Source organism: Rosa chinensis, chromosome 2 (assembly GCF_002994745.2).
Source record: "Rosa chinensis cultivar Old Blush chromosome 2, RchiOBHm-V2, whole genome shotgun sequence".
NCBI classification, from domain to species: Eukaryota; Viridiplantae; Streptophyta; class Magnoliopsida; order Rosales; family Rosaceae; genus Rosa; species Rosa chinensis.
This window is the reverse complement of record NC_037089.1, coordinates 36,226,721-36,298,379: the sequence shown is the minus strand read 5'-3', so window position 1 is coordinate 36,298,379 and position 71,659 is coordinate 36,226,721. Positions and strand designations below refer to the sequence as shown.

Here is a 71,659-nt window from a genome sequence, read left to right as displayed (position 1 = left end):
TCGCTTGCTTTGAAATTAGATGCTTTCGTAGCATAAGTGGTATTAAGATGTGACCTTGATGTGATTAGGTACGTGGAAAGTCTGTTGAGTGGATTGCGGCGATTAGTGTTTATCTCGGTTTGTGTGTGAAGACGCAATGGGAATCAAAGGTGAGTAATCTCGCAATGTTTATTTACGAACGAAGTTACCTTTATCATTTTGAGAGTTATTGATTTAACTGCAAACTATAGTTGGTAATAGTAGACATTCCTGAGTGAAAGACTACGTGTGTATATATATATATATATATATTTATTTACGTGAAATATATATGTATCGGTGGTTTTTGTGATTGATGAAAACAATATGCATGATTATGCTCATTTATTGTTTTTTGGTGTGCTTTTCGGAAAACAAATGATTTTGGAAATGTGGATTTCTATTGTTTTGAAAAGCAGTGAGATTTGTGTAACATTTTGAGTCCTATGCGACTACTTTAAATGTTTTACTCCAAGAGGCCCGAGGATTTAATGTCACAAGTTGACTTTTGGCAGTATATCGAGTAATCACATCTTTGGCCGTACGAGTGGTTACGATTTCAGTTACAGCTCTAATTTGTCTACCAGTGTAATTCATGGGGTAACGGAGTGAGATTATATATATATAACTCATGAGTTTATGTTTTAAAGAATCAAAGAGTGAGTTGTTTTCCTTATCATTTGGGTGAGTTGTTTCCTTGAGTTGCATTACCATGGCTTGGATATCATGATTTGGAAATCCGCCTTTGAGCGTCAAATATGATTTCAAACATTACTTGAAGGGTTTTGTTTTGGACTATGATCATGGATTTGAATGCTGAATTGAGATATGAGCTTATAGATTCCTTTATGAGTAGCCTTGTTGATGCATGCTATTGAAATAAGTGGAAGTGATAGTTGATGCTGTGAAATATGCCTATTGACTGTTAGGTTGAGAGAACTTAAGCATGTTGTTTTTGTTGCTGGTTTTGAGTTTACTCATACAAGCTTGCAAAAGCTTACCAGGTTTGTGTTTGCAAGTCGGTGCACTATTCCACGGTGTAGGGGTTTATCTTGCAGGGCCGTAGATTTTCCTTGCTGTTGCCGTGGTAGGTTTATTACCTAATTGTGCTATGCACTTTTTAGTCTTCCGTTGTGTGTGCAGTTACTTATTGAATTGATGTTTCAGTTTAATTTGTAAACTTTACTTAATGTAATATGTGACTCTAAAGAACGAGTCTGTATTTACATTGTGGGTTCGAGATATCGTTGGGTGCCTTGTTTAAAGGAAAATTTTCTCAGCTAATTAGTGTTGGTTTCCGAACCATCACACCCGGTGCTCTGTATTTGATATAATTGTATTATTATTTATGTTAGAAATTCGGGGCGTGACATACGTATTCATATATTGACAAATGTCAAGAGAAATAGGCTGAATGCTGAAAGAGCTTATAAATTGGTTTTTATTCATTCCAATATTCTTCTGCTTTTACATTTCTCCAAAAACTATAATAATGGAACTTATAAGAGATGAGACATTAATCCAGAATCAACGAAAGTAGATGAGTTGCCAGTGAGATTGGAGGACTTGCAATGGAGATTGTTAGAAGGGAAACTATGTTGATGAGGGAGATTCATTGCTTACCAAGAGTACTTCAAGCAGATTTATTCCACCCATTCTCAATGCACAACCGATTCGGTTAGGAACACATCAAACTCATATATCCAGATTTGCAAGAGCATGAGACTCAAGCCGCACTTCGAAATAAGGACTTAACAGGAGTGTTGGCCAAGCCTCCTATTGGATTCCAGCTGCATCAAAAAAAAAAAAAATTTAAGCATTATTTTTCTTTGTTGGATAGAAAAAACACAATTTCTTTTTATTTTATAATTTTCGTTGAGATTTTTATTGATGGTATGGTTATCTATTTATTATTTTTCCATAATTTTATTTATTATATATAATTTATTTTAATTAAAATTAGCTAATATATCTTAGCGTACCGTGTACCATAAAGACTGGTGTATTGCGTACCCGTACCTCAAAAGTCCGCATTTCAAGTAACACTACTACCACAAAGCCGCGCATCAGAGTTGCAAGTAGCTTGGCTGGAGCTGCTATCAGCTTTTAAAAAGTGCGGCATTTCTTCATGGGCGCTGAACGTGACCGAGTTTGTCTTGACATCTTCAATAGCTAGAACTCAATACCGAGATTACAGGGCACATTGCCTTCTTGAACTTTTGGCAGCCACTAATATCCTCCCACCTTTGGCAATAGCACTAGCACTCAACGATAGGGTCACATACGAGCTCATCAAGATAGGGTTATAAGAAGATGGGTTTGCCTAGAAATATGTTATCAACCATATGCAATTCACCGAACATTGTGATTATCTACAGAAGCACTTGAATTTGCAACTGACTATCATCTTTATCTTGGGGCACACACTGTCACTGTTGTGGCTACTAAATCTGGTTGGCCTGTGTGTCTTGGGTTAAACATTGTTAGGAAGATTGTGGAACAGCACATACGCCATGGACATTTTTGTGGAACAGCGCATTCGCCACTGAAGATTGATTAACAATATATTTGCTCTATTGGGATTTTCATTAGTTAGAGTTAGTTAGTTAGTTATTGAACATTTTGCCTATAATTATCAATTTATCTCCCTTCAAAAAAAAATTGTTTAAGGAAAAGAGAATTGGGAGAATAGTTGTCTTTCATCGATAATAGAAGCCCCTATATATAGGGAGTACTAGTACATAATCTTGGAGTACAAGGAATCCTATTCTAATTAGAACTAGGAATCTAGAACATTCTCCCATATTACAACTATAGAAAGTAATCTTAGTTTGACAAGGCACACTAAAGTCAAATATCCTTCAACACTCCCTCTTATGCCACTCAAACGTGATGTCGTCATGACACCATGGCGCTTCAAATGTTGCCTCATAAAAAACCTTGCTCGAGTAACAAAAACTCTGTGGGACAAAAACAACCTTGAGGAGGAGAAAAAGAGTACAACACGCCTTTCACTATTCGAGATCAAACATGTAGACATCATGTCTCCGCCTGATGTCCTGATGTCGAGATCTTCCTCTAATTGCTACAATCATAGGAGTTCGGATTATGATACTGTTCACATGTTTCTCGAAAGTGGACTTGGATAATGACTTAGTAAATAAGTCTGCTACATTATCCTCCGATCGGATTTGATTCACTTCAATCTTAAGAAGTGTTTGTTGTTGATGATTGTAAAAAAAAACTTAAGCGATATATGCTTGGTGTTGTCACCCTTGATGAGACTTTGCTTCATTTGTTCAATGCAAGCTACATTATCCTCATAAATGCACTTAGGTTCATCTGTAGTAGACTTCAAACCACAAGTTCTTCGAATATGTCTAATTATGGATCTCAATCATATGCATTCATGAATTGCTTTATGAAGAGCAATAATCTTTGCATGATTAGAAGAAGTAGTGACAAGGGTCTGCTTTGTAGACCTCTAAGATATCGCCGGTGCTTCCCATGGTAAAGACATAACCAGTGGCTGACCTAGAAAATTAGTTATGCGGGGGTGAATTTAAACCAGAATAGCTAACGAAAAATGAAATCCTAGCTTGTCCACCCATTTCCAAAAAACAATTTATGCATAAAACATATGAAAATAAGGAGAAACTTTTATGATATTAGATTAAACATGCATGAAATCATCAAAATCATGACACTTGTGGGGGCAAAAGCTGCATAATACACTTTCAAATGCATAAAATTGTCCAGAGCTTCTATATATATATATATATATATCAGTGTGTATATGATGATGCAGTGTGGGTGGCAACCCCCACTAGCCTTATGCTAAGTCTACCAGTGGACATAACCAGTTTGGAAATGACATTTGTAAGGGTCAGAGAGATACCCTGCATCAGTAAATCCCATCAAAACATCACCATCGTTTTGACAAAGGGAAGGAGGACACCGGCTACCCTTGGTGGTAGTGGCGGTGAAGATGACCTTTGGGCTTATAGAGTCCGATTCCACCTTGTCGTCCATTATTTTATCTCTGTAGGGATAGAACAAACCCATATCTATCGTACCCTTTAAGTATCGAAAGATTGTCTTTACACCAGCCCAATGGTGTTGCATTGGCGCATGGCTACATCTAACCAACAAGTTCACAACAAATGAGGTGTTTGGTCTTGTATTGTGTTAAGTACAATAATGAGCCTATTGTACTTAGTTAAGGCACTTCTGCCAATTAACATGTCTTCGTCATCATCCCTGGGACGAAACGGGTGCCTTTTAGGGTCAAGACTACAGACGATCATGGGAGTGCATCTTGACATTATCAAAATACCTAAGCATCCATTGACACAATATACAAGTTCTAAATCTAGATAAAACCGTGTTCTCCCAAGGTCCTTCATCTCAAACTTGGATTTCAGGTGTTCAGCGGTTTCTCTTAACTCATAAAGGGTTCCAATTATATTCATCAACATAAACCGCGACAATTGCAAATTCAGAACTTGTCGTGGAAACGTGCGGTCATAGTTTATCATATCTTTTCCCAATCAAGTAGTCACTTAGTGAGCATTGCATCCTCATTGCAAACACCCTCCGTGGTCTAGAGCCACTTGATTTAATTAAATGAAGTTCATCAGGTACCTTCATATGTAATTTCGTATCTAGATCCCCATAAATATACGTACGACCACATTTCTAAGCTGCATGTTCAGTTATTCGGAAACTACCAAACTGAAAAGGTAGTGGAGTGCAATGAGATCCGTTACGAGAGAATATGTCTCCTCGTAGTCGATTCTAGGGCTTTGTGAGAAGTCTTGCGGCATGAGGTGAGACTATAATCTCTTTTTTCTCAACAAGCTTTCTAACGAAGACTTTTATGTCAACAGGTCTTATGTTAGGAGGTGTCGGCATCTCAGGCCCGAAATCCTTCCTCTTCGTTAGTGAATCCAATTCGACTTGGATTACATATTTCCATTTAGGCCAATTTTCTCTACGTTTTCATTCTTCAACGGAGCAAAGTTCGATATCATTGGTCTCAATAATTCCACATCCTTATGTTCACTAGTGTAGTTTGTAGAGACCTCTATATTCCCAGGAATTGGCTTTAACATCGAGGCGTCCCCCAACAATGTCTCTTGGACATAACCACAATCCAGAATATTCTCATGAAATAGATTTTCAGTATCAATGATCAATGGATCAGGTTGTGCCAAACTCGCTCTCAACCTAGGGCAAGAATCCATTGAACATATGGGTCTCCTATGCTCTCTAGCGGAACCTAAGGTCTATGACGCCATTATGCCACCTTATGGGATCACCATTCCACCATCCATGGCGGTGGCGCCTTGCCTAGCTCCTCTGTGTGGTACCATGTCCTCTTGAGGGGACATCAATCCTTACAGGCATGTTTGCAGCAGGTATATGTGATCTTGTCACTTTTAGGGGATCGAGATGATATAGTGGGGATAGACCATGACAATTCCTATCATTCCTATTGAATGTTGACGTTTTATTCTCCCCCTAACGACGGGAAGACAATCTCATCAAAGTGACAATCCGCAAATCTAGTGGTAAAGAGATCGCCTGTCAAGCGTTCTATATAGCGGACTTACAATTGAAGATTTATATGGATACATTCATTGTTAATTACCTATTTTGATGTATTATGGCGGCGTGATTGGCACAGAAACCGCGCACTCAAATATTCGTAAGTACGAGATATTAAACTAACACCCAGTCACTAGCTGTAACGCAAAGAAAGGTGAGTGGCAGTGGGTCGTAGACGAATTAGAAGAGCTGCATGAGATATTGCATAACCCCAAGCGAAAATATTGGTGTGTATTATCAATGTCCGGGCCACCATCGTAGTCGTTCAATGGTAGCTTTATGCGAGACCATTTGGGTGTGTACATGGGGATATGATACCCAACATTAATCCTCAATGATATGCAATTCGATGGAAACTCTCTAGCATTATCAAGTCGAATTGACTAAATCGGATGATTCGGGTAGTGAGCCTGTTGCCATATGATATGGGCTAAAAGTTTATTATAAGCAGCATTACGAGTGAACGATAGCACGACACGTGACCAGTGTGACTGCACATGAACCAACACCATAAAACATTTAAACAGTCTGCAAGTTTGTTGAATTAGTCCACAGCATCCCCTTGGATTCTATGAGAATACATGTGTCCTTTGCATAGGATGGTCTCGATCCTTATTTAGCTAAAGAGCAAGCTTTGTAGAATGAAAGATGGGCCTTAGAAGCAACCAATGAGGATTTTGGTTGAGCCACAAAGTCACAATTAACCTGAGAAGTCAAGAGAGTAGACAAATCTCCATGTATGGCCTCAATGCCAACTCTATGCCATAGGGGGATGACGGCGCCAGCATTAGCCGATGGTGGGTGGCGGAGACACTGTGAGGCGGGATAGCGATCCGTTTCCCTCTTTAAATTGATCTTTGATTCTTACTTCTCTTCTTTCTGAAGAAAGGATGTTCGATTCGTGTGAAGTCTTTAATATATGGATCATCATGTCACGACGTGAGTGTCCCAAACTATCATGCCAAAGCCTATATGTGTCAAAATCCTAAAAGGTCATCTCTTATGACTTTGTTGGATTCAATTACTCAAATAGTGGTTACATATGACCCACTAAAGCGATACATAAGCTTCTCTAATGCTCGTTTGCGTTCATAGTCATTAGAGGTAATGCGAATGAACTTATGTCCATTATCACTAGGTGTTTTTACATGAAAATCGCTGGCTCTAATATCTTTTAAATAATAAAGTTTGAATTAAGATATGTCCAAGACATAAAATAAATGAATCGACACTTTACTAATAATGGCCAACGATTACATTAAAATTTCTAACTAGAATCTAATCCAAAATAACTATAATCAAATGTCACTACTATAAAAAGTGCATCACACAACACCCATCAGACAAGAGAATAAAAATTGATTGTCGTCTGATAACGTGAACTCCATTGTACAACTGTGTTACTGAAGTTCTGTTGTGGGAATGCTACCAAATCAAGAACTTTTTCTTCAGAGTTCTATCACACAACAGAATTATGCATGTTCTGTTGTATGAATGACACAAAATTTAAAAGCAGATATCCCGCCATCACTGAACTCAAAATTCCCTCCAAAGACAAGTTCACCAATTTTATCACACAACAGAATTATGCATGTTCTATTGTGGAAATGTGATGCATGGTATAACAGTCTAATTGACTCTGTTGTATGACAATTTGACAATTTCTACTAGGTGTACCTAGGGTAAGATGAAAAATCTTGTACAACAATTATTGTCATTTTGTTGTCTGAATGAGGAACATAGGCGGCAACAATATCTTCATTTTGGCTCAAATCGATTTGAAATCCTCCCACCAAACCTAGGCAGGCGGAAAATTTCCCTCCTTCTTTTGGCACATATCATTTTATGTGTACTCTCGTACAACAATTTTTTAACTATCTATTGTGGGATGAACTAAAATTATGGCCACCAAACCCATATGTTCGAAAGAAAGAAAAGAAAAAAACAAAACAAAAGAAGAAGAGAGCTACAACCACTCAACCTATTCTTTCCTCTCTCTCCCTCCCGTCAAAACGCTGAGCCTAAGCATCTCTCTCAGTCTAGCTCCTCGCTTCTATTCTTTCTTCCCCGATATACTCTTCTCCTTGAAACCCTAATTCATCGGTTGTTCTTAGTCTCCAGTGAGAAATTAGGGTTCGAATTGGGGCTTGCTCTTCACTTCTCCAAATCCACCTCCAACTCCTTCTACCTAATTGATAATCGAAGCTTCGCTTTGCATTACCCAAATCAATTCAAGGCTTCTCGATCTGGTAAGGTCCCTATCTCTAACAAATTCTATCATCTTCTAGATCTGATTTCGCCTTTGTCATCCTCCATTGCTTTTCCTTGAATGACTCCGAACCTGAAATGGCTTATCTTCCCCGCAGCTGACCCACCAATTCACCAAACAGACCCAACTCAGTTGCTCTTACAATGAGAACCAACCTGCTCTCTCACAAGGCCCGCCTCAAGAGGTCGTTCTCAAAGCTATTTCAGGTTTCGTTTTTAGGGAAGCTTCGACCTTTTTGAAAGTCGAAGTCATTAATAGAGCTCAAGATCTAGCCAAGGTACTATCTTTTCCTAATTTTCTTTTTTTCTTTTGTTTTCCCCCAATTTTCTTTGTTTCAGTTTTATACAGACTCCATGAATTTATGTATTGCTTTTGTGATTTCACGTATGTGTGTGTGTGTCTGGGAACACATTTCTTTTCGAACTTAGCAAAAAAGAAATAGTTAGCCAGTTGTTGGTTGATGGATCTGAAGAATTTGTGGGTCTTCAAATTAATTGTCTGGTTCTGGAGGAAATGGAGTATGGGGATGATTTGGATAAGTTGACCAGTAGAGCTATCAATGCTTTTATTGTTCTGGGATTTGGGACCTTTGCATGTCTAAGTTGCTATCTCTCTAGCTTAGTTTTCATTTGGGTCTTTCACTATATATGTTGTTTTGGTACACCTGGTTTTATTTTCCTCTTATATAATTGCATTTAGATTCCCCTATTTACTTGTGAATAGATCTAGTTTTGCTTCCTTTGATTTCTGGATATAATTTGGTTTGTTTTGAATTGAATTTGCCTAGGGTTTATATGATTACATTTGGGTTTCAAGATTAGGGTTTTTTAGTTAGGCACTATCCTGGAGGACTAATTATAATTTGGAACAATGTTTTGGGAAGAATTTTACTCTTCAGGTACTAACCAAAGTACTTCATTTGTTTTTGGATAACGGTGATTATGTAAAAACACTCTTTGTTTCTAAGGAGGCTTTGTTTTGTTTCTTGTTCCTGTGATTACTGACTTCTGTCCATCTTTCTTTCTGAAACTTCTTCTTCTTTAGTGAAATTGTCATTTTTTATATGTTTGGAATGAGAACTGAATGCATCTTATGCATCAGTTTTATTGATGATGCATTAGATTCCTTTAACCAACGCTTGAATATTTTATTAGCTTACTATTCACAATGCTTTAGTCCTCAAGATGACTAAACTTGTATTTATTTCTTTGGCAGTATCAATTTTTCGTTTATATCTCTCTGCCCCTATCTCTTGAAGTACTGGTCTACAACATCTTATCTGCTCGGCTTCTCCTCACCGCCATCATCTTATCTGCCATCTCTACACTCTCGTGAATGATCTCCTCAAAGGTAGCCTTGGCCTTCTCATGTTCTTCACCTTCCTTCCTTTCGTCTGTATGTACCCTCTTTCTCCATCACTCTAAAGGGTTCTTTGGTTTTTGGACTTTTGGATTATAAAAGTTGAGTTTTTGACATGGCTTTGAATTTGTTATCTCCAGCTGAAATTAAAGCTATCTCTTTCTTGGATTCCACCAGGTCTAGTCACTTGCCAAAGCTTCCAGTTTTCACTCCCCATCTTAGCTTTTCAAAAGTGCATGCTGGCATTATTGCTCAATTAGGTCACTGGGATTCTATGGTTTCTGTGTTTGTAAAAAGATGAGGTCTTTGTACTTTTTTTGTGTGACCAAAGTTCATGTGATAAAGTGCATATATGTAAAATAATTTACAAATTTACTTGTTTGTAGCTCTGAATTATGATTTATATGGTTGTTTGGTATATAAATTTAGTTGCTTTTCTACTATGGAATGAGAAATGATGGTGTTATGCTCATTTGTTGTACATAGGTGGGTTTGATTGCTGGAGGCCCATTCGTTCTTCGATCCTCTTGCACACAAGCATAATGTGAAAATTCTTTCTGCTGATTAAGAACATTATGCAATTTTTCAGTTATGAAAACAAATCCATATTGATACCCAACTCTATCTAATATGTTCTGCTATGATCTTGATATAGCTATCAAATTTGCTGCATTCTTGTTGGTGATACTCAAACAACTTTTTAATTACTTGCTACACCTTAATTTAGTCCTTGCCTCATCATTTCTTTATTTCTACATCCTATATCCTCTCCTGTGAATGCTAATAAAGCTAATGGATTCTTAATTCTTCAGTGTATCCAAGGCTTGCTAGAGGGTGCACTTCAGCGTATTATTTAGACAGCTTCTGGTGGGGCTTTCAGGTGAGAAATCATAATATAATCAAGAATGAAAGCTTGCGATGAACTGAAAATTTTCAATTTCTGTTTCATATGGCACAAGGGGCAATTAAACATTTTAAGTATTCTGTTTCCTAGCAGTATTGAGTTGGTACTTGGTAGCAATTAAGCACTAAGTTCTTTACTTTTGACAGGGGCTAGAAGTCATTGAAATTCTATGATATGCATTCCTCATGGTGTGCTATTGGTGTACTGTTAACATTTAGTCTCAGTAGCAAAGACTTGACATGATGCATTCGATATGTTCAAGTGAAGAAGCTGATGAATTCTCATGCAGGTACCATTCTTTTCTTCTACTAGCATAAGGAATAAATATCTTTCATTTGAATTGGTTGTTTTCCTACATTGGGATTAGTATTGAACATTTCATTGGTCATCTATGACACAATATGTTGCTTCAATTTTCTGAAATAAAGTTTATGTTGAGACTGCGACCTAATAACAATAACTTTATCACATAACCTTGTAAAGTGTTGAAAGCCTGTATTTGTTCTTAGATTTGTTCCAATCTAGTATTCTATACTAATTCGCACTATTAATGACATGTGAATTGCTTCATTTATTGTGATGATTTTATGCTTTACGTATACGTGCAATGTCATAGTTACTAGTATCTTCCTTTGTTGCGATGAGTCATAGTTGAATTACTTGAATGTTTCTCTGACACTGCTCCCTTGATGGAAGTCATGACATACATTCTGCGCAAACTGCCGGTGATGAGGTATTTTTGGGAACAAAATGATATTAAAGGTGCTATCAATACGTGCAATCAAAAAGTTGTCAGATCATTCGGTGGGTATTTATTCGATAATTTCGTGAGTGTAACTTATATTGATTCTAGCGATCTTAAAGGTTTGGTGTTTTTCTCTGTTTATTTGGTCTTCTAATAATGATCTGATCATGGTGCAGGCCAATTGTGAGTGAGACATTCGAGGTTATGTTGAAGATAATGCTGTTTAGAGCATTGCAACCTTCTGTCATGATTGACTTGATACACATTTACGCAAGCGTACATATCATTGTCAAGATAACGAAGTATTAAGCCCAAGATTATCGTACCACATGGATTAGTGGCTAACCCACAATCCTTGGGTAGTCGGAACTAAAGTCACTAATCAAATAAAGGAAAAATAAAACAAATAAAAATGCTAACTAAGGCACCAAGTCTTAGCAATGCTTGGCTTAGGTTTGCACTGAAGCCTAATAAAAATTAAGAGCCTAGTGATGACTATTTACAATGAGGTAGAAATTATGATTCAAAATTGTGATTTTAATTTTCTAAAAGATTAAGTCGAAAACTAAATTAACAACAACAATTAAAAATGAAGAAAAATAAAAGAGAGATAGATGTTGGGTGCTAGGCATCACTCTCAAGCAATTTCAATGCAACGAACACATTTCAAGCAAACAAACATATTTTTATGAGAACCAAATCCCGTACTTAATGCCGGTCAAGGCCACTAAGCCGAATTTCCTTAAGTGTATTTACATTTTTGGTTAGGACAAATATGAACTCTCTAACTCATGAGTTAGTACCTTACTAGGGCTACCAAAACATGAACTAAAGGCATAGAGCTCTAGAAATTAGGGATTTAAGCATGCAATAGTTACAACCTAGAATTTAACGATTACTTAGTTCTCTACCTAATACCGGTTAAGGCCACTAAGTCAATTTCTCTCATTTAGTATCCATTCTTCCGACTAAGGCAAGAATTAACTCTCTAACCCTAATCATTATGCCTTGTTAGGGCCACAACGTCTAGAATTAAAGGCGAAGAGCCCAAGAAAATAGAAACTTAGGCAATCAATAATTCTCAATTAAGCAGCTACTTGACATACCACACTAATTACATGACGCTAGTGAACAAAAGAACCACCAATTGTATCACACAACACAAATTTCAAAACATAACAAAGAGAGTAGTCAATTCTCTAAAATTTATGCATCAAGAATCAATTGACATAGTAATTAGAGTGCACCCATATGGAAATATATTATTTATCACTTGAAAATATGTTCATTACATCAAAATTGAGGTAGAGTTAGAAACCTTATCTCCCAAAAGTAACTACTCAGAACCCATATTCATGAACATCAAAATTACAAAATTCAAATAGCAAAGAGTAGAAAAGTGTAGGAGAAAACAAAGATAGTCACAAATAGCTATGAAGCTAACATGACTAGCCTTGAATTACAACCCCACAAAATACCCAAATCTTGAATCTTGTGGAGATTGAGCCCCTTGATGGATAGTTGAAGCTTTGTGTGAATAGTCCTTCAAATTCCTAAAATAAAACTAAAGAAAATGTAGAAAATGGAGGAGGAGGAGAGGAGAGAAGTCCCCAAATTCGGCCAAAAGGCCTAGGGTGTAGAAAAAATGGGTCTTAAGCTTGTGAAATGTGTGTGCAAAATTGCTTAAATACCCCCTTGGGTTCAAGGGTTAAGATTGGACTTGTATCCTAGATCTAATGGCTCAAAAACAAGCAGAACATAGGTAAAATGAAAAGACTAAAACAACATAATAAAAATATAGATAATTAGAAGATTAGAAATTTTTTTAGAAAATATAAAGAAAACCGGAGTGTAAAAGTGTAAGTGAGTGTGTGTCTAGTGTGAACACAAATAAATATCTCATTCACATGTGTGATGTGTGTAAGGTGTGGTCCACTATTATTATTGTCATTACATCCATTTTGAATTTGAAATTTGAATACAAATAGGCTTGGTCTTCACTTGTGCTTCTTTAGTCTTGAGCCTTGGACTTCATGCTATCGAGCCAAGTTGACTTGGTTGATCCGGTGGTCAACTAGTTGACTTTTCATCATTTAGTCGGAATTGACTCTAATTTACTTCAATTTCGCACTATTTTCTCTCAATTTCCGCAACTCCGCTTATTACCTACAAATAAATAAAAATGAATTAATTACATAATAATTGACTTAAAGATTAGCTTAATTCTAGTATTTCGAATACAATTACGCTCATAAAAATGCATGTAATCAATGATCTGCATATCCTGGACCTAGCAAAAGCTTCAAGGTCATCGGAAGTATATAGAGCATTATATTTGTGCAAATGCTAGCTCTTTTGGATACATGAATATATATATATATGATTGACAAATGCTAGCTCTTTTGGTACACTAGATACTTGAATTAGAGTACTTCATTAGGTAATTTATATTGAGCATTATATTTATGCAAATATTCCAGATAGAATATCGATAATGAACAAACAATAGTGAACTAAATTACTGTACTTACATGAGCATTTGCCAAGCATAATTAGCTATAATGAGCTACGCTCAGCTAAAGCCAGTAGTACCAACTACTACCAACGATGTGACCTACGGAAACACAGCCAAGCAGGCTACTATCGGAGCCCCGGTTCACCCCTAGATAACAGCGGACGTACCGCCACGTGCCTCGCCAAAACTCCATCAGAAGCTCCACAAACTGGGAACTGAAGCATATCAGTCTCACATCGAAAACAAGGAAGAGATCAGCCTCTTCCCCATCTATAAAAGGTTCACTCTTCTCTCCTCATTAATGACGCATTTACTACTTACCTACTGTTATTCTGTCAACATAAATACATTGACTAACTTAGGCATCGGAGAAGAGAAGATCACCCAGCGCGGTCTCTCTTTTACTCCCTTTGTATTTTACTTGACAGGTAGCGGAAACATTGATTACATCACAAGTAGTGGTCCGCCCATCGGACCAGCGTTATCCCAGGTTTAGCCACCGTTAAATATTAGACATTAACAATTACGTTGTATGAATACACATATATCTTTAATCACACAACAAATCAATTTTAATCACACAACGGTACCTATAAAATTTTGTTGTCTCATTAATAGTCACACAACAGAACAAATAGGTATCAGACAAGGGCGTATCTACATGGACATCAGAAGGGTCACTTAACCCTGCTCACCATCTTGATAAACTCCATTTTGTCTTAAGTGTGTGCTTTTACGTAAGAGAAATATGAGATACTCGACTCAATTTGCCCCTTCTAAAGCAATAAAACAGTTCCTTTCAAAAAAAATAAAAACCAATAAAATAGTTACTTTTAACTAGCTTATGACACTTTATTCTAAAAAATAAATGCGTTTGTTTTTGTATATCTATTCCTCTCCTTGATTTGTTTATCTCATCTTATGTATAGATTTTTTTTTTTTTTTTGTCATCATAGGAAAGTAGTTCGGGGATAAAAAACTTTAATAGGTGATTATTTGTAGATTAGTATAGAGTATTTTAAAACCACTCTTTTTTTTTTCCTCACTTAATCGACTAGCTATGTAAGTTTAACCCCTCTTAACTAAAATTTTGGCTACGCCACTGGTATCAGATGTCCAATGTTAAATCGCATGACGGTCTCTATAAAATTTTGTTGTCTCATTAGTAGTCACACAACATAACAAATAGGTATCAGTTGTCCAATGTTAAATCACATAACGGTATAGAAACAATGTATTGTATGACTTGTGAAGAATTCAACACTAAGCCTCACACATACAATAGTTACTTAGGCTATCTGTTGTGGGAAGGAACAACTAACAACAATTGCCATATTTTTCTGTTGTATGAGAAGTCAACCAACAACAGTATGGTATTACTCTCGTTGTCTGAATGTCATTTTTTTGTTGTGTGAGAAGTTAACCAACAACAGCGTGATACTTACTTATGTTTTTTGACCACCATCGAAATAATAATTGAATGCGCCGCATCCAATTTCTGGCATTGGCATGCGCAGAATCAGTGCAACGGTTATAACTGAAGCGTTGTGTCTATGATATGCACAAAATGGTGTTTCACCGTTGTTGGAGTGTGCTCATCATACAACACTGAGATAGACGACAGACAACAGATTTCCACCATTTTTGTAGTAGTACACAAATAGTAGTCACTCAATTCTTTCGGTACCTCCAATTTGGTAGTGACCAGGTAAGGTAAGACGAGATTTTGGCGGAACAATGCTCACTTGTAAAACTGTTCTCTCAGATCAAACCTTTCCTAGGCATCACAATTAATTGGATGAGCCTAGTTGAGAAAGAGATAGAACTATCATCATTTATTGATAATGTCCAAGGCAAACTGTCAAGACATATATATTCTTGGAAAATAAAGACTATTAATCAAAATCTGCGGCGTCAACATTGTTTCCCATGCCAGATTTGAAGTATGCAATTAGTGAGATTGATATCATTGTCATCCCTATCTTCTCCTTCAGCTACGAGATAAGCCTCATGCTCTCTCATATATTAATACGTCTTGTATTGTGTAGCTTGTTTTTCACTCGCATTAGAGCGCTTAAACCAATGCTCTGAAGATCTACATCTATAGCATACCTCACCCTTTAATTAAGATGCACCTTGTGCATTTAGACGTCCCCTAGGGATGTTGGTGGTGACACCACCACGATCGATAGTGCCGGCTCTACCTCTCCCGCACTGGCCAATGTTGCCAGGTGTTCCGCACATCAATTTGGCGGTTTTTCCTTCCTTTTTAGGGCCGTTGTATGGACCCACATGTCCATTTTATGGTCCCTTAGCTTTAGGGTTCCGCTCCTTGTGCCCTCCTTTAGATGCGCTATTATAATTCACCTAGCGAACGCTCTTAGTTCCAACGGGCCTTGAATTATAGTATTTTCATGAGTATATTGTTATGTTTCGCAGCAACTAACATATCAGTGATAAGCTGATGAAACCTCGTGATCTGTCTAGCATTGCACACAAGGCTATATTGCTTTGTAACCAATAGTGCCGAGACGGGGAAGGTTGAGAGGGTTTTCTCAATTAATTCATGATCTGTGAGCTCTACTCCACAGAATCTCATTAGTAGTGAGGTGATTCTCGACGTTATTCATTGGTGATAACCAATGTCATTCGAATATAGTTTAGTGAAGTCAAGTTTTTGCAGGTTTGCATTCAACATTCAAAAACCAAAGGAGAATAAATTAGTTTCAGAGTGTAATACTTCCACGACAACTAATTAAGGATTTCCGAGCCTCTTTGCTACCAAGAAATCGATTTCCAAGAAGTTTGGATTAGGCGAAACAATGATGTTTGAATGGTCAATTTTTGATGCTCACGAACACTCTTAGTCCGTAGTTTACGAACGCTCTTAGTTTGTAGTTTACGAAAGCTCTTAGTTCGTAGTTTAGCGTGAACTCCCCATTGTTCCGCTTTTATGAATCAAACCCACGTTACAAGAAGTGTGGGATGTAGGAGAAGAGACTTTGAAAGTCCCCGATGTTAGCCAAATAGCCACCCTCAAGTATAAGGGGTATAAGTAATAGTATAAGGATTTAAGAAAGGTTGTCGAACCAACGACGATTGGATTCCTTTCACTAGTTAGGGTGTTAATCTAAGGAGAGCTAGAATATGCAAATGTACAATCACAAATCTAAATTTGCAAGGAAATCTAGGGTCATGATGAGTATGTGCATTGTGGTGGTAGTGAAATTATTTGTTGGATAGAGTGGTGAGCCAAATTAAAATAAATATTCAAATGTAAACTAAACTAGTAATATAATGGATGAAGTTAGGGCTTGGATTGTCTACCACTAACCTCCCTTGCAAGTATTGAAGTTCAAATACAAGTGATGCTATTATGATTTCCCGATTACCCTATTTGCATCCAGATAAGACTACAAAGGCTTAAATTCATTTAATGGTATCAATTCCAACTGGATAAGTCTAGAATCAACTACCTAAGAACAAATCATATTACCAGTTAAGTCTCAATTCATTGTTCCTAGATACATAAAGCTTTGAGTTTAGATAAATATGCAAGCAAACCAATCCTAGATCTAGGTGATTTTAACTCACAACCTTCACATGCACATAGAGGATGCTATCATGGTATTAATGCTCAAGTGTACGAGCCTGATTTTGTATTATATTTTATATAGAAACAGTGTGCACAAGCAGTCCACAGAAGGGTTTAGGGTGAGTATACGTACACTCAATGACAAAGGCACTGCAGCTTCCTGATCTTGTAGACTCAAGGGACTGAAACACGTAGAAAAGCCAAAAATTTTACTTTGACCTGTAGTAATCGGTAATCCACCGATAACCCAATTTCACTCCAAAATATGAGGTTGGTTCTCTCCATTGAAATCAATACTGAAAGAATCGGTAATGCACTGCACCTCCGTAGTACCGTAGCCTTCACTTCGTCACTAAATGGAAGCAATAAGTTGTCAACAAGCAGTGAAGCACAAGATGGCAACATCCAATGTAGATTGAAGTGGGAAGCTCTCAAACAGAGAGAGAAGGGATGCGCCTCCCAATCTCATGGTCTCTCAAGTTTGTATGAACACTAAGATTCCATCCTTAAGACGGGGAATGAAAATATACATGCTTCTTTAGGAACATAATGAGACAGTTCCATGCTACAGAAAAGGGAACTGTGATATGCAGAGGTGAATTCCGGAACCCAATATTTTCTCCTATCACTGCAATGAAAAGAATATAAGAGAAAACCAGAAGTTCTTGAAATATTTCTTTCGTGATCACCACATAAGAGGAGACATTTTGATCCTATTTTGTATGCAATAATAATTGGTAGCATTTTGATGATTTAAACTTTTCCCTATAGCCTTACAGCGAAAAAAGATTGTTCTGATGTATCATGTAAATTTTTTGAAATGCAAAAATCAAATAATTCTCTTTGGTGGACCAAAATATCTCTCATTTTCCCCTCGAATAAACTCTTATGCTCTGTTGAAAGGAACGCCAACAGTATGAAAGAGCTGCTCTTTGTACATTTAGCAACCATTGGAAGTTATTCCCCAAATATCTGCATTTTTAAACAACTAAAAGTGATACGAGAAGGCAACCCAAAAAGGAAGGAAGTCCTGTTTCTGAAGGTCAGGTTCTGATAAAATAAAAAAACAAATTTAAAGCTTGGCAGAACTGGAGGTACTGACAAAGCTTGGCAAAACTGGAGGTACTGATGACAGGTTACAAGAAGATCAGATAACATAACATATTTTAAGTTTTTCTCATCATCCTATTAGATGTCTCTCTTCTGCCTGTTAATTAAACCCTTTCGCATAATGAAATTAATATCTTGATACAATTAAATGATGCATATGCAGCTGAGCACCTACGCTTGCCACACTTGGGGTGCATACTAGAACTAGCTTGGAAGAAATTACCGACATTCTGCAATTTTGCCTCTAGAGAGTCAAACCATGAGAACGAAGAATGAAACAATTTTCAAGAACAGCAGAGCTTCTTCTCGTTTGATATGCAGATGGCTCATCTCTGCAGTTCAAATCACACATCGGTGATCTCTTAGACAAGGTTCAAATCTATATTTGAAAGCCTACAGTCTTGAAAAGTTATCCTTGTTGACACACTAAAGAGACTGGTGGTGAGTTGATACAATAGCCCCCGGGCTCTGTACACGTCCGATATTGGGATTTGGGAAAAATGATCTTTCTGCTGGTTTTCGAAAGTTAAGCTTCAACCACCTTCGTGCAGCAATGCCAGAAACCGTAAACCAGTTGGTTACAGCATTCCTAGTATAACACTGGTGCTTAACTATGTCAATAGTAACTTAAGATGATGATTCACAAACTATAGCACATTATGAAATGTTTTTTATTTAATTTTTTTTTTTTGTGGGCTGGGGGAATAACACTGGTCCAATTGGTTGCTTGCCAGTGAAGCTATTCTGCAATCTTTAACCTGCACTGTGTTATGTAAAACGACATGGCCATAGTACTACACATGCAGCTCAGGGACAGTCATCAAGCTAGGAGCTGAACTCCCAGAAGCTGAAATTACATATGTGGATGCCTGTGCCGCTATGGACAGATTAGCAGGGTCAAGCATAGGCAGATCTGCTCTTGGCAACTGTTTTCTTACTGATTACAAAAGATGTAAAAACTTTATACAGTGCTAAAAACTACAAAGAAAATGTGTACCCAAAAACTGTCCTGTTCCGTCGGTTCAAATGAAATAATCATCCTTCTATGCTACCGTCAAATTCTTATAGTTAAATGCTGGACCATCAAGACTGATTCGACTGTGATAACAGAATACAAATACGATGGGGGTAGAAACTGGTCAGTGCAAACAAAGGCCGAGGCAGTGAAGAAATAATGAGAAAATACAGCACAAATAAATGTGGAATGCAAACAAAGAGATGGCGGGTCAACTTGACTTTATTTTTGATCTATCACATTCATATCCATTTCAGTTCCTTACTCACTTCCACTTGGTCAGAAGAGTGGAAAGCGATCCTAAACACACATGAAATTGCTTCCTACAAAACCTATAATCATACATATAGACACTACATAATTGACTAAACGTGATGGATGCTTGAATTCAACTTGCTGAATATTAGACTGGGATTGAGGGAAAAATTCACTGGCGATGTCCATCTGGCAGGGCAACAACCTTATGGAAGGGCACTGACCTCTGAGGCAAAGACCCATCTTCCTCGTCATCATCAAATTCCAATAAATAACTGCACCAGATATTAAATTCTGTGAGTCATATCATTCTATTCATTCCCCATATCTGGGAAAGGAGTCTTTTAAAGAATGCCAAAAGAGGATTATTGTTCACTTGAAAAGGTCACTACAGCTACAGGTTGGAATCCACCACAACATAAACAATGTACTGTTACCAAAGTTTAACTGCAAATGAGGATATCACTTACTCATCCGTCTTCCTCTGATATTTGAGCATCCAATGGAAGCATGCAGAGAACAATAAGAGTTAGCTCTACATCAGAATCGTCGAATGTATTCAAACAACTGAAACAAAATAAAGAAGACTAGATGGATGGAATTGTCACCTTACGATGACCATTAACCACAGTTGCCTTGTATAGTGCAGTTGTTCCTGGATAAACTGCCAAAACATGTCTTCCAGTAGGAAAATCTAGGGTAGGGGGGGGTTCATTTCTCTTGGGGAAAGGAATAATAGCTGACATAGGCAACTTGTACTTTCTGAGAGTGCAAAAACAATGTGCCTCAGATGAAATAATATAGTGTAGATAATCAACAGAAAAGAACAAGAAAAAAATACTGTCTCTCAACAACTACTGGGCAGGACAAGCAGCAATTTTCATAGCAAAGCAATATACATCCTCAGAGAAGCAGCAGTATAGAGATCACAAAATAGCTCCTTTGTAGTTTGGAAATAGCTTCCCATAATCTCATAAGTGAAACACCCTTAGACGCATGTCAAGATGTCCCATATAAGGAGCAACTGAGTTGTATAAGTACTAAATTTCATATTTTATATATGGTAAGCTACTAAAAAAAAAATTCATGATGTGAAAAGGCATTCGATACAAAGCACTGACAAAAAAATTGTTAATCACTCATCCAAAACAAAAAGTTACCTTTGGCCACTGCCTTCTTCATCATCACCAGGCTCCTCATCTAGTACTTCAAATCTGCACATAAAGTGAAAAAGGATGGATCAAGTAGGGTTCTTAAAACTACATATCAGAGGAGTGGCATTCTCCTAATTATTTCTTGCTAACTAGTATCACATAATGTCCTAATAAACAGATAAACTTGCTGAAAGATAATGACTGCTCAATCTGTCATCATTACAAAAATAAAGCTTTTACATAGGTTCTAAACTTACTCTCTTGCGTCCTTGTCAAAATGGATCACTTTTACAACAAACCACTCGTCCTTATCAGCATCTTCTGGAGTGACCCTAGCTGCTACCTAAAAGTATAGTAAATGTCAATAAAACACAAGTTTAAAGAGGATCAATCATGTTAAGGATAACATTGTAAGCAAGAGTACTAGGGTAGCTGGATGTGATAAAGAGAACCAGATTGGACAGAACACCATAGAACAGCATACCTGTTCACCTTTTAGACTGGCACAGGCCTCAAGTTGATTTCGGAGGGTAGGGGAAATCCTTGGAATCTCAGAGTCACTCTTCATTCTCTTCCTTTTCGGCTCACCTTCTACAGTATATATAAATCAGCTAAATGAAGAAAATATGATATTCTTTTTAGAAAAGAAAAAAAAATAATAATAATAAAGGCTGCCATCTCTTAGGAATATAAGCCACTGAAATGCAATTTAGATTTGCCATAAAGCTTCTTTTTGGCAGTTGAAAAGCTTCTGTAACTGCCATATAAATTTGAATTGGGATACTTCAGAATCTAAAGCAAACACTTGGCATTTAATGAAAGTAAATATCCATTTCTTCACTACAGAAATTTTTATTGTTTACTGACAAAGTAAATCCAAGTGAATATCAACGTGAGACGCTCTGAATTTGATCAATTATCTTCAAATACATACTGCAAAAGATTAGTCTTATAGGTATGGATCCATACCTATCCTTCTTCGTGGCTGCCCTTGAGGTCCAGAAGGCCATAGAGCATCAAGTTGAACCAACAACGAATTTGAAACACTAGAACCAAGACAATCAACAACCCGAACAGGTTAGAAGCATCTAACGTAAATCTAAGGGAAAGAATTTAAGACAAAACCAGGTGGTTCAGAATCATATTTCTTATAATATTGACTCAAAGATTATGGAAACAAATAGAAATTTTTTTACTAAATCAAAGGTAAAAACAAACGTACGTCACTTCATTTTCTGAAAGCTCTTTCGCATGAGCATATAAATTCTTCAGCTTCGACAATGAACTATCTCCAGGCTTCTCAACTACTTCAGGAGCTATGTCAGCATATGCAAAGAAAGATTCAAAAACAAACCAAGTTTATTGTCACACAAGACTGCACCAAAATCATGGAAAACAGACAACCAATCGATACCTAGTAAGTAATGCTAAGTTGCTAACTACCATTAACCGACCAACAAAACTACCCATAAAGTGCGCGAAACAATATACATTGTAAAAGAGGGCACTCACTGGTTTGGAGCTTCCTATGCAGCTTGTTGATCTCAACGAGCACTTCTTCTTGCTCTTTCCTCAACTGATCAAGCTCTTTCGACTTGTCCAGTATTCCTGCAATATCCGGTGTCGACATGCTTCTCTCTAAAATTTAACTCCCCTACAGATTCCAAACCTCAAACTCTTCACCCGCAATTCCATTTCAATATATATGCATAACCATACATCAATCACAACAACAAATATCAAAAAAAGAAAACCCTTAAAGTAACGATTTGAACTTAAAAATAATATGGAAGGACTTAAAATTTGGTGTTCCAAATTTTTTGGGGAAAAGAGGAAAAAAAAAAACGCAAGTGGAAGTTTCTATTTGTGCCGCCATTATTGGAGTAGTGTGGACATTTGTGCTTAAAGAATTCGAATTTACAAGGAAAGCAAAGGGGAGCGTGATTGATGGATGTTACCTGAATCGATCGGGATTATTCGAAACTGGGTATATAGCTCCGGCGGTGGTTCAACTGGGAAGAAAGAAAGAAAAAGTTGGGATCATTGGAAGAAAAGACCCAATTGGGTTGGATGCAAACGGAAGAAGAATCTGATTACCTTTGATTTCTGTCTCTGGGTTCAAGACTTAAAGAACATGTTCTATATATTTTTTTTTTTTTTGCTTTTTGTTCTTTTGGGTCTCTTGAACTGAGACATCAAAACCTTTTATTTATCGATGATCCTGGGGAAAGTCTGGGGACCAATCACGACTCATTCTTTTGAATTTTATGACCAGATTGCTCCCGTTATTGTCCGGCGAAATTTCACAAATAACCTTTAATCGCTATTTTTTTTATTGGCGAGTCGTATTATATACGTGGCACAACGACTGTAGTGAAGACGACTAAAAAAGAATCTAAACACTACGTATTTTCAAGTTTAGAGAAATTATTAATTATAAACTATCATCGAAACGATAAACTTTCTCTAATGGTCCATCCAACTTATAGTTGGAATCACATATTTCAATATTAGAGAAATTATTAATGAGATACTATCTCGAAACATTAAACTTTCTCGACTGGTCCTTCCAACTCATATTTGGACTTGCATATTTCAATTTTAGAGAAATTATTAATTATAGACTATCTCGAAACGTTAAACTTTCTCTACTGTTCCCTCCAACTCGTAGTTGAAATCACATATTTCAATTTTAGAGAAATTATTAATTATAGACTATCTCGAAACGTTAAACTTTCTCTACTGGTCCCTCCAACTCGTAGTTGGAATCACTGTCTGCCACTCTCGAGTATTATTACTTTTAAAAACTTGGGTTGCCCAAATATTATTATCCACTTAACCATCATGATGCAACACATGTGGTGGGATAAAATTAAGTTCCCCATGAGGGAACTTTTTTGTGTAGATAGATAGGGTCTATTATCTCCATGTGCAAGAAGATACCTGAAAACTCAAGCGCTTCACCTCTAGTACAGCCTTATAAGTAGAAAACTAGAAGAACAATAACAATAATCTCCAAGAGAATAACATTTATGAAATAGATGAGACCACTATTGTCCTAAAATGACCATTTCAACCCCTAAAGTGGGTCCCAATGTCAGAGTTAACGTCCAATTTGAATTGAAGCTGAGCAATTGGTCACGGCTAAATGAAATTGGAAAGCTCAATGATGTTTCTGGTTAAATTGAGAGCATAGGGACTAACATGAAATTACCCCCAAACCTCAGAGGGGTAAACTGAATTTAATCCTAATTAAAATGTCAGTGTTATCAAGAGTTCGAAACCTTCTATTTTGTACTTAAATTTTTTTATGTTTTTCTTTTGAATTTCCAAATTTCCATTTCTCTTTCTTTTGGGACCTCCTCATGATCACACCTACAAAAAGAAAAAGAAATATTACCCACCTAGCCACCCCTCAATGACTAATAAGCTCTATTGTCTATTGTTCACCACTACAATTACTGTTGTCTACCTCCAATAACACCACTTACCTAATTTCGACATGGGTTGCCAGTTACTCAATTAACGGTAATGGGAAGTTCATCAATAGTGGTGGATGAATTCTAAAATTTGTAACTTCACGTAAAAATTTAATTTGATTAAACCATCAAAAAGCAAATTGCTTTCTGAGTAAGTAAATATACTTACAGAAAATGCACTCATGGACTAAGGACACTTGCTGATTTGCCTACAAAATTGGCAACTACCAATCAACTATTCATAAAATTTGGTAATTGCCTCTAGTTACACAATGGACCAATAAAAGGCAACTAACATGCCAATCCATTGTTCACACTTCCAAAATTTAAATATGTTGTTAATTTAAAATTGGATACACTATAAATTTGATTTTTTAATTGATTTAAGGGTAAGAATAATTTTAAACTTTTTTCTTTTGACAAAGATTTTTTGTTTTTTTTTTGTTTTTGTCAGAGAATTATACACTATTTAATATAACAATTTGTCAAGACAAAATATGAGTTAAAATTTTGAACTGTTGTAGAATAAGAGAATTTGGGAGAATACTAAGATGATTTCATTGATAATAGAGTTCTCTTTATATGGAGGATTACATGTACAATATCTTGGAGTACAAGGTATCCTAACTAAATACGGATTACGAGATCTAGAATATTCTACCCTATTACAACTAGAAGAAGTAATCATGTTTGGGCTAGACACTCAGAAATTGAGTTTCCTTCAACACTCCTCTTTGTGTTGTCCAAACATTGAGTGTTGTCCAAACATTGGTGCTCCTTATGTTGCCTCATTAAAATTTTTGCTGAGTAACAAAAACCAGTGGGACGAAAATAATCTCAGTCGAAGGGGAAAAATAGTACAACACACCCTTCACATTTCGAGATCAAAACATGTATTTACAAGTTTTTCGAATGTGGATTTAGACAATGACTTAGTAAATAAGTCTGCCACATTATCCTTAGATCGAACTTGGTTCACTTTAATATTGAGGAGAGATTGTTGTTGTTGACTGCAGAAGAATTTAGGTGATAATGCTTGGTTTGTCGCCCTTAATGTAATCTTGCTTCATTTGCTCAATGCTAGCAGCGTTATCCTCATAAATGCTCCTAGCTAGGTTCATCTGTGGTAGACTTCAAACCACAAGTACTTCGTGTCCAATTATGGATCTTAACCATATACATTCACGAACAACTTTGTGAAGAGCAATAATATCTCCATGATTTGAAGAAGTAGTTACAAGTGTCTATTTTGTAGACCTCTAAGATACCACGTGTTTCCCATGGTAAATACATAACCAGTTTAAGAACGACCTTTGTGTGGGTCTAAGAGATACCCAGCGTCAGCAAAATCCATCAAAACATCATTTGAACTTTGGTGAAGGGTGGGGGAATGCCATGCGGCGGCGTTTCCAAGACATGATGGGTCCGATTCCATCATATCATCCTTCGTTTTCTCGCTATAGGGATAAAATAAGCCCATATCAATATTATATTTTAAGTATATAAAGATAGTCTTTACACCAGTCCAATAGCATCTCATTGGCACAGAGCTATATCTAGCTAATAAGTTCACATGAAATGAGATGTCCAATCTTGTACATTATGTTAAGTACAATAATGCACCTATTGCACTTAGGTAGAGCACTTCAGCCTCTAACACGTCTTTGTCATCATCCTTGGGACGAAACGGATCATTCTTAAGGTTAAGTCTACGGACGATCATGAGAGTGCTAATAGGCTAAAATTTGTCTTTATTAAAGCGCTTAAGCATCTTTTGAGTCTAAGACGATTAGTGAATCAACAATCTATCGGCACAGTGCTCAAGTTCTAAACCGAGACAAAATCGTGTTCTCCCAAGATCTTTCATCTCAAATTCGGATTTCAAATATTCAGTGGTTTCTCTCAACTCATCAAGAGTTCCAATTATATTCATGTCTTAGATATATACCGTGACAAGAGCAAATTCGGAACTTGTCTTCTTAATTAAAATGCATGGGCATAATTCATTATTGATGTATCTCTTCCCAATCAAGTAGTCACTTAGACAATTATACCACATCCGTCTGGATTGTTTCAATCCAAATAGTGAGCGTTTCAACATTATTGTAAATGAGCTCCATGGTCCAGAGCCACTTGACTTGAGTAACTGAAGTCCATCAAGAATTCTTCATGTATATTTCCCTATCTAGATCCCCATAAAGATACGTTGCGACCACATCCATAAGCTGCATATTTAGTTTTTCAGAAACTACCAAACTGACAAGGTAGCGGAATGAAATGACATCCATTACTGGAGAATATATCTCCTCATAGTCTATTTCAAGGCGTTATGAGAAGCCTTGCGCCACTAGGTGAGCTTTGTACCTTACAATCTCGTTTGTCTCATAATGCTTTTTAACAAAGACTCATTTATGACCAACAGGTTTAAGTTAGACGGTATTGGCACTATTGGTCCAAAAACCTCCCTCTTCGCTAGTGAATCCAATTCAGCCTAAATTACGATGTGTTTGGTATGGCTGTGTTTATTAAAAAAAAAAAAACTAGCTTTTGCTTATTTCTGAGATTAAGTGTCTGAAAAGCAAAGCAGTTGAGTGTTTTGTAAACTGACTTTTTATAAGTGATGTAAGTGTTAAAAGCAGTGACAAAGTGTTTGGTGAACTCAAAACTAAAAGTACTATGAGTTTGTAGAATAACCAATTTAGACATGAAATAATTTTTTGCCTTAATTGTTTGGTAACTTTGGTTGATCAATTTTTTTGCCATAATTTTTTGTAGAATGACCAATTTGAAACATTAATAACAATTAGTTTTTAATAATGAACAGATGGATAAATATAAGAGTAACAATAATAACTCATAGATGAACATAACTGATACTAAACAGCTCTTATAGCCAAGATGGTTATGAGAACAATATTCCTGGACTCTGAAATAAAACATTGCCCACTTATTCCACTAAGAGTTTTTTAACCCTATTTACCCAATCTAACATCTAGTGACAGACTGACAGTTTTGCCCCCTATTATTTAACTCTATCCTCTCAGACTCTCTCTCTCTCTCTCTCTCTCTCTCTCTCTCTCTCTCTCTCTCTCTCTCTCTCTCTCTCTCTCTCTCTCTCTCTGTGTGTGTCATGGCTGCTCCGGCGACCCACCTCCGGTTTCAGGCCACCACCTCCATCAAGTCTCCACCGCCATCAGAGATGATTTCAATAGTCATGGGTCCCCCAAGCCAACCCCAAGATCGGAGCACTACATCCGGATTCGAACTCAACCTCCGAGCTCCACCGTCACCCGAACCAAACTCTCTCTCTCTGCCATGGCTGCTCCGGCGCCCCACTTTAGGCTTCGGGCAAACACCTCGATCGATCCACCTCCGGCGTCGCCATCACCCAAACCACAGATCCAATGATCCAAGGCCCACTGCCATAACTCAGCCCCAACACCGATCCGACTCCGATCCCAGCCCGATTCGACTATGCTCCCCTTACACAACCACCTCCCGACCGCTCCTACATCGGCGTCACACTCCGTGGGTGCCCAGAGCAATTTCTGGGTGCCTAGATAATTTTTTTTTTTTTTGGTATATTGTGGGCTCCGAGAATGGGGAAGGAAAAAAAAGTAACGTGTACAATTGAACATATAAATTGATCAAATGCATTTGTAGCATGTTCATTTTGGTTTTGGGTGTTTATGCAATTCACTTAAGGGCAATAATATGATTATTAGATGGTAATAATAAGATTATTGGGAAGCAATAATAATATTACTGGGGGGCAGTAAAATGTTTATTAGGGCAATACTAAGATTATTTATTTGGATATACCTACTAAAACATTCAAAATTAAAAACAACTTCATTTTTCACTAATTGATCCCTAATGCACTTGTTACCGGGGGGCAATAATATGATTATTGGGGGGTAATAAAATCAGACGCTGGAATCCAGTCACCAGTCCGGCAGTCAGATTCGAGATTCCGGTCATCGGTTGTCGGATTCTGGTCACCGGTAGCCGGTTGCCGAAGACCGCGGCCGGCCACTAGTCACCGGAGCACAGCAAGGTGGAGGATGACTTCTCTCTCTAAGTGAGAAAGAAGGAGAGGGCAAAAAAGTCCCCAAAAAAAAATAAAAAGAATAAAAAAAAGAATTAATTGAGTATTAGGGAAATAATCTCTTAGAGTGTTTTGGGTAAATGAGGTTAAAAAACTGTTAGTGGAGCAAGTGGGCAATTTTTAAGCTAAAATTGGGTAAATAATCATTTCCCTTAGTAAAAACTACCTCAAACGAAACTCAGGACAAGTAAATAATTTCATCAATATCTGTAAATACATAGGGTCATTCACTTTTACTGAAGCCCCACAGAAAACTATCATTTTTTGCTTAAGCTCCACCAGAACTATACTTCTTCCAAATACTAGCACCTAAAGCTTGTCGTAACCTGCAAGCACACCAGCAATTGCACGAATAATATTTGCACTAGCACCCTTGAAGAGGGACTTTGCACCCTCATTCTTAAGGATTTGATTGAAGCAATCGAGCGAGCCCTTGTATTTGACGGCTTCACTAGAAGTCATCATCATTCTTCTACGAACAATGTCAATTGGGTAAAATGCAAGACCAACACCATTGGTGATTACCCAACCAAGAGAAAATCTAAAAAAGAAACTATCCTGCATCTTTCCAGTGAGGAGCACAAGCTTCAAAGAATCATACATTCCAAAGTATAGACTATAGACCGCAATACACAATAGAGTTGTCTCCCACAATCAAAGTACAATGTTCATCCCTAAGCACTGCACCAACTACAAATCTATCAAACTGTGAATTAGAGGGACCATCATAATTCAGTTTAAATAGACCATGAGCTGGTGGGCTCCAGCTCCTCACACCAACACATCCACCTTTATTAATCTCATGAACTAGACTATGATTTTTTTCTACCTATCACAATGATAGAAGCATATAATGCGGCGTTTATAATGTTTATTTCTCATACTTTGCTATGCTTTTACCTTTATTATATAGTTTTTAACTTAGTTTTATTTTTATAGGTCTCTAGGAGCAATTGAGCATACAAAAGATCTAAATGGCACATGTTAAGCATGTGATGAAATAAAATGGAGGCATGAGGATGGAGAAGGACGAAAGTACTTGTGCTAGGAGCAAGAGACATTTTCAAGGGCTTGTCACATGTTTTGCATCTGAGAATTAAGATCCTTAAATTTTAGGAATGTGTCATGTGCATGGCATGTGACATCTACATAAAGTGTGCAAGACATGTGATTCAAAATGGTCATGTGCAAGGGATGATGTTGAGAAAATATCTCCTAAGTTTTTTATGTAGGACGAGAATAGACCCAGTTTAGCCGAAAAACCATAAAAGTAAAGAAGCAGTGTAGAATCAAGAAGAGTGATTGGAAAATAGGTAACTCACGCGTAATCAGGTTACTAGCCTTTGGAATATTCAAGAAGATTTGGTTTTGGACTTTTTGGGTTTCTCGTGCGAAAAGTTAGGTTTTGATTTTGAATCAGATTTGACTAACTTTTGGCCAGAATGTCCGTTTGAAACGCATTATACCTTTCCAGAATGGGAATGACGAGATCTTCAAGACTCACTTTAGTGAGTCCTATCAGATTTAAGCCAAAATGTATCGTCTTAATTATCCGATTCGTGATTTAATATTTTTATGTTAGTTTTACATTCTTTTTATTTTAGGTTTTCTAGTTTGTTTTGGATTTGTTTTGTTTTAATCCGTGGGCTTTAGGGTTTCATTGTTAGTCGCCCTAGGGTTTCTTTTCCCATATATAAGCAACCTTAAACGGCTGCAGAACTATCTTTTATCATATTATCAATCAAAATTTAGAGTTTTCTCTTTTATCTCTGGTGGACTCCAGAATCTTTGTTTTAGGTTTATTTGCTTGTAAACCTAGGGTTACTTCCGCCCGCGTCAGTTTTAGGGAATTATTTTCTAAAAACTCTCCTAGGATATCTCCTAGTTTGTCTCCTAAATTTTAGGAGTTTCTTTCCTAATTTTTAAGGAAGTTGTCCAGACTTTTCAAAGCCTATTTGGACAAGGAGTTCTAAGCTACTTCGGAGATGGATTATCTAGCCTATTCAAGACATATTTCGACCATCTAAAGGAGACAAGGCCATGAGCATACATAGAGCAAAAAGTCTAAAGTTTGAGGGCTTTGCCGTGAAGATTATTCAAGAGAATTCATGAAGCTTCAAGATGGATCTAGAAGACTCCCAAGACGCCAATGATTATGTTTCTTTTCTTTAATTAGTTTAGAATTTCCTTAGTTGTTTGGTAGAAGGATTTGTAAGGCTATAGTACTATATAAAGCCATTTGATTTCACAATGTATCTTCACCACCCTTCTATCATCCATAGCTCTCTCTAGTTCAAAATCTAGCAAGGAAAGATTGTAAAACTTGAGTTCATTCAATTTGTGTCGTAACTCTTATTGTTCTTGAGATATCAAGTCTTCATTCAATACATCTTCTTCCCTTTTCTCTTTACTTTTCGGTTTTTACTTGTTCGAATTATTATATGCTTGTATGTGTTTCGAAATTATGACTGGCTAGGCTTTTCTAGCATGCAATCAAGGTATAAAAGTTATGCCATCAACAACATATTTAAAGCATTAGAGTTATAAGTTATTTTTAGTTTAATCTATGTAAAAGTTTCATAAAAAATGTAATTTTATTAATATAGTTAACGTGATTTCTTTACTTTTAATTGAAATTCCCATTGAAACTGAAATCAAAATAGAAACTTAAATCAAAATAGAATCCTGGCTCTAATGCATGATTAAGGTTGAGTTGATCATGCTCTTCCTCACTTCTTGGTCTTCTTGCATCAGAAGCTCTCATCTAGGCTATAGCTTCTAGAAGTAGAGATTTTAAAGACTAGTTGCTAGTTTCTACTCTTCTTGAGGATATGCTTGAGATGCCGTAGTCTCTTGATGCATATTCATTCAGACTCATTATCTTGTATTATTTTCAGGAACTCAAATCTGAAGACACACTTGAAAGGTGAGTGTTGTGGAGATCCACACAAGGCACAAATATGGTTCTAGAATGACATACGCTCCCATTGTTGATAAGGTCCCTGATAATAATTTTGATGCTCAAACTCCCTCAAATCATTCTATCTATGGTTCATCCATCCATAACTTCAAGAAAATAGATACCTATGGATTCCCAAGAGATTAGTAACTAAAAATAAAAAGGAAAAGACAAGAAAATGACATAATAACTTAATAAGTAAAAAGAAAGAAACTAATTAACTAAAAGAAAATAAATATATAAAATATAATTTTTTATCTATTAAAATTAATCACTCCCAAATTTATAAGGGATGTCATTCTAAAAGTTTCAATAAAATCTTCTTTAAAAAAAAAAAAAGGAAAATTTGAATAAGCAATACAAAATTTTAACTTTTTTTTTTGGCCTTTTCTTTGACTTAGATCGGTAGCTAATTCGACTAGCTGAAAATATTTTTAATGTCATATTGGTAAGAGATGAATTGATTTAACATGAACTAGAAATTGCTCACACCCTATGGGTGTGGAGTAGTGGGTGGTTACCCATCTAGAAGTGGGTAGTTAGTTTATGAAAATAATAAGTTTTCTTATTAATTATGTATTTAACTTTTGACTTTTTTATCCCTGACAATTACAAACATATACAAAGTTATTTAATATTTTGGGGTATAAAATTAAACAAAATCAGTTATAGTTATTTTGTATGGGAGCAGTATGACCTAATCTAACTGAGGGGAGCTTGGTGGCTCCTGAAAGAAGGCTTTTGGGCATGGACAGAATGGGTGCCGAACTGAGACCGTCTGGCGATGCAGATGGTGGCAGGCACCATGGTAGTGCGATCCGATCAAGGTGATCCTAGGGGAGGTGTGGTTGGCCAATCGAGCGACCCGGTTCGCCTTTTCCTTTGGTTTCGAGTTTTGATGATGGGTTGTGCGAGGGTGTTGATTGGGACGTTGGCTAAGTGGTGTTTGGTAGGGTGGATACCTGGTAGTTTCAATGGCGGCAGAGGCTGCATAGCCTTGTTGAGCTTCGGGTTGGTGCGGCGGCGAGCGTCTAGTGTCGATGCTTTGACAACGGGGTTTGGTCATGAACATGTGTTGATTGTGGGCCTTAGCTAGGCTTGCTCTTTTGTTTGGGCCTTGGGCTGGATATATTTATGGGCTTTAGGGTTTGTTTTTTGGATTTAGTTCTTTCCAATAACTCCCTAACTTTGTTTGGGGAACCTAGTGGATGTAGGCCCAATAAAAGCAATTTGTGTGTTTTTTAGTTTACAAGCTATGAGTTTTTTTAGGAAAAATTTTAAGAATAGTACCTGAAGTATAGGCCATTCCGAAGTTCGGTGTATTTGGTTTCAAAGAATTAACTTTGGTACATGACGTTAAAATCCCGACCCAAAATCAGTGTATGCCGTTACGGCCCCCGTTAGTCAATTTGATTTTAGTCAAATTTGTAAGGGCAAATTCGTCTCTTCATGAATTAACAAAAAAAAATTGCAGAAGAAGGAGAAGGAGGAAGAAGGAGAAGGAAGACGAAGAAGAAGAAGGAGGAGGAGAAGGAAGAAGGAGGAGAAGGAAGAAGAAAAATTGCAGAACCAAAATTGAAGAAGAAGAAGAAGGAGAAGGAAGAAGAAGGAGAAGGAGGAAGAAGAAGAAGAAGAAGAAGAAAAAGAAGACGGAAGAAGGTGGAGAAGAAGAAAATCATATTTGGGTACCCAGATTTTGGGTGTCCAAATCAAATCGGGGAGGGAGGGAGGAAGAAGAATGAAGAAGAAGAAGAAGAAGAAGGAGAAGAAGGAGAAGAAGGAAGAAGAAGGAAGAAGGAGAAGAAAATTAGATTTGGTGTCAAAATAAAACTTGATATTAGATAGGGAGGGAGGGAGGAAGGAAGAAGGAGGAGGAGGAGGAGGAAGGAAGAAGGAGGAGGACGAGGAAGAAGAAGGAAGAAGAATAAGGAGGAAAAAATCAAATAATCTGGGTATCCAAATCAAATCGGGGGGGGAGAAAGATGCCCAGAAATAGGTGTCCCAGAGAGAGAGAATGGGTGTCCGAGAGAGGGAGGGAGAGAGGAAGAAGAAGGAATAAGAAGAAAAAGGAGGAAGAAGAAAGATGCCCATAAATGGGTGCCCCACAGAGAGAGAGAGAGAGAGAGAGAGAGAGAGAGAGAGAGAGAGAGAGAGAGAGAGAGAGAGAGAGAGAGAGAGAGAGAGAGAGAGAGAGAGAGAGAGAGGTGAAAACCCAAAATTACCCTTTGAAAATTGAATAATTTCACAAGTTTAACGGTGCTATTGACGTCATGTACTAAAAGTGGGTCAGGATTGGAACTTCATGTACCAAAGTTAATTCTTTGAAACCAAATACATTGAACTTCGGAACAGCCTATACTTCATGTACTGTTCTTAAAATTGTCCTTTTTTTTTTTACACCAAGTTAATGAATCTTGTGGAGTACTACTATTGAGTGCATTGGCAAAAGAAGATTCAAGATAGTTTTCTTCATGTACATTGAATTTTCATAATTGTGTAGGCTCTGGAATAATTTACCAACAATGTACTAGTGGATGGTATATGTTTTCCTCTATTTGCTTGACCACTGATGTAGGGTATAAGCATATGGGGATTATTTGTAAGTGTTAAAAAAAAAAAAAAAAAAAAATCTAACATAACACATGTATATATGACCTTATTTGTCTTTTCTCCATTTTTTTTAATTTTTTTTAATAAAGAAATTTGGTTTATAATCGCTCCCAAAATTATTAGTATGTCATTTTAAACGAATGTATTCGTTAAAGTTTTAATAAAATTTTCTTTTTGAGAAATTTAGTAAAGGTAATGCAGAATTTTTAATTTTTTTTTTGTTGTCTTTTCTTGGACAAGGACTCAGATCTGTAGCTAATGGCCGAAAATGTTTTTTTACGACTTTTGTACCCTAATGCATTAAAGTGTCACCCTCCATATATTAGTCACATGTTTGTGCCTTTCTTATTTCCACGCTAAACTTGAGGTCAAAGACCACATTACTACGTGTGCTGCATAAAAGTGACAGAGGTAATAATTGCCGGTAACTAGAGTTTTACTCGTGCTCATTCCCTCCAAATCATTGCCACGATCGATGCACGCAGACTGACCCATCAAACGCTGACCTGACCATTATCTCCGCTCCTTAATCTCTTCATTTTGAGCGGCTGAGAAACGCTTCTCCCCTCTGAAACATCGTCCTTTTGCTTTCATTTTTGGCTTGGCTTTAGCTAGCTGGTCCATGACGAGGAACTAAAGCTTGGAACTACATCCAAGTTCGTTTAATAATTTACTGGCCACCACCCTCAAACTAAGAAATCACAGCCATGTCTTTAAGAGCTTTCAAACAGAAAGAGCTCGACTACTACACGTACACTAGTCCTAGTAGTACAGCTTAACATTATTGAACTACTATAGCCATGAAAGGCCTCTGCATTGAGCTTCTTCACAACTCCAGGTACTTGTCTCTTCTACTCTTTCAACTTCATGCCTTTCTTTTTCTGTGCCTCTATAGTTTGTTGACACGTCTCTCTAGCTATTGATAATTAGTTCATGTATAACTTCTACGCTTCCTTTTTCTGTCATATGTCTTCTTCAACCATCAATAATTAAAAATTCTCTCGTGCTCCAAAAAAGTAAAGCTGAACCGTTGCACTATTACTGGTCATCAACCCAGTTTCCTTTCTCTTCCTGTGTCAATGGGTTTCGTTCTCCCCACCCACCTAAAAACTGATCTTTCTTCAAGGTCCCTTTCTCTCTTATGCATGCTCACTTTTCTCTGTTTTCAATTTGCTGTGTGATTTAGTGTGGCAGAAATTTGGATAATTGGCTGCCAATTTCTTATATGCATGGTTGTTTGTGGTTGTACATATCTTAGATGCGACATACGTTATCTATTACACAGGGTTTAAGTCCCATGAACAATCAATGATCACTTAGATAGATAACCTTTTACTCTTCTACAGCTTTTCAATCTGATTTCTGACTCTGGCTTAATCCTAATGTGAACCAGATTAGTGGGTACTGGAAGCGCCAGAGCTTTCTCTTACCGGTTTCAGAGAAAGAACCATCAGGCCTTCTTGTCTTTCCCAAAACTTGTAGTCTCTTCGGCCTCCTTGTAAGACTCTTCTCTTTGTCCATACACATTAAGGTTGATTAATATGTATATGTTTTCTTCTATAAGGTTTCTTCTTCTTATTTTCTTGTTTCGATTTTTAGCTCTCAAAAATGTTTCGCAACTGTGGCGCCTGTGGTAGCCGAGGTGGAAGAAAAGGAAACATTCGATTCAGAGACAGCTGGCTTGCTAGTGAAGGAGCTCCGAAAGAGTTTCAATTCGGGAAGGACAAAGAGCTATGAGTGGAGAATGTTACAGTTGAGCAATATTGCAAGGATGCTTGATGAGAAAGAGAAGGACATTATTGAAGCTCTTTACAAGGACCTCTCAAAGCCCGAGCTTGAAGCATTTATATCCGAGGTCTGGTTCTTTTCCTCCGGTTCTTGTTGCTTAGATAAGCTTTGCATTATACTTTTCCACTTGATTTTCCATAATAGTTTACAGTGCATTTCACTTGATTCTTCATATCATAAGATAATCCCCCCTGCAAAACGAACACACACAAAAAGTCTAGAGGTTCTAGGGACATCAGTATTCTGATTCTTTATTCTAAGAGTAACTAAACAAAATTTAACAAGGATCAGTTTGTAAAGAGCTTCAATAATGTCCCTCGGATATAAATTCAACAAGGATTATGATGCCTATTCTGATCCTTGTAAAGAGCTTCAATAATGTCCTTCTCTTTCTCGTCATTTCTCATCATAATCCTTGGCGCTTTGAGAATTGCTATCTTCGACTGCATTTAAAGATTGTATGCCTGCTCTGTTTGGTAGCTTTGCTCTCAGGTATAGATGTCCATGCTGGGAAGCACTTGTCTTGACCCAAGGGTGTTCCCCCCACATCAATGTTATACACCAAAACAACTAGTTACACTAATCAAGTTTCCTTGATTTGCTTATGTAGCCCAATATACTCTATGGTTATCACTGATGTGGGACTAAAGACATACTTAACTAACACATGGCAAACTATGGTTGTTGTGCATTTGTGTGTTTAATTATTTACTGTAGCTTCTTGGAAAGTTTCTTGTAATTTTCTTGATTGCTTTCTTCCCATTTGACTTTGGGCCATTCTGTTTAGCTTTTGAGGTGTTTTGGCTTTATGTCCCCCACTCTCTGATTGTTCATTATAGTTTCTTAATATAACTTTCCTCAAAATGATACTAGCAAATAAAAAATATAATAGTACACACAAACTTGCTAGATCAGTTAGGGTATACAGGTTGTCATTCAACCAGGCTCTACAGCATACTTGTGGGAGAGAGTTTGGGATCTACTTTGAGCTGGGACTTGGATTTAGAAAGAGATGGTATGATTATGAGATGGAAGAGCTGATTTCTTGTTAGGGATTGGAAGGTGTTAGGTTGGTCAAATCCACATAAAACTCAAGGTTGGAGAAACTAAAAGTTGCTGCAAATTATTATTCAGAATATTCTCACCAAGAATGCTGCTAGTTCAATGGCTCAGCAGCAGTGTCTTGGAAAGCAAAAAGTATCTCCAAAAGTTATAGTTGTGTCCTGGATGGCAGCTCATGCAAACCTTAACACATGTGGATTGCTTCAGAGAAAGACACCAGATGTGTGCTTGTCCTCCCCAAATTGGTTTATTACATTTCAAATGGAGGGACAAAGTGTTGATCAGGGAGTTCTGATACATTATTTTGTTTCCCAAAAAGCTTTAATCCAAAAGATTTTGGTAGCAAAAGTTAAGGGCATAGCTGAAATACAAACTATATAGCATGGTGTGTGGCCTCAGTTTCAGGTGAAGCCTGCCACTACAAATATAATTTAGTCAACTGATTGAAGATTTTGTGCAGTTGATATCTTTAGCTAGCTAATGAATTGATTTTCATTATATTAAGGGATGTTCAAAAGAAAAATTAAAGCATTCATGACCTTGTTGTCAATATATCCCCTGTCTCGATGAAGTTCCTACTAACACAACAGACAACCAAACTCTATCTTGTATCACTAACCTTTATTTTAACAGATAACACATGTTAAAGTTGCGGCTCAATTTATTTTAATAACACATCTATATTCAGCTGATGAAATTCTATTTCAGATCTCTTTCACTAGTCACTTGATATCTTTGTTTATTGGTTATATTTATAGTGATTTGATATATGAAATTGATGGTTCTACACTATCAATGCCTCATTATGTACATGTGAGTACATTTGATATTGTATAGCCTTTATAACGTATCTAATAAATGCACTATGATAATCGATACTTACTGCATCTTATGGCAGATTTCTACAGCAAAATCATCATGTAAGGAGGCATTGGAAGGATTGAAGCAGTGGATGGTTCCACAAAAGGTGATTTCCAGTAAATATTTGTTCAGGACTCTGTAGGACTGGCCAATATATGCTTGAAAGTGTAGTATGATTGATATAATCTGAAGTAAATTTCTTGATACAATTTTCAGGTCAAAACTTCAATTTCAACATATCCATCATCAGCAGAAATTGTGTCAGAGCCTCTAGGGGTTGTGTTGGTCATCTCAACATGGAACTTTCCTTTCTGTATGTCAATAAGTTGCACCACAATTCAAAATTAGCTAGCTATACTTATTCAAAGTAGAAGTGTACATACAAGCTACTTTCCATGGTATAAATGTATATTTCGTCGTCATTACATTAGTGATGTTTGTATATCTTTTTACTCTATATTTTTCCATGTCCTTGAAAATTTCATGCAAGGTGGTGCTCATTTGAGATAGTTAAATGTATGGAGGAGGCCCATCGTTACTGTTGTAGACTCTAGTTAATTGACTATTGTAGGCCTGTGTATCGTCAGCATTAATTTCTAAATCATCCACCTTGTCAAAAAAATTACCCTGCGTAGTGTTCAAGAAAATAAAACTTTGTAATGAATAACAGGTGCTGTTTTATTTTGCAGTGTTATCAATTGATCCAATTATTGGAGCTATTTCAGCAGGAAATGCAGTTGTACTAAAACCTTCCGAAATAGCTCCAGCTACATCTTCACTTCTTGTACAATTAGTAGAGGAGTATTTAGACAGTTCTGCTGTAAAAGTTGTAGAGGGTGCCATCCCAGAAACTACTGCACTATTAGAGCAGAGATGGGATAAGATACTGTATACAGGTCAGTCATTTGAAATTTTCAACTCTGCTCTTCCTCATATTTATACAGATCGTTAGATTTTGAATGTGCTTTTAGTTACATAAACAACACTGAGGATAAAAGACAGGTTATCTCTATCTATGTTTGGGGAGTTTAAAATTTTTTTATTTTTCAAATGACTGATAATTGTGTAATGATATATCCACTCCCATGTTAAGGTGCTAAGCATTTATTCTACTATGTAATTACTCTTTACTGTTTTATAAAATTATCACTAGTGTATATAGCATTCTTCTTAAATCGATACTTTCTTCGTGCTTCAGTTTTCCTAGCTATATAACAAGTAACATCATAGATTAGTATGATATAGTATTTGAATTTTCTACGTACAGGTAGTGCTAAAGTAGGGCGTATTGTGATGGCTGCTGCTGCAAAACACCTTACACCTGTGATTCTAGAACTGGGTGGAAAATCCCCAGCTGTTGTTGACTCAGATGTTGACTTACAGGTATAGTTCCTTCTCATCGATTACATGACTTCCAGTATCCTGTAAGTTTTGACATGGATTAAACTGTTTTTGTTTCAATTTAAAGGTTGCTGTTAGGAGGATAATAGCAGGGAAGTGGGCATGTAACAATGGACAAGCTTGCATTGGTGTTGATTACATTATCACTACAAAAGACTTCGCTCCAAAGTTGGTATGATGCTCACCTCAAAAAACTTGAAAGATACAGTTAAGAACTATAATGTATGTCATATTGGTTGGGTTATGTTTCCAATAGGGCTGGCATGCACTTATAGGATCTTCCCACCTTACAACTTATGCTTTTAAGTTTTATACTTCAATATGGATTTGAGCAACCACAAATATGTCACTATAGTAGTTTGTGTACATAAAAATATCAGTCTCCCAAAAGAGTGATTGCTCATCGTGTATGACCACTCAAAAGAGTTTTCACGAGGCATGTGTTTGTAACTGTGTATACACCCATAATTATCTTCTCTAGCTTACTCTGATATTGTCCAGGTTCCTTTTGTTTCTTTAACAGATAGAAGCTCTAAAAAATGAACTGGAGCAATTTTTTGGGAAAGATCCCATGAACTCAAGAGATATATCTCGCATTGTCAGCTCTACCCAATTTGCACGTTTGGTAAAGCTCTTGGAAGAGGACAAAGTCTCTGATAAAATTGTCCTTGGAGGTCAAACGGATGAGAACCAATTGTGAGTATTATAGTGATTCCCCATGGTTATATAACTAGGATGCATATATAACTGTTACATAGATTATCCTTAATATTATGTATTTGATGCAGAAAAATAGCTCCAACTATCTTGCTGGATATTCCAGAAGACACTCAGATTATGAATGAGGAGATATTTGGGCCATTATTGCCTATTGTCACTGTGAGTACTCAGATACATTTTTACTTAATATATTTGGCCAAGGATTGCATTTTTTTTTCTGGGGCTAGTTCCTGAGTAAGTATGATCAACTGTGGCATTTTCTATACCCTGTCTTGTGTAAATGAAGGAACCTGAAACGTCCCTCATTTTCTCATTGTATCTTCTGATTTGTCATAGGTTGAGAAGATTGAAGGCAGTTTTGATGTGATAAACTCGAGGCCAAAACCTCTTGCTGTGTACGTTTTCACGAACAATGAGCAGCTGAAGAAGAGCTTTGTGGAAAATATATCGTCAGGGGGGATGCTCATCAACGATACAGTCCTACATGTAATTCTTCTCTTCTGAAATCATACACTACATGTTTATATTTTCTACACAGTGGCCCACTTCCACAAAGATTTTGAAGATCAAATATAATGGCTATCCTGCAGCTAAACCAGGGTTTGAGATGGTTCAGTAGCAAGCAATCTAAAAACTTGCACAAATAACATACTTACCCAAATTGATTATAAATTACTGGATTCAAATGAAGAACAGACATACCTGTTACTATATTAAGGATCACATATGTGCATAAAACTAATCGACTGACTGTTATATGTTTCATCTGTTTACGTCTCAATAATGTATGTTACAAACTCCACTAATGCAGGTTGCTGTTGCCGGTTTACCTTTCGGAGGTGTCGGGGAGAGTGGAATGGGTTCATACCATGGTAAATTCTCGTTTGATGGCTTTAGCCACAAGAAGTCAGTTCTGTACAGAAGTTTCAGTGGAGATTCTACTCTGAGGTACCCACCATACACACCTGAAAAGCAAAAATTACTTAAGGCTGTCATCAGTGGCAACATATTTAGAATTATCATGGCTTTGATGGGATGGTGATCTATACAATGTAAAGATCACTAATGTACTTAGACGACAATGTTTTACTGCAGAATAATTAGTCCTTTATTTTTTTTCCTTCTCGTTAAGTGAAGGCCATATGCATTAATGAATATTAGCGACCGTCAGTTATTGCAATATGATTCTTGATGTTGTATCAATTTATAATGGTATTTCCTTCCGATTTAATAAGCATGTCGAAGCTCTAGTCGCAACTGAGGCCATGTAGATACTATTAGAACAAATTCACCAGCTCAGAAGAGCTCAGATACTATTAGAAGAATTTTGTATTCATTCATTTGGCAATAGTGCAATACAACCCCAGTGTGCTCTAGTTTAACTTTCCCAATTTCAAGTCCAACCCAGAGGTCAAGGGGTTTTAGGGAGTGAAACAACTATGGTCTGAACCTTCTCAATTAATCAAGAGTGAATGTTATTACACACAGAGTGAAAACCTCAATTTGCAACATCATATTCTTGAAGAACAAAATTTAACAGAGATGAGATTAACAATGGGGTGAGACTGTAAGAGTGTATAAACTAGTTCTGTTGACCAAATAAACAGTTTAGCACAAAATCCACCATAACTTTCTTCCTCCTCAAATGATCTATAATGTGATAACAATTACATCATTACACAAAACCTCAATTTCCAACTTCATCTTCTTGAACAACAGAAGAAAGGAAGATCAATAAAAGGGGTTAAAGTATGTTAATCAGGTTTTGTTGGGCCAATAACTTAAATGAGGCAAGTTAGCCTTGACAAAATCCACCATAATTGCATACTCTCCTATAGCTTTTGCATCAACACCATTCCTGAGCAACTGAGGAAAGAACAGCCAGTTGCCGGTCACAGCCAAGAACACCAACGTCAACGGCCGCGAAACCACCGGGTGCAACCTCCACCTGCCAGTAACCGCCTTCTTGACCTCCACCTCAACCACCACGCAAGCCCCATGTAGCACAAAAAACCACGTCACTTCCCACGTGGGCTGCACGCGGGTGAGATAATAATAAATAACCTCGTGCATTAACCCGGACACCGCAAAGGTGGCCATCACAGCCGGCAGCCTTGCCCACCGTTTCCCAAATACACGCGCACACACGCGCCGGGTGGGATCGTACACCGTTGGGCGCAGGATGTTCGTGACCATTAGATTCCATCGACGGCCCCAAAAGTCTTGAAGCGAAGTGGAGAGGTAAGGCTCGTTGGACTGCGGCTCGAGCTCAAATCTGAAAAGAGCCCGAGCCGGAGTCGCGCTCAGGACCAGGATTAATTCTAGAGCCAGGTACATGTGGCAACAGTACAAGGCTAAGATCACATAAGGGTGCAAATGTGGTCTGTACTCGTAGGTATGAATGATCATACCCAAAAGCAATGCCTTCACAGCCACCACAATTGACTTGTTTGGCAGCCACTGTGTGACACTTTGACCAATTGGGTTACTGGGTTTTTGGGTAGTTTTGTGATTTGGGGGTTTGATTTTGATGGGGAGGCAAGCTATGGAGATGAAATGGAAGAGTGACGCTGGGGGTGGTGATAGAGGGCCAAGGTTAAAGGAGAAGAGGAGGAGCTTGAAGATGCCAAGCCAGACTAGGAAGAAGGTTGTGGGTCCACAGAGATGGAAGGAATGGAGAGTTAGGGGGGTGGTGATGAAGAAGTAGAAGACAGGGAGGAGAGAAATGAGCCTAAGCAGGCCCTTAGGGATTAATCTGGAGACTATGTAATGGCAATAAGATAGACATAAGATGGTTGTGATCCATACCTTGATGAAGTTCTTGAGCTCATCCTCCATTTCTGAATCCCCGGTCACCTATTTCTCTTCCCTGTTCCGGTTCGATTCTGCTTTGGTGTTGAGCTTAGAGTTCGACTTATGTTTGTGATCCATTATTGGTTATAATATATATATACTAGTCTACAATCACATGCAGAGTGCAAGAATTTTTTTCACTAAAAAATTAATATTTGTAAATAGTGTTAGATATCGGGTAAGTAAGGGTAATGCAGATAGTGGGTAGGAGTAGTTATCTGCATAAGAAATTTTTTTATTTTTTGTTTTTTGTTTTTTTTTACTTTTATATTATTTTGTTAATTACATTTATATCTCTAATTTATTAAATATTAATTTAATATAATTTATGGTGTGAGGTTATTTGAGTATTTTCACGTCCACTTTGGCAACTCTCTTCTCTTAATAATAGTATAGATATACTATTATTAAGAGAAGAGGCTTTGTTAGTCAAAACTGAAATTTTTGACAGATTTAACCATGAACTATTAAAAAACTTTGAAAATAAATTAAATCATAAGGGTAAATAGGACAATTATAAAATATATTTTTATTCAGAAAATTAAAAAGAAATGATTCCACAACTTCCACTTTTCTCTCACACTATTTTCTCTCTGCAATAACTACCCACTGAATCTATTTCTTCTAGAGATAACTTTTTTTTTTTTACAATTAAATTTTTCTTACACATGCAGAGCATGTAATTACAGACTAGTATATATATATATATATATATATAGAGGGCTGCCACTAAGGGATCCATTTTTTGGGTCTTTTATAGGGATGTGTATTATACCAACTTTTAGATCATATTTTCACATCTTAACAGTTTCGTTTTTAGGTCCTAATGTATAGATCACTTCTGCAAATTTTCAGCCAAATTGGTGATCGTTAAGTCTTCCAAAATTGCAATTTACACGAACGGACCGAATCTGTCGAACCGGAACCGTTCGTGTTTATAATGGTAAATTGCAGTTTTGGATGCCTTAACGATCATCAAATTGGCTGAAAATTTGCAGAAGTGATCTATACATTAGAACCTAAAAACTGAAAGGTTAAGATATGAAAATATGATCGAAAAGTTTGTATAATGCCTATCCCTAGAAAAGACCTAAAAAAAAATCCCTCACTAGAAGGGCCCTATATATATATATATATTTTTTTTTTTTGAAATAATATGAAGTTTTATTAAGAGAGAGCTCAGCTTACATCAGTACAGTCTGAAAGTATCAGATCTGTAATACAATCTGGGGCTTGTGTAAACCAAGCCTCCTTAAGACTAGATTCAAAGCCTATACTAGCCAACCTATGTGCAAGCCGGTTGCACGTTCGAAGCACAAAAGTGATCTGAACCTTCGGTATTAGTTTCTGAACCCCCAGTATGTCATCAACAATACTAGCCAAATCAGAGTTAGCATTTTGAGCAATGTCCTGCACTGCAACAAGGCAGTCAGTTTCAAGAATCACTTCGGATAGCCGCAGTTGCCTTGCAAGATCAAGGCCTTCTCTAATAGCTACCAATTCCACTTGCTTCGCAGAGCCCACATGTGGAATGGAATGTGCAAAAGCTGCAATGAAGTGGCCACGTGAATCCCGAGCCACACCACCTATTCCCCCATGCATTAGTGGTGATAAGTAAGCTCCATCAACATTAATTTTAATGTGATTACCTTCAGGAGGCTTCCAACGTTGTTGGTCGGGCCTTTTGGAACTGACTGCAGGTGCTCTGACTTTATGAAAATCCTCTAACCATGCCATGACACTGCACATGAGTACAGAAGCAGGCTTCAAACTATTCTCCCATAGTACAACATTTCGGTTCTTCCATAACGACCAAATGATCATCAATAATTGCTCAAACACCTTGGGTTTAAGCTTGAGGGAAACTTCCAACATCCATTCCTTAAAAGGCATGTTAGGAATCAAAGAAGAAGCTAGATGAAATGGAGAAGCAGAGAGAAGCTCAATGGCCAGCGGACATTTACAGAAAATATGTGTGGTGTCCTCCACAGTGGCGAAGCACAATAGGCATCTTGTATCACCATCGTAACCCTTAGTCAGTAGCCGATCTCTAGTAGGCAAAAGATTCTAACATGCCCGCCAAACACAAATATGTACTTTGCCAGGCACCCTTGCGTTCCATAGTCTACGCCATAATTCACTAAAAGGATCACCGTTAGAAGAAGTAGTGAGAACATGTCCCAAAACTTGTTGACGTGCTATCCAATAGGTTGACTTGACAGTAAAGAAACCCCTCTTTTCCGGTGCCCACATGATTTTATCTGCCACTGTTCTCCTACTCAAGGGAATAGTCAAGATCTGCTCTGCAATAACAGCTGGGAAGAGAGTATTAATAGTAGCATGGATCCACGTACGATCATGTGGATTAATAAGATCAGAGACCATATTGTGGGAAGAAGAAGGTCTTGATTGTTGAACTAGAAAGCTGGAACAGTGTGGAATCCATTGATCATTCCAGATATGCACATTTGATCCATCTCCAATTCTCCATTTAACCCCTGCCTTCAAGATAGGTCTACCCTCAAGGATACTTCTCCAAGAGAAGGATGGAGCATCTCCTAGTTGGGCCTCCCAAAAAGTGCAGTTAGGGAAATATCGAGCTTTAAACAAGCGAGCAACTAAGGAGTTTGGGTTCGATAAAAATCACCATCCCTGCTTAGCTAACATGGCCAGATTATATGCATAAATATTTTTAAAGCCCATACCTCATTCTTGCTTGGTGAGGCACAATTTTTCCCAGCTACACCAATGAATCCTCTTTTTAGCATCAGTGTCTCCCCAAAAGAAAGACGCACAGAGTTGATGAATATCATCGCACAACCCTTTTGGTAACAAGTAGCAATTCATAGCATACAACGGCATGGTCTGAGCCATGGCTTTTATGAGGATCTCTTTACCCGCACTGCTTAGAAGTTTAGCCTTCCAATTCACCAACCTTTTGGTCAGCTTCTCCTTAATGTACAAGAATTTAGCTGTTTTTGATTTACCTACTGTCAAGGGCAAGCCCAAATAACGATCATGCTCCTCCACACACTGCACCTCAAGAATAGTAGCCAACTCATTCTGCAAATCTATAGGGACATTTTTACTAAATACCACACTACTTTTTTGAAAATTGACCCTTTGTCCAGAAGCTTTTGCATAAATATCAAGGATTGCCCGCACATGAAGGCATTCTTGCACAGTTGCCTCACCAAATAAGAAGCTGTCATCAGCAAAAAATAAATGATGCAGAATAGGGGCTTGAGGACACATCTTCAAACCTGTGATAAAACCAGACTATCACCTGAGATAACAATGCTGACAAACCCTCTGCACATAGAATAAATAGATATGGTGATAAAGGATCACCCTGCCTGATACCACAAGTTGGAGTAATCTCCGTGGTCTGTTCCTCATTGACAAGAATAGCATAAGAGACAGATTGGACACAACTCATAACAATGGCAATCCATTTGGAATCAAAACCCAGTTTAGTCAACATAGCATGCAGAAAGCGCCATTCAAGGCGATCATATGCTTTACTAATATCCAGTTTAAGAGAGAAAAAACCTTCTTCCTGATGTTTCAATTTATGCATGAAGTGGGCAGCTTCTGTAGCTATCAGAGTGTTGTCTGAAATTAAACGGCCCGGAACATATGCACTCTGCAATGGAGAAATAATTTCTCGAAGCCATTTCTTCAATCTGTTTGCAACAACTTTGGAACTGATTTTGTAAACAACATTACACAGAGCTATAAGGCGAAAGTGAGAAGCATCAGTAGGGTTTGGGATCTTTGGGATAAGTCACAAGTGAGTAAAGTTGGACTCAGTCCATATATCACCATGATCAAGGAAGTTTCGAATAGCTACACAGACATCCATACCTATAATGCTCCAATATTTCTGAAAGAAGAAGGGAGACATGCCATCAGGTCCGGGACTTTTGGATGGGTGCATTTAGAATAAAGCTGTTTTGATTTCCTCATCAGTATAGGCCTGCAACAGGGCTGAGTTCATGAGTGGTGTGACTCTCATTGGGGTGGCTCTAAAAATCTCCGAAAGAGCTGCATCATCACAACCCTCAGTGGCAAAAATATTCTTGTAATAATCAACCAGAATTCGACTAATTTCATCAGGGTCAGTTGTCCATTCCCCACGCTCATTTTGCAAACCCTTGATTGAATTTATGCTGCGTCTATTAGAGGCTTTACGATGGAAGAAGGCAGAGTTCCTGTCCCCTTCTTTCAACCAAACAACTCTTGATCTCTGCCTCCAATATTTCTCTTGTTGCGCTAGGATTTGGCTATGTCGCACATGCAGGAGACGTTGCTCCTCATACTGTTCATGTGAGAATGGCCTCTTCATGATATCATTCATTTTAGCCTCGAGACTGTGTAGCTCATTCTTTTGTTGTTGAAACTCAGTAACATGCCATGCCATAAGTTGCTGACCGGTGTTAGCAATTTTTTGGCCTATTTGATGCAAAACATTCCCAGTAGTAGGTTGGGACCAATGTCGCTGGATGAGAGCAGTGCATTGCTCATCACCATGCCACATTTCCTCAAATCGAAAACGCCTACTTGCGTTTAGAAGTTCTTGCAGCTCTCACTTCAATTAGAATGGGACAATGGTCCGACTCACTGGGAGGTAGTGTGAGAACTCTACTGTATGGGTACAAAGTGCGCCACCCTTGTGATTGAAGGCCTCTATCAAGAAGCTCCTTTGTGAATTTACTCGACCATGTAAAACGGCTACCAAAGAATCCCATGTCCATAAGACCACAGTCAATTAGTGTTTGTCGGAACTTTGCCATTGGCGCTACAGCACGAAGAGGCCCACCAGACTTCTCTGCCTGACACAGAATTTCATTGAAGTCGCAAGCAACAATCCAAGGTAAGACACAAGGTTCTGCAGCCAAATCCAGCATCAGATCCCATGTTCTATCTCGATCAGACCTTGCTGCAAAACCATAGATCCCCGTGAAGCGATATTGCCCAGGGTTTCCCGGTTCCCCCATACTGACATCAATATGATGTGGAGATGAGGAGCGTAAGTCGACGCTCGAACTAGCGTTCCAAATCACAGCGAGTCCCTGTGATCCATCTGCATGAGAATAGCAAAAGTTTCCAGCAAAGCCAAGGCTTTGAGTGATGGCATCAACGTGATCTGGCTTGGCTAGGGTTTTTGCTAGGAAAATCAGACTAGGTTTCTTCAACTGGACAAGATCAATAAGAGCCCTTTGGGTTTCATTACACACAATACCACGACAGTTCCATACAAGGATGTTGTCGTGTGTTAGCATGGCCGGATGCGGTGGACACCGACCAGTTGGGTGCGGCACTAGGGTTTAGCGGCGCTTAGGGTTTGGCAGTTTTCTTCCACTTTTAAGATAATAGATCTATATATATAGGCAATAGGTTATAATATAGTTTGGTAGAGGAAATTCATATGTTATTATTATTGAGAGACTTTTACCGATAAATATTTGTCAGTAATGGTATGTCACTTAGACTTTTGAAGTACTCAGTGGATCATTTGCTATAGGTCAAGGCCTAAGATTGGCCCTTTAGTCCATCTGATATGACCACCACAAGGGTAATTGTCTTGTAGTCCACACAATTTTTTTTATGGCCTGACTAATCGAAACCAACAGTTAAACAACCAATATTAAAGCATTTATGCAAATTTAGTCCGATTCGTCCATGAAGCTAATTTAGTTTGGTACTTTTTTTTATTATTGAAAATAATTTAATTTGGTACCTTAACAATTATCAATTTAGTTAAAAATTTGCATAAATGATTTACTCATAGAGAACAAAAACTGAACGGTCGAAATACGGATATGTAATCGAAAAATGGGTCGTAAAAAAAATTTCTTAAAATTGTCAAAAATAAAAATAAAAATTGATCTCTTACTAGTAGGCTCAATGTTAGAGTAGTTGATGTAGAATGGATGAGAGTCCGAATAAAAGAACAATTCGATCGTGCAAAAAGAGGAAAGCCCAAGTGATTATAGGTGAGTATGATGAAGATGAAGAAGAAGTTGCAAGAGATGACGATTATGATGGGGCTGAGTTTACAATGGAGGAGTCTCCTGAAAAGATTAATATTGTGTTGCAACGGGTTTTATTGGTAAGCATTATAAGGAGTCCTGCAAAGTACCGGTATCTATTAGTAAGCATTATAAGGATGACATTCTGTGTGATATTATCGATATGGATGCTTGTCATATTTTATTTGGGCGACCTTGGCAATATGATGTCGATATGACTTACAAAGGCAGAGATAATGTGATGATGTTTATATGGAATAGTCATAAAATTGCTATGGCTCCTGTCTTACAATTTGAGAAGTCTAGTGGAAACAAAGGGGAGAGTTTTCTGACCTTGTCTAGCAGTGAATTTGAGATGGAGGAGATCTTTAAAGAATCTGAAGTTTTCTGTTCAGTGGTGATTAATTAAAGGTTTGTTGACTGCTGAAAAGGAAGATATGGTGATCCCTAAGGAAGTGCAGAATATGTTGGGAGAGTTTGAAGAGCTGATTTCAGATGAGTTGCCCAACGAATTACCACCTATGAAGGACATTCAACATCAGATTGATTTGGTGCTTGAAGCTAGTTTTCCAAATCTGTCCAATTACCGCATGAGTTCAAAGGAGAACGAGATTTTAAGGGAGCAGATTGAAGACTTGCTGAAAAAACTATTCATTCATGAATGTATGAGTCGTTGTGCAGTTCCAGTCCTCCTTGTTCCTAAGAAGAGCAATTAATGGCGGATGTGTGTTGACAATAGAGCCATAAATAAGATAACTGTGAAGTACAGGTTTCCTATTCCTCGTTTGGAGGACATGCTTGACGAGCTGGAGGGTTCCAAGGTGTTTACCAAGATAGATCTTTGAAGTGGTTACCACCAGATTCGAGTCAAGCCAGAGGATGAGTGGAAGACAGCTTTTAAGAGGAAGGATGGCTTATACGAGTGGATGGTTATGCCATTCGGGTTGTCCAATGCACCCAGTACCTTTATGAGGCTTATGAACCAGGTTCTTCGTCCTTTTATTGGTTCTTTTGTCGTGGTGCATTTCGATGATATATTGATATATAGCAGGACCAAGGAAGAACATTTGGTACATTTGAGACATGTTTTGGGCACCTTAATTATAGGAAAATAAACTGTACATTAACCTAAAAAAGTGTACTTTCTGCACTAGTAAGCTGTTGTTTCTGGGTTTTGTAGTTGGAGAGGAAGGCATTCAGGTTGATGAAGAGAAGGTACGAGCTATAAGAGAATGGCCAGCTCCAAAAACAGTTTCTGAAGTGCGGAGTTTTCATGGTTTAGCTACTTTCTACAGGAGATTTGTGAGGAATTTCAATACCATTACTGCTCCTATTACTGAATGTTTGAAGAAAGGAAAATTCCAGTGGGGAGAAGAACAAGAGAAGAGTTGTGCCTTAATCAAGGAGAAACTTTGTACTGCACCAGTTCTTGCTCTTCCCAATTTCGACAAGGTGTTTGAGGTGGAATGTGATACTAGTGGCGTGCGAGTAGGTGCCATGTTGTCACAAGAAAAGAAACCAATAGAGTTCTTTAGTGAAAAGCTAAGTGAAGCTCGACAAAAGTGGAGTACTTATGATCAGGAATTTTATGCAGTGTTCCGAGCATTGAAGCAATGGGAGCACTACCTTATTCAGAGAGAGTTTGTATTGTTTACTGATCATCAGGCCTTGAAGTACCTCAGCAGTAAGAAAATTGTAAACAAGATGCATGCAAGATGGGTGAGTTTTATGCAGAAATTTCCTTTTGTGATTCAACATAAATCTGGTACTCTTAATAAGGTGGCAGATGCTTTGAGTAGGAGAGCTTCCTTGCTGGTCACTCTAGCTCAAGAGGTTGTGGGTTTTGATATCTTGAAGGACTTATACGAGGAAGATGTTGATTTTAAGGAAATTTGGGCCAAGTGCAGTAGCAATCATGCAGTTCCAGATTTCCATGTAAGTTATTTAGTCAAAGATAATCGGCTTTGTATTCCTAGTTCATCATTGAGGGAGAAACTGATCAGAGATCTGCATGGAGGGGGTTTGAGTGGACACTTGGGCAGTGACAAAACTATTGCTAGCCTTGAGGAGAGGTATTTCTGGCCACAGCTGAAGAAGATGTAGGAGCTATTGTGAGGAAGTGCTACACCTGCCCGGTTTCTAAGGGTTAGTCCCAAAATATAGGTCTTTATCTGCCTTTACCTGTTCCCGACGATATTTGATAGGATCTTGTTATGGACTTTGTGTTGGGATTACCCCGGACCCAAAGGGGTGTGGATTCTGTGTTTGTGGTAGTTGACAGGTTCTCCAAGATGGCGTACTTTTTAGCTTATAAGAAAACTACTGATGCTTCCAATATAGCCAAATTGTTTTTCAGGGAAGTGGTTCGTTTGCATGGAGTACCCAAGTCCATTACTTCTGATAGAGACACGAAGTTCCTTAGTCACTTCTGGATTACTTTGTGGAGGATGTTTGGCACAGTGTTGAACTGTAGCAGCACAGCTCATCCTCAAACTGATGGGCAGTGTGGCGACCTGGAGACTGGATTACCACAGCGCTGCCTCCCCAAGGAACCCTACACCCATGACAGTTGGAGTAAGTGTTTTGGGCCTAGAATTCCTCAGAGAGACAAGGCCTTTAGGTTGGAAAGCAAGAAATCTATAAGCCCGAAATTCTTGGGCTTGTATAGTGGGCTTGGCTCGTAATCACAAGATTACGAACTAGGCGAATAAGAGGAAAGGAAGGTGGTGTTGAGTTGGGTTTTAGAACCTATGTCAATTTTTAGTTCTTAGCCCAAGTTTGCATTAAGTTCATTAAATGGTAATTTGTGTGAGTCTTCTAGGTCTAGCCCACTAGGACCTAAACTCAAATGGAGGTTCTAACCCTAGGGTTCCACTTTGGTGGTAAGCAATCACACACATCATCAACCATACATAATGTTACAAAACTTTAGTGAAATCAAGCAAGCCAAAAAGAAATAAACTTTAAATAGAATAAAACAAATTGTGTCCTCCAAGGATTATCCTCCGTACCCAAGCTTCGATAACAACAGCCTGCAAAACAAACTAAAGTAGGGGTTAGGCTCCTACATCCAGTCATTGCCCATGCCCGCCCCCATATCTAAGTTTAAAAAAATGAGTTATCGTTTTGAATAAAAGAAGTAGATAAAAAACCGGTTTGCCCTTCCTCGTGATCGTCACCACGTAAGTACAATCCCACGGCAATTGATCATCTTTCTCACTTCCATCACAACCGTCCATCTAGCCAATCACTTTATGGAATTCATTAATCACAAGGCTAGAGACAAAGGGGAGATAACAAGGGCATGGTGCACACTGCCTGATTCGGTGCCTATACTAGCGCCTCACGCGTAATACAACACGGTCATCAAGTTTAGGGCAAATAAATTAAGCTCCAAGTATCGTACCCAAGGGAATAGGGAACCCCCACTTAGTTACGGACAACTAAGCACAAATACAAATTATCCTAGCAACAAGTATCCGAAATTGTGATTTTTAATTGTGAAGACTTAAACTAAATTTAAGAACCGAAAATAGAAAATTGCTAAAAATAAAAATGAAATGCTAAAGTAGTTTGCGAAAAAATTCAAGACAAGAGAGTGTTGGGTGCTAGGGAGGTTCCTTCACCCAAATCCTATGTACCGGAAGCTAATCTAATGTAGATGCAAAATTCTTCATTTGGCGGTAGTCGTATCCTAGGCGGTTCAAGGCTCAAGGACCATATATTCTCAATTACGGTATTAATGCGCCGTTTCAAGGGTCACACAAACTCAATTAGAGAGAGCTAGAGCCGGTTCAAGCTAGGGTCTCTAAGTCGCTCTAATTGGCATAAAGCTCAAGAATTAGACCAATAAGCAATTCACCCTCGCAATCACGCGGCGGGTGTAAATCACCATGCTTATAACCCCTACAATACCAAATTGAGGGTTCTATCTTAGGAATTAGAGGGGGTCAAGCCTCTAACTCCATCCTAGACATGCTCAAAATACATACCCTAGAGTTGACTAGGCTCCTAGACATGCATTTCAACCAAACAAAAATTGATATAAGCATCCAACAAATTAAATTGCATCATGACATTAAAATAGGCATCCTTTACATAAAATTTTGGGTTAGGGCACACAACCCTAACCCCCAACAACAAATCTACTCACTACCCATCAATAAACAAACATCAATATACATAACTTTAAGAGGAACAAAGTAAAGAGAAGTAGGAGTAACAAGAGCAAGCCACAAATTGCTATAAAACAATTATGACTAGCCTTGATTTATGACTCCCCACTTTTACCCAAAATTAATGGTAATGAAATTCTTGATGCTTGGGCTTCCTCTTTGAAATTTGTGGAATTGATGAGAAGATGGAATCTTAGTGAGGTAGATCTTGGTGAGGAAAGAAAATCTTGGTGAGGAAGAAATCTTGGTGAGGTGAAAAGAAAATCTTGGTGAAGAGGAAAAATGGAGAAGGAAGAGATTTTGGTGAGGAGAAGAAATTAGGATAAAATGGAGGAGAAGAAAATATGAGAAGGAAGAAATGGAGAAGGAGAGGATGGGATTTTGGTGAGGTGGCCGGGGTTTTTGTGAGGAGGAAGAGAAAAATGAAATTAAGAGTGGTGTGGTGGTGCGGCTGTGTAGAGGAAGAGAAAGGATATCCTTGTTAGAGAGAAGAGGAAAATGGGATAATTCATGATTATATGTGTGGTGTTCTGGTGAGGAGGAAGAATGGGATTTTTTTTGGAATGGGATATTTTTTTGTGTGGCTAGCCGTGAGAAGGGAAGGAGAGAGAGAGAGATAAGGCCACATGGCCACATGTGAGAGGAAGAGGAAAAGAAAAAGGAAAGGAAGAGGAAAAGAAAAGAAAGGAAGGGGTTGCACGTGGGTGAAAGGGGATCAAGTCATGCTAACGTCATCATGATGTCAGCAAACCTTTTTTTTTTTTTTTTTTTTTTCTTTCTTTCTTTTTCTTTCTTTTCCTCAATTTTTTTTCTTCTTGCTTCTTTCTTCTTTCTTCTTTCTTCTCAATGCACTTCCACAACATATTATCGAAAGTGGTTGGATTCCGCTCCCTTAATGGTGTTGACCACGGTCGACGCACATTGACTATTTCGTCATTTTGTGGGAAACTCCAATTTGCTCCAATCTCACACCATTTTCCCTCGTTTCCGCAATTCCGCTTATTTTCTACACAATAAATAAAAATGGATTAATTACATATTAATTGACATGAGGATTTGCTTATTTATAGTGTTTTAGATATAATTACACACATATAAATGCGTATAATCACTGCCCACCACCGGTGGCTCAAGGAGGAACTGACCTCTCCTTACATCCCCATCAATTTCCAACACATCAATCCAATCCACGCAAACTATAAGTTGTAAAAACAGATAATTTCCAAAACATGCAAGAGGCCTCATATAAAACATTGTATATGCAAGAAAAGCATAGATAGAGTTAAAGGCATCCCCTACCTGGAACTCGAGCTTTCTCTTGCAGCACTTGGCCTCAATACAACCTTGTAGCAACCACCACCTCACAAGATCCTACCAAGATATCAAGCTTAGACCAAATAAGTGACATTAATCACGATAAACTAGGCTAGCTATTCACTCTCAATACTCTCCGAAGAAAACCTTTCCTTTAACCTAATTGCTAACTAATAACCAGACCATTTGGGTTCCAATAAGAGGTTTGTTGTTAGGAAGAGGGGGTAAGAACACTTTAAAAAAAACAGGTTGCTGAAAACCGAAAACAGAGTTTTAAAGGAGCTGTCAAAGGTCACGGAACTGTTCAAAATACTTGAGGTAAATTCTTGAGAAATTTTGAAAGAAGGATGGCTTGACAACCAACTCAGTAAGATTGAAATGGTTATTGAATTTCAAGTGAAACCAATCAAAGAGTAAAGGTTTTAAAGGCTGAAGTAAAACAATGTGCAGATTCTTTCCAAAAATACAAGCTTATGTCCCCCTATTTCAAAATTGCATAACTAATTCTAGAAAAATGCTTTTGGGGTGATTCAAATTCTGGAATGTTCATATATGTGTCTAATATATTTTTCTAGAAGAAACTGACCCAAATTCTCAACGGTTTAGCTCCAGTTTTGAAATGAATGCAACTGGGTCAGATTTTACTGAAAACTGAAAATCTGCAGAAACTGGTTCTTTTGTGTAAAGCTCTTTTGGTACCCAAAATGGCTGGTTAAGTAGACTCTAAGACACCTATAGAAAGTATCTAAAGCTTCTAAAAGCTTAAAGTCTCAGTCACCCTTCAATACTATAAGGGGAAGGTCTAGTAGCTCACTAACATGATGTTTTGAAGACATGGTATTTGGACAACAATAACACAAATTAACTCTATGATCAAGCATGATTTGAATGTTCAAAACAACCATGTTCTAGCACAAATATAACACACATAAGAGGCATGTCTAATGCTCCCAATGATCTATAGCTCAGGTTACTTTCTAATAGTATATGGGTAGGTGTTGTAGCTCGATGACAACATGCATTGAAACATGATATTTGGACAGCTACAAACAACAAATAACCTTTGAACCATATACGATTCTAATACTCAAGGTGTAGCCATGACCTAGCAGAATCCCTAGACATTAGAATGGATGACAAATCAAAGTTAAGGCAGCAAGATACCAACAATAGCAGTGACAAGTTCATAATCTTCAAGGATTCGTAATAACAACCAAAAATATATAGAGTTTTATGGAAAAGATGATACTCACCAAAGACTAATAAAAAAGGTGAGTTTTTCTTGAGGGTTTCAACAAGAAAAAGAGCTGAGGGAGCTGATTGGATCGAGTCCAGCCGCAGGCCAAGAAGTTCGCTCAATCTCGAACATGCAAAGTGCAACAGAAACTTCTCAATATGTGAGATAGTTGTTTTGAACGTATTGAGCCTAAAAATTGAAGAAAGAAAGGGGATGATGGTTCCAGAATCTTACCAAGTGTTTGTATCAGTCTCAAGTAAGTTGTGAGGGATTCGGGTAGAGCAAGAGAGGAAATTCAAGCAGAAATCCGGAACAGGCTTGCTCCGGAACAGCTTCCGCTTAGAGCGGTGTACAGGACTCAAATCAACTCCAATGGAGCTGAAATTTTGAGGCTAGCTAGAGGAGACATAGACGAACAACTTTGGTGAAAAGAAGGGTTTTGGGGCTCGTAAACAGACTGATGTGTCCAGGGACGAGAGGAAAGGTGAGAAGAGAAGGGTGAATGGTGATTTATGGCCTGGGTTCTCTCTTTTGAAGGTCTGAGATGATGTTCTTGGAGGAGTTTCCCTTGGCATGATGGAAACGTGGAGGGGAAGAGCTAAACGAGGCTCCCTTTCTCTCTGTCCAACTCTGACGTGAACAAGGAAAGAGGAAAAGCTAAGCTTTGCGCGTGAAGGAGAAGGCTCAGCTTTGGGCAGATAAATTTGGGGTAAAAATAAGGTGGTAAAAACCAAAATGATGGGGAAAATAAAGTAAAATAAGTAAATACAAGAAAACTCAAATTAAAGTGTTGACAATGCCAAATAAGAATCGGGCCTCACAAAACTTATTTTTGGATAGAAAAATGGCAAGACAAGTTTTGTCGGAGTTTTGCTCGAGTTTGAAAAACATAAGGAGTAAATAAATTGTGCTTTTGAAAGTTGGTGAGATGCTTGACGAGTAAGCTTCGGGTAAGGCGAGCAGAAATTTCGCCAATTATTAAGAAAGGTAAAATAAGAAAATCGTAAACACACGCACAAGTATACTTCAAAATTATGCAACGATGTCATTATGAGCTACAACCATGTTGGATCAAGGAAGAGGTTTGGGTCGAAGGTTGACTAACTTATTGGGCTAGGTTCACTAGCATACCTGTCTGTTGGGTGTCCAGAGTAAATTTTGGACTTTAACCTTACGCTATTCTAGGGCCCAAGGCCCAAGCCCAAAAGTCTTGGGCCAAACAAAGGTCGCAAAAAATTTTCCCGTCAAAAAGTGACGTTCGGAATTTCACAGGGTCTACAGGCAGACAGAGGTTACTAACAGAACTTTGGGTAACATGGTCATGATATTCTGCCCAAGGTGGTGCATTTTGACTTGCCAAAAACCCGACTTTGCATCGAATTTTGGAAAAGACTTTAGCTTCTTTGAGCTGGTTGATCAGTACTCTTACTTGAGCAATTTGATAACCGTCTTTGACAGTCTTCTTGTTGACATCTCTGTAGTCAATTATCATTCTAGCTTTTCCTCTGAGGTTTTCTGCGTGGTTTCTCACGTAGAATGCTGGAGCATGATGAGAGCTAGTGGAAGGTTGAATTAATCTCTTGTTCAGGAGATCTTCAATATCTTTTCTGAATTCTTTCTGATCTTCCTGTTTGTACTGAGGAATGGCTTTCACATGACAGATAGCATTCATATCATGTAATCTCAATTCACAGACCACTGGGTCTTTTTCCCAAAATTTCTGAGGGTCTACATCGATATTCTGCTCGAGAAGTTTCTTGATTTTGTCAAGACTGGGAGTTTTCTGAGACTCAAGCTTATTCTGGAAGTGCTTTAGGTTATGCTCGTGAGTGAAACTAGCTTCTTCATCTTCAGAAGGTGATTCTTCAATAAGTAGTTCTGCTTGTTGTTTGATTTGGAGGATGGTTTCAAATTTGGTTTGTAGGGGGTAAGATCACCACTATTCTGTTGCGATCTCTGATATTGTGTAGTAAAGTTTGGACCTACTACACTTTTGGCTTGAGTAAGCCTGTAGCCTGTCCGCCCAGAACACATGTTCTCCTTTTCTGAAGCCTATTGCTTCTCCATCTTGGATGAATCTTTGTTGGAGAATAAAATCATTTCCCAACAAGAAATTTGATCCTTGGCCTTCTGATTGCCAAAGGGTGTTGATAATAAATGTTCCTCCACCAATGGTGATATGAACATTTCTAGCTACCTTGTTCATGATTAGGTGGCTTCCATCAAACTGGACACCAGTAGCTGTTCTTTTCTTATCTTCTTTCCTGAGTTCTCCTGGAATAGCAAATCTCTTTGCAACAGTAAATCCTGATCCATTATCTACAAAGGCATGTAGGTGATATTTTTTGTGATCAGGGAATTTAAGTTCAATCTCTATGTAGTTGCTGTATCTACTAGTAGAGACGACCTTCGATTGTTGTAGCTCAGTTTCTTGAGCTTGTTCCCGAGGTATGAATGGTTTACATTCTTCTGGAATATTTTCTGGTATTTCAACCAGTTCAATAGTTGGATCGAGTTTTTCTTCATCGATTTTTTCTTCTTTTATATCGAGTTTTTCTTTCTCGATTTTTGCTTCCTTTACTTTTGAGGAAGATGGTTCCATAATTTTTTGGAACATTGTTTCTAATTCTTTCTCTTTTTTCTCAGAGAAATATTCTTCATATTCTTATTCTACCAATTGGCTGACAAGGCCATTCTTGGTTTTTCTTCTTGCTTCAGCTATGAAGCATTCTTTGTGATAAGTCTTTTTTGACTTTTCACGAAACATAGGGAGTCCATTATTTTCGTGACATAAGCAGTAGTCACGAACGAATGTACCAGGGTTCACCTCGTAAGAAGACGTTATTGCCTCCGTCTTACTTTCCTCCCAGTTTTTGACATGTAGAACATTCATCTGTCTAGATTCCAAGTACTCTACTTCAGAATCTATTTCAGAATCAGATGATTCTTCTTCTTCAGACCAGGTAGAGTGTACTGACCTATCATCTTCTTCATCATCAGAATAGGCTATTTCGTAGCCCTTCATGTTTTCTATTTCTATTATAGGCTGATATTCTTCAAATAGAGCTTTAGTAGACCTTATACCCTTTTCTGGGTATTCATTGGCATAGTGCTTTTCAGCTTTACATAACCAGCACCTGCAAGCTTTCTTGCTTGGTTGAGTATTCTGATGGTTGACTCTATTATTCTTCTTTTTCTTGAAGAATTTCTTTTTAGGATCTTCATCCTATTGTTTTTTGTAATTGGAACTTTTCTTGAATTTCCAATATGTTTTCTTATTACTCCTGGTTTGAAAATTTTCATTTCTTCGATTAGTTTTTCTAATCGTTCAAGACCTTTGCAGGATTCTGCTTCATCATAGAGATCATAGAGGTATTGTGCTCTAAGCATATTTACTGGTATGTTCTGATCAGCTTCTAATTATTCTTCAGTGATGGATTCTGATGGTTCTTCAGAGTATTTAGTACCACTAACACTAGTTTCTCTAGTGCTGTAGCTTATTCTGAGAAGATTGTTGTTTATCCTGATATTTTCAGGACAGACGTCACTTTTTCTGTGATCGTCAAATTTTTAACTGATATCTCCAGTCTTTCTGCTTTCATAAATTGCCGCTTTGGCATTTTCGGACTAGAAAATTTCCATTCAATAGGAAAAGTTACTTCATTCCAAGTAACCTTGTGAATCTGTTGAGAATGGTTCTTCTGACTGGTGAGGAATCCAGTAGTAAGATCTGAGATATTTGATACCATGGTTTTAGGTTCTACTGTGGTACTCATCAGTTTATAGTATATTCTGTATACTATAGCCAGTTCTTGCATATCTTTTTTCATGGATATGTCATCTGTCTTGACTCTCAGTCTTAGACAGTGAGCTGCATCTTTCAAGCTGGTTGAGAAATTTGGGAAGCAGTTGAAATATGCCACTTGATTGCATAAGGATGTTTCAAGGGTTCCCAACAGACTAGCTTGAAAATCTGTTAGTCTATTGTCTTGGAGGACACATAGAACTGAACAGTTTATGCCTTCTCGAGCTAGAAGTTTTATGCCTACTTGGACTGCTCCAATATGCATAAATTGATAATTTTTTGTTCTTGCTCGGGCAACTTCTTCAGGAGTGATCATCAGAAGATCTGTTTCTCCTGTTGTTGAGGGGGTGGTAAATTCCAATAATTTGAAGTGGTGGCTATCCAACACATCAAATTTTCCCCTTTTATAGATTTGTTCAAAATCTAATATTGGAATTGAGGAGTTTTTTACCTCCTGTTCGATTTCGTTGAATTCGAATTCTTCAGCATTGAGGAGTTGTACTCCTTTCTTTTTCCCAAAAATGCTCATCATCTTCACATCTCTTGTTTCTTTCATTTTTTCGTACCGAATACTAGTTTGACTAGTAGATGGTCCAAGAAAAATTATATTTGGAACAGGATTCTGCTCAGGTTTTTCTAATGGTTTAAACCATTAGCTTTCTTTGTTTTTACTGTAGGCGCTTTCTTGTCCTTCAGTATATTCTTCATAGAATCCAGCGTTTTTTGCTGTTAATTGATTTTTCTACTAACACTTGTTAGCTTTTCTTCTTCCGTTTTTGGAAGTTCCTTGATATAATCTATTTTGTTTTCCAATTTTTCTAATTGGTAGATTATAGCAGGTAATTTTTCTAGATGATCTTGACATCTAAATATTTCTTTCAGCAGGGTCTAGATTATGATTTTATTAGGAAACTTTAATATATTTTAGTTTTTTTATTGGTATAAATTAGAAGTTGCTAGGTCCCAGTTGCTAGGTCCGTTACATGAAGCTAATTTGCAACTTGGTGGTTAAGGTTTCATTAACTAAGGAATTATTATGTTTGATTGGTGATTGGAATATAGAATAAAAGTAAGGAAGTAATATATTTTTCCTAGTTAAATCCATAATTTTAGTCATGTCTCCAAGGTGAGGGTAGAGACAGCCTCTGGTGTCCCTCTGCACGACCCTAATAATTAACTCCCATATAACCTAATACATGCCAAGAAAAGGAATGACAAATTGTGACAAGCAATGAAACCTTATATTTTAGTTTTATAGAAATTGCTATTAATTAAAATATTTGCAAGCTTGCTATCCGAATTTTTTTTGTTTTGAGAGAAAGAGACAATTTCATTAACTTATCCATAGCCAGAAGGCACGTACATCATATGCTATTTTATACCAAATAAAACATAGATGGTCGAAGCTACCAAACACATGACAGGTAACCCTCACTGTTGAACAAAATATATGCACAACTTTTGACCTAGCCAATGAAGGCAAATCCAACACTACCTAAATCCTTACTAGAATAATCCTAATTGCCTAAAGACCTCAATTGGTGTACAATTAGAGCAACTAAACTTAAATAGCAACATACTTGAAGCTTCAACTGCTAGGTACCGAAAGGAAGCCTACAGCTTACCTTTGCCCTTCTCTATATCGCTAATCTCCTGAACAGTTTCAGTAGTAGGGTAAGTAAGATGCAAGGGAGTCCTACTCACCATCTTTTGAGGACGAGGATTCTTATTCTTACTTCCCAGATACCTGCCAACCTTCTTCTTCAAGATGCCTTGCTCACTCTCTTTGTCAAGTTCCACCAAACCCATAGCATCTGCATGAAGAGTAAGAAGCTTACCCCCCAGGATAGTTTTAAACTTCTTTGGGGAGGGGGTACAACCTCAATTCATGCTTCTTTTCTTGTAAACCTTAGGTTCCATATACATAGCTTCAGTAGGAGGAATGGATTTCAGAACAACCTCCATGAAGGCTGATCCCGAGACCTCCACCTCATCCATATTCGTCGTTGGCTGCAGTGTCTCACCCTCAACCATACATTGCACGGTACCAGCAGAAGAGTTCAAACCTGAAATCGTCCCTCCTTTCTTCGAATGACAGGCTTCTTTTTCTTTAATAAAGAAGGAGAAGATAAAGGTAAATCATGACTAGCTTGGGTCGAGAAAGAGAAAGAACCACCAGCAGTAGAGGGGCCGCCAAAGTGTAGAACCCTAGGAGTACAGATTGCAGCATTAGGGTCCTCACACTTGGTCCCAGAATGAGTAATCAGGCCACATTGAGAGCATCTACCCTTGAGGTGTTCAAACTGAAATTTCAAAATAGGCTCAACTCCTTCAGCCAAGAAAATTCTAAGTTCAAAGAGTATGGGTTTGGAGATATCATGTAAGAAGAAGATTCGAATAATTCCTTTCCGGAATTCTTTCTTGTCATAATTCAGAAAACCTACCAAAAGGTTCCCAATGAGAGTAAAGTTATCAGGTTCCTCATACAATGGCGGGATGCCCGAAACCCGAACCCAGATACTAACATGTTTCAACGAAACCTTAGCAATAGGTAGAACGTACTCCATTGTACTCCTCCAGACAGATCGGAGCACAATCAAAACACCAAACTCCTCCTCTTAGAACCCTATTCATGTCTCAGATTGATTCAAAAGAGAACAAAAAAAAGATTATCCTCCGTTTCCTGTACCCTTAAGTCTCTTTCCACCATCCATGTTCGGAGGAAGTGAGATTTGAAGGCAGTAGAGTCCGCAGGTTTGCGAGTAAGAGGTTTTCCAAGGAGAAAAGATTAGGAGGACTTACGCATAGGGCCTCCACCCATCTTTCCAATGTCCGGGGCTTTACCACCCTCAGCAAGAGCCAATGAGGCAGCGAAGCTAGCAGTGACGGCATCAATGGAAGCCATGAATGAGGAAGAAAAGTGATAGATATGGTCTGGTAGGGGAGAGCGGCAAAGTTATCGTGCTAGGGTTTTGGGAAAGGAACTAGGGTGAGAGAAAATCTCGTATTAATTTATTTTTTCCGAATAATTTATTTTGTCAACATCACACGTTGCAAATTGATATAAACGTGTTACTCATATTTCATCTGATCTAGAGGGCAATGCAGTATAATGCTAATTGAGCTCATTTTCATTGGGTCTAATTTTTAAATTTGGTGCATATCTTTGTAAGATTTGAGGATATCCTTCATTCCTTTTTTTTAAAATTTTTTGGGTAGATATCTCCTACTCTTTACCTTCGTGTAATGCGTGCTTTTTATTGAAAACGTAATAGATAGTCTGCTCTCTTTTGTTTTGCATTAGTCAAGATTGAATGAATAGAATATCTCGAGCATATCTAACATCTAAGGTTTGCCACACTTTCATTCAATAATTTAGAATAATAACACACGAAGAACAGGAACCCCAGAACGGGAAATTTTACAGTACATGCATGTATGTGATACACTCATTTACAGATTTGACAATAATTTTGTTGTCATTGTGGTAAATAGAGTTATTTTTTGGGTAATTTTAGTTCTATTAGAGGTAATTACTCCACCTACGGTATTTTTACAAATTTATAAACAAATTATTATCGATCTGGTAATTTGGTTCAATTATATGTAAACGTGTAAAACAAATGTGATAACTTTGTTGTCAATGTTGTAAATTTGGTTAAACTAAATTGTAATTTTGGTTCAATAAGATGTAAATGAGTGTATGATAAACATCCAAGTACCATAGACAACAAATTAAAAGGAAAAAGAAACAAGGAAAAAGAAAAAAACTATTATGCATGTAAAAGTACAGTGAACTTAGAAAACTGTTCTTTGAGCTATACGTTACAGAGTAAAGGAACCGAAAAACCAACAAAGCTAAACCAATTATGATCAGTTCGGTTTCTGATCAGTTTTGGTCTTTGAAAGTGGCAAACCAAACCGATCTAAAAAGGTCAGTTCCAGTTTTGGTTCCAAGATTTTTAGTACGGAACCAACCGTAACCGAAGCCTAGATGCTGGAGTCCTGAAGGTTAACTCCCCCGCCTTCGTCCCAAAAGGAAATGGGTCGTTCTAGCGTCCGACTACCCTACAAAAGATGTTTTATGAACCAATTACTAATGGCAACGAAGATAGGTACTAGGGTTGCCACTTGGTTTGGTAATTACCAACTTGACCGAATACCAACTGATACTTTAGGTTTGGTGAACCGACTTTTTGGTAACCGAGACTGATAAAACCGAAATCGAAAATTACCGAAAAAGTTGGTTTGGTTTTGGTAAATACTGAATCTACCGATTATCTAAATATTAGCTTTATATACTATGATTTTTAATACACATACATGTATATTAAGAAATGAAAATAAAAATTTTCATACTAGTATGAACATTACTCAATATACTACATAATTAATAGTACATGTATTTTGAGTAATTAACCTAGTCCAACATGGTTAAATAACCTAGTTTTTATTGAAAATAGATAAAATTTGATGTCAAATATACAAAAGAAAGCTATGATTAGTAGATGAATACGAAGTTTACGGTTATAAAATTGAAAAACCTAATTTTGTTCATTCTAATTTATATTACAAAGAAATAATTGTTCTAAAGTTGGTAATACCGAAAACCGAAATACTGAATTTGTTAGATATGATTAAAAACTGAAAATTTTGGTTGGTAATTGGTAGCTCAATTTTGAAACCGAAAGATTTAGTTTTGAAGTTGGTAATACCTATAACCGATTCGAACCGACCGAGTGATAGCCCTAATAGGTATGTTGGAGGTAAGGGAAGAATATAAATGAAAAAAAGTTGGATTATGGAGGAAATAGATCATGGAGATGGTGGTAGAGATGAATTAGAAAGATAAGAAAGTTTCCATGAAGACCTAGATCTAAGAGTTAGGGAGAGGGCCGGGGAAGAACGAGGCTGGAGAGAAGTATCTCCTTCTCTCATTAGTGAAAAGTGTCTTCAAAGTCAATTATTTATATTCTCGAACTTTTGATTTCATCACATGTATCTATATACTTTCCAATTAACGTATGTTGGCCGATTTAGTCTGTTAATATGCTACTATGTTAGACTTGCCATATCATTTTGTCATTTACAAGAAGATTAATCCCCGAAGCAATGCGCGCTGCTGCACTGACTTAAACTCACTATGCCAAAAAATGCTTCAGACCATACCCCTCAGACGACAGAAGATGTTTTTTCTGTTGTCTGATTTTTTTGAACGTATTCAGACAATAGATTTAACCATTTCTGTCGTCTAAATGTTATCAAAATCAACACTATAACAAACTTTTTCAAGTTTATTAAAATTTAGAAGATTCAGACAACAGAATCTGTTGTCTGAGTAAAGGGAGAAATTATTTCTCCTTGTGTGGACAAAAAATCGTTTTTGGCTGAACTAAATGACCTAGCTATCTAGACCCCGAGTTCTCTAATAACACTTAGTTAAAAAAACAGACGCCTCTTTTCTTCTCCTCAAGCAGTCGACCTGGAACCCTTCTCCTCGAGCAGTCGACCTAGAACCCAATTGACCAACAGATCAGAGCGAACCCAGATCAGAGCTAAACCCCAAATAGTCAACAGATCAGAGCGATCTTCGATCCGAGGCGACCAACAGATCAGAGCGATCTCCGATCTCAGACGACCAATAGATAGCGAAGGAGAGAACCGCCGCGAACAACAGAACCCGGTGCTTCTCCAGTTCGTTCCATCCGTACACCCGATCTCCGATCTCCGATCTCGACTGATCCTGGTGCTTCTCCAGTTCGTTCCATCCGTACACCGCCCGATGCTTCTCGACTTCCTCCTCCGACAGCCCCGAGTCGTTGCTGACCTTGAACTCGTCCTCGCATTCCTGATGAAACTGAACTTGTAAGTCTGTCATCAATATTCCATGTTAAGTGAGATAGTTAACTGAGAAGTACATGATGGGGCTGCATTGTTGTGTTGCCAATTAATATATGTTTTTGCTTGAGTTTAGTGTTATTGGAAGTGAAGGATGGGGTGGGGATCCATGATTCAGGATGGGGTGGGGATCCATGTACCATAATCTTATTTTTGATGCCAGCTATCCATGATTTTAATGGCTATATCTACCTACTCATCTGGTACCTATGCGAAAGTGATATCTATAAGAAGTTCTTCATATGTATTTCAGACACATGACATGATAATACTGCACTTTATAATTTGGAAAAGACAAGAAATTTTGTGGACAAGTTTGTCTTTGACGTGCTGGCCTCAGTGGGGGTTTACATAAAATGAAATTTCTATCTTAATATGATATTCATATTGTTAAAGGTGGTTAAACAAAAGTACACATCTTATTTTACTTCAATAGTCTCCATAAGAACTTATTGGACCTCTTCATGAGGTTTCCAGTTATTTCATTATAGTGCCATGTGTTATTCAAGATTTGTTGTAAGATTTAATTTTTTTATCACAAATTGTGACTTGTGTCCTTGTATTGCGCAGATATTGGATGAGGCTGCAGTGCAAAATATATTTTTAAAGTCCCTAGACAACTATATAAAGTGGTGTAACTACTTGTGCATTCAGCCAATTTGGAGCAAGTAAGGACTTCTAGATCGATCTGATTTCATATCCTTTCTTACTTCACTCTTCCGATGATAAATTGATATTTTCTTGTTTATTAAATGATGGTGATTGATGATAGTGACTAATGGAATCAATCAATTTTGTGCAGTTTGCAGTCAGTTAGCAAGGAGAAAAAGCTAATGTTTGTTTGCAAGTACTGTTTGTCTGGGGTGAAGCAGCTAATTTTAGATTTCTTCTAGAATGCTTGTGCTACATATTTCATCATGTAAGTGAACCTTTTATTGAATAACTGGAATTGATCGTTAGTTTTTGTTTACTTCTCTCTCGTAACATCCTTCTGCATGGTTCACCCAATTTAGTTTTAATTGGTGAAGTGAATGAATCAGTATGAGGCTTTAAATACAAAGCACATAAATTTCAATAAATTGTCACTATGTTTTCTGGTGAATTTGCAGCAACTGCGATGAAATGAAACAATGAAAAAATAGGCATTCCATTTGTTGTGTCATTGTCGAATTTACTTATCTTTGATTTTGAAGTGATATGGAATCTGAAACACTTGTATGTCCTTTTGATCTTAAATGCTTCCCCAAATACCTCCTTTTTCTGTTTGGTTGTTTGTTTTTAGTCCAAATTAAGGTGTCTATTCTTATTCTTATAATTATTTTATGATCAATCAACAATGTGTCAACATATCTTTTAGCAGTCAGAATTCACTCATGCTTGGTGAAATTGCTTTTCTCAGTTTGGACGAGAAATCTAAAAATTGATACACCACTTATCTTTCTTCAAACTTTTACAACTATAAGCAAAATGTTGGAGTTGTTACTCATCTTGAAGTTTGTCTAAATTAGTATTTGTTAAAGTCTGAACTCACATTTTCTCCACATCTTTTCTTCTTTTCTTGCCATGACAAATAAAGTTTCTGAACGAAACCAACATAACAAAATAGTATAACAATCAAAACAAAGTTTATCTTTTTTTTTTTTCCTTCCCCTTTTTTCTTTAGGACATGTGGTTTTGTGAGTACTATAACTTGAAGATTATAGCATGACATTTTATCTTTCTTGGTGAGACTGGAGTGTTTTTCATTTATGTGAGATTATGATTTTTAAGTTTTAGTATTGACAGAGTGCAAACTAATTTTACTTGAACACCATGAACAATGGATTTGATTCAAATTCATGAAGCAGTCATATTGTAAATGTACATAGATGAACTGCCTTTCAAGTTATTTCATGAAATACACTTTCATCAGTTATTGTTGAGCTTCATTTCATTTGGTTTGCACTTAAATCATTTTACAGACTTGCATGCTTCAGCATTCTGTTTTATGATAAAAAAGCCATTTCAGCACTTTCTAGTTGGCTCTCCCTTTCATACGCATCTCCGAATAGAAATATATCTTTCCCTTAAGCTATTCTGTTACCTCCATAATTTTTTGTCCTGTTCTATTTGTGCAATCTGAACTTGTTCTGTACTACATATTGCTGATCATGTTTTTTTTGTTTTTGTTTTTTTTTTTTGCTCTTGGTGCTATGTAGTGAAAGCTTGGAGTTAGGCTCATTAGGCAAGCATTGGAAGCGGATAATTGGCTTAGCTCAGAGTTAAACAAATTGAGGTAAGCATTTATAATCATCACATAGTTCGTTCTTCATTTTATTTTTGTGAACTTTCTGTTCTAGAAGCACATGAATTATTGGAATTTTATAGTTCTGGTTACAATGTATGGTCAGGAGATATTGAAATTTTCTGTAATATTGATGCTCATGTTTGTCATGGAGTGGCTACATTCGAATGTTAAATTAAGCTCTGCTGTATGTTTATGAATTAATGTTGCTTCATGTAGCTGTGTGTGTATATATATGTGTGGTGAAGTTGTTTAATAGTGATATGTACGTTTTTAAGCTTTCAATCCTAGGTGATAATATAGTTCCTAATTGTGTAATATGTTTATATATAAGATGGATAAATCATGGATGCATGCTGATAGAAGATCATTGAAGTTTAAGATAGGACTTGAAGACTTTCTTAAGTTCGCTTTGGCAAATGCAAGCGACATATCAAAAATATGTTGTCCTTGTTTGAAGTGTTGTAACAATGATGAATTTTCTATTGGAGTGATCAAGGACCATATATACTTTAATGGTATTGATGTTAGATATAAGCAATGGAAATGGCATGGAGAACCTTCCGCCATGAATGTGGATATTTTAGGTGAATCAGAAACAGTAGATATGGGTGCTGATTTTGGGATAGGGGATGAAGAAGATGAGATTTCGAGTGACTCAAATGAGTTTCTTAGGTTTGTAGAGGATGGAGATAAGCCTTTGTATCCGGGTTGTACTAAGACTACAAAGTTAAACGGTTTGATACAAACCTTCAATTTGAAGGCAAAACACGGAATGACGGACTCTTGTTATTCTGACATGCTAATAATGATTGGCATGTTGTTGCCTGAAGGGAATGAGGTGCCTGGGTCTCTATATGAGGCTAAGAAAACACTTGCTACATTGGGCATGGCCTATGAAAGGATTCATGCTTGTCCAAATGACTGCATCCTTTATAGAGGGCAGCATGCAGAAGCAACAAGTTGTCCAACATGTGGTGAATCACGTTGGAAACTGGGCAGAGACAATACTAATAAGGAAGGGGTACCTGGGAAGGTCTTGTGGTACTTCCCACCAATCCCGAGATTCAAACGGATGTTCCTATCGACCAAGACAGCTAAGGATTTGACTTGGCATGCCAATGATAGGAAAACAGATGGAATGATGAGGCATCCAGTAGATTCCCCGACTTGGAAGTTAGTTGACACAAAGTGGCCAGAATTTGGTAGTGAACCGAGGAACCTTAGGTTAGCCCTTTCCTCAGATGGGTTTAATCCCCACAGTTCATTAAGTAGCCGGTACTCTTGCTGGCCTGTTATTCTTGTTACGTATAACCTTCCTCCTTGGCTATGCATGAAGAGGAAGCACATGATGTTAACATTGTTAATATCTGGACCCAAACAGCCGGGAAATGATATTGACGTTTATTTGCAGCCTTTGATAGATGATTTGAAACTACTGTGGGATGGGGTTGAAGTGTATGATGCCCTTAGAGGAGAGCCCTTCAAACTGAAGGCAGTCCTATTTTGGACTATTAACGACTTTCCCGCATATGGGAACCTCTCCGGCAGCATTACCAAAGGATATAATGCTTGTCCAGTTTGTGTTAATGAAACCCGACCATACAGGTTGAAGCATAGTAACAAAATGGCATTCATGAGACATCGCAGATTTTTGCCAAGACATCATCCATATCGAAGGCAAGCTGCAGCTTTTGACAATACCATAGAGGAAGATGTCGCTCCTTCACCATTAAGTGGAGAGGAGATGTTGTCAAGAGTTGAAGGTCTGAACATACCATTTGGGAAAAAAAAAACTTCTACCCCTTATAAGGGTGTTGAAGCGAAAAACAGACCTTGTTGGAAAAAAAAATCAGTGTTCTTTGAACTTGATTATTGGAAACATCTTCCAGTGAGACACATTCTCGATGTGATGCACATTGAGAAGAATTGCTGCGATGCTATTCTTGGTACCCTGTTGAACATTCCCGGGAAGACGAAGGATGGAGCTGCTTCTCGTTTGGACATGGTTGATATGGGCATCAGAACTGATTTGAAGCCTACACCTGGTCCGAAAAGGGCCAAGTTGCCTTTGGCGAGTTGGAACTTGCTGCTAGATGAGAAGAAAATATTATGCTCTTCCTTTTTCAACATGACGGTTCCTGTGCGCTTATGCTCAAACCTAAGGAATCTGGTTTCAATGGAAGATTTGAGACTCGTCGGTCTTAAATCACATGATTGCCACACAATTATGCAGATTCTTCTCCCTGTGGCATTACGATCAGTTTTAGAAAAGCCGGTTAGGTATGCTATTATTCGGTTCTGCCTATTCTTCAAGGCAATTTGTAGTAAGGTGATAGATGTTTCAAAACTTCAACAGATGCAAGCTGACCTTATTGATACAGTTTGCTTGCTTGAAAAGTTCTTCCCACCTTCGTTTTTCGATGTAATGATTCATTTAACAGTCCATCTTGTTAGAGAAGTAGAGTTATGTGGTCCGGTGTTTCTTCGATAGATGTACCCGTTTGAGAGGTACATGAAAGTATTCAAAGGGTATGTGAGAAGTCGCCATTTTCCTGAGGGGTGTATTGCTGAGAATTACATTGTTGAAGAGGCTATAGAGTTTTGCTCAGAACGTATGCTTCGTGAAGATGATACCACTGTGGGAATTCCATCAAGAAGCTTATCTGGACTGTGTAATGGATCCAAGCCTTTATCAGGCGCAACCATGGTGACCGTTTCTGTAAAGGAGTTACGACTTGCACACTTGTGTGTATTGCGGAACACTGAAGATGCCATGCCATACTTCAAGTACGTATTACTTTATGCAATGCTATTGTTTTTCCTTTGTAATATCAATACCTGTAATATATATTCATTTGAGTTATATTGTTGATCAGTTTCCTTTTCCTTGTACTTAGGGAGCATATGGAACTGTTGGAGTTAACTTTCCCTAAGTTCAAGAAAAACGAGAGGTGGTTGAGGGAAAAACAGAATGCGACATTTGGAGATTGGTTAAAGGAAAGGGTAAGTTCATATGGATTATGCTTATTCATATGTTGATTTTGAATGTTCTGAGTTTAATTATTTGATTAGAGCACTTTATTAATGTATAATTCAATTACCAGGTTGCAAATGCGATGCATGTTCCCGACAATGATGTTTCAGAAACAATGAGGTGGATGGCTGGCGGCCCAAGGCGTGAAGTACCAACCTTTAGTGGATACCATGTCAGTGGAGTTGATTTCAACACCAAAGCGCGGGACAATGTCAAATCTGTTCAGAACAGTGGTGTTTTTTTACTTGCCGATGCAATGCAAGTTGCAAGTGCAAAGGATCGAAAGCCCAGAACTCATGATATGGACTTCTACGGTGTAATTAAAACAATATGGGAGGTTGACTATTACAAATTTAGGGTACCATTGTTTAAATGTGATTGGGTAGAGAGTTCTAGGGGCGTCAAAGTAGACGATCTTGGGTTTACTTTGGTGAAACTGAATAGGATAGGGCATTTAAATGATCCGTTTGTCTTAGCTACACATGTGAAACAAGTTTTTATATTGAAGACCCCCTCAATGCTGAATGGTCAGTAGTGGTGAGGTGCCCGGATAAAGACTACGAAGGGGCTAATGATGAGTGCGAAAACCCTGAAGTGGAATTCCCTCCATTTAATCCGACAATGCCATCAGTTGAAACCTTTGATGATGTAGTTGGTCATCAACCTAGCATTCATATGCGAGATGGTGATGAAGGAATATGGGTTGACAATTAAAGTTTGCCTCGTGACTGATGGGAGTAGCATGGTGTTTAGGATTTTGATGCTTATGTATGCATATTAGTATAGGCTTCATTTCCATTTGTAGCTTTTAGCTATTGTACTTTAATCTGTTAGTTGATGGAATATATGCTGATTCAAGTTGTTACTTGATTACCTAAGTGTTTGATTTTCACTAATATGTCATTTTAATTGTAAGTGATGCATCCTATATATGTCATGTTGCCTATCATGTGACTAACAGATTATGTGCATGTGTGTTGTAGATCATGGCGCCATCTAATAGAGCAGCAGCTGCCGCTAAAGCGATAGCGGTGAGGATGAAAGCTGTGCAAATGAAAAGAACTAGCTCTAAGGATGCAGGACCGTCAACCACACCTAAGGCTTTGTCTCCAAAGAAGAGGGTTGTGTCTGCCAAGAAGAAGGAGGTGTCTTCGAAGAAGAAGGTTGTCGAAACTAAGAAGAAGACTACATCCCCGAAGAAGAAGACAAAGGCTGTATCAAAGAAATCTGTATCAAAGACCAAGTCTGGAAATAGTTCTAAGTCTAATAAGACAAAGGATGGTGATGATGAGGAAGATCCCGATGCAACCGGTGGTTTGAAGCTGCTAAGGCGAGGGATGGTGACAATGAATCGCATTACAAGGCGACTCATCAGAGGGAGAAAGCTAACTATACAGATTAATGATAAGGGGGAACCTTATGGTAAGGCAGCCAAAGAAATGCAGTCTTACATTGGGGTCTTAGCACGTACAAAGATCCCAATT

At 37.7% G+C, this 71,659-nt stretch overlaps 5 protein-coding genes across 7 annotated transcripts; 2 read left to right on the top strand and 3 right to left on the bottom strand.

Moving 5' to 3' along the window:
* Positions 1-19,291: 19,291 nt before the first annotated feature.
* Positions 19,292-22,752, bottom strand: LOC112188179 (SAGA-associated factor 29 homolog A). 2 transcript variants are annotated; one of them, XM_024327245.2, is made up of 11 exons: positions 22,647-22,752; positions 22,508-22,561; positions 22,062-22,203; positions 21,772-21,865; positions 21,519-21,595; positions 21,034-21,140; positions 20,807-20,892; positions 20,556-20,609; positions 20,004-20,157; positions 19,866-19,879; positions 19,292-19,670 (listed from the first exon to the last, which is right to left on the bottom strand). In XM_024327245.2, the coding sequence occupies exons 3-11, from the start codon at positions 22,177-22,179 to the stop codon at positions 19,568-19,570; spliced, it is 807 nt and encodes a 268-aa protein (XP_024183013.1). In that variant the 5' UTR covers positions 22,180-22,203; positions 22,508-22,561; positions 22,647-22,752; the 3' UTR covers positions 19,292-19,567. The 2 variants fall into 2 exon arrangements, with proteins under 2 accessions (XP_024183013.1, XP_024183012.1); XM_024327244.2 differs by having other exon boundaries at positions 22,062-22,232; positions 22,647-22,744.
* An 11,477-nt stretch (positions 22,753-34,229) lies between these two features.
* LOC112187009 (aldehyde dehydrogenase family 3 member H1) lies at positions 34,230-40,719 on the top strand. Of its 2 annotated transcripts, none has more exons than XM_024325615.2 (12): positions 34,230-34,543; positions 35,099-35,203; positions 35,305-35,560; positions 37,454-37,522; positions 37,633-37,729; positions 38,106-38,312; positions 38,684-38,799; positions 38,885-38,989; positions 39,341-39,513; positions 39,606-39,696; positions 39,874-40,023; positions 40,349-40,719. In XM_024325615.2, the coding sequence occupies exons 1-12, from the start codon at positions 34,506-34,508 to the stop codon at positions 40,577-40,579; spliced, it is 1,638 nt and encodes a 545-aa protein (XP_024181383.1). In that variant the 5' UTR covers positions 34,230-34,505; the 3' UTR covers positions 40,580-40,719. The 2 variants fall into 2 exon arrangements, with proteins under 2 accessions (XP_024181383.1, XP_024181382.1); XM_024325614.2 differs by lacking the exon at positions 34,230-34,543 and adding an exon at positions 34,660-34,831.
* Positions 40,720-41,056: 337 nt separating this feature from the next.
* On the bottom strand, positions 41,057-42,475 carry LOC112187011 (probable long-chain-alcohol O-fatty-acyltransferase 5). The gene has a single exon (XM_024325616.2). The coding sequence runs from the start codon at positions 42,373-42,375 to the stop codon at positions 41,296-41,298; it is 1,080 nt and encodes a 359-aa protein (XP_024181384.1). The 5' UTR covers positions 42,376-42,475; the 3' UTR covers positions 41,057-41,295.
* A 2,621-nt stretch (positions 42,476-45,096) lies between these two features.
* On the bottom strand, positions 45,097-45,874 carry LOC112184225. The gene is made up of 2 exons (XM_024322491.1): positions 45,654-45,874; positions 45,097-45,595 (listed from the first exon to the last, which is right to left on the bottom strand). The coding sequence occupies exons 1-2, from the start codon at positions 45,872-45,874 to the stop codon at positions 45,097-45,099; spliced, it is 720 nt and encodes a 239-aa protein (XP_024178259.1).
* Positions 45,875-67,487: 21,613 nt separating this feature from the next.
* Positions 67,488-69,632, top strand: LOC112184224. Its single transcript, XM_024322490.1, has one exon. It carries the CDS (start codon positions 67,488-67,490, stop codon positions 69,630-69,632), a length of 2,145 nt encoding a protein of 714 aa, XP_024178258.1.
* The last annotated feature ends 2,027 nt before the right edge of the window (positions 69,633-71,659 follow it).

What these genes read in the sequence shown, in the direction of transcription:
- LOC112184225 (XM_024322491.1), bottom strand. Translation starts at nt 45,874, where the DNA reads ATGTTGACTAAACTGGGTTTTGATTCCAAATGGATTGCCATTGTTATG. An exon ending in ATAGTCTGGTTTTATCACAG is followed by an intron (nt 45,596 to 45,653) that starts GTTTGAAGATGT and finishes TGCTGATGACAG; the next exon opens with CTTCTTATTTGGTGAGGCAA.
- LOC112187011 (XM_024325616.2), bottom strand. Translation starts at nt 42,375, where the DNA reads ATGGAGGATGAGCTCAAGAACTTCATCAAGGTATGGATCACAACCATC.
- LOC112184224 (XM_024322490.1), top strand. Translation starts at nt 67,488, where the DNA reads ATGCATGCTGATAGAAGATCATTGAAGTTTAAGATAGGACTTGAAGAC.
- LOC112188179 (XM_024327245.2), bottom strand. Translation starts at nt 22,179, where the DNA reads ATGTCGACACCGGATATTGCAGGAATACTGGACAAGTCGAAAGAGCTT. An exon ending in GCATAGGAAGCTCCAAACCA is followed by an intron (nt 21,866 to 22,061) that starts GTGAGTGCCCTC and finishes ATGCTGACATAG; the next exon opens with CTCCTGAAGTAGTTGAGAAG. An exon ending in GAAGAAGGCAGTGGCCAAAG is followed by an intron (nt 20,158 to 20,555) that starts GTAACTTTTTGT and finishes TTGCACTCTCAG; the next exon opens with AAAGTACAAGTTGCCTATGT.
- LOC112187009 (XM_024325614.2), top strand. Translation starts at nt 34,785, where the DNA reads ATGGGTTTCGTTCTCCCCACCCACCTAAAAACTGATCTTTCTTCAAG. An exon ending in TTGAAGCATTTATATCCGAG is followed by an intron (nt 35,561 to 37,453) that starts GTCTGGTTCTTT and finishes ATCTTATGGCAG; the next exon opens with ATTTCTACAGCAAAATCATC. An exon ending in AAGACTTCGCTCCAAAGTTG is followed by an intron (nt 38,990 to 39,340) that starts GTATGATGCTCA and finishes TTTCTTTAACAG; the next exon opens with ATAGAAGCTCTAAAAAATGA.